The following is a 72,089-nucleotide window of genomic DNA, read 5'->3' as shown; positions in this document are numbered from 1 at the left end:
CCTTCTTATCGTTCTCCCTATACCATCTTTCTACTTGATGATAAATTATCTTCACATACTAATCAGTTCTAAAGAGATGGAATTATTTCTCAATATTCCTAGGTCAAAGTTCTAGGACCATCTCCCCCATGACACTTTTAACAACTCTTTCTTCTGACACATAGTTTTCTACCAATGCCATGATATGTTCCAAGGATTGTACTAATGTAGGATGAGATGCTACATTGACCAACCTAGATTAGATAAGTGTAGAGACCATAGTAGACCTCTCTTTAGGATTATTGTAGAGTACAAGGAATGCATTCTAGTCTATGTGTCCCAACTCAGTATCTCTGATCTTTGAATGTCCATCTTGAAAACATGATTTCTTTGGTGCATCTTGAAACTTGAAGACAACAGGTTTTGGAGCAATCTTTTTTTCAAGTGAGGATGATGAGGAATCCATTTTATCTACTAAAAATAAAAAATCATTAGTTCAAAGATCTAAAAATTAAACCCTAAACAAACCCTAATTGCCAAAAAAAATCAAACCTAGAACTCCAAAACCTCAAAAAGCACTAAAATTCCCCCCTTAAACTCTTAAATGAAAATTAGTGCACATTACACACCTTGATAGGTGTGCTAGGTGTGATTAGAAGACATTCTAATTCTTTTGGCATAGTTGCATATGTATATGCATGCACACCCAAGTGATGTGCACACATGCACATGTGCTCAACTGCACACATGCTTTTAGTATAAGTGCATATGCAAGGGGACATAGTGTTTTTCAATGTTTTTGTGAAAGGATGCATAAATGCACATCTTAGTGGGGTGCACATGTGCACACTCTTGTTTTATCCTTAGGTTACTATGTAAAGGGTCAAAATTGAGTGCAGATACACACCTTGACAAGGTGCACATTTGCAAACCATTTCCTTTGGAGCTTTGTCTTAGAGTTTTATGTGAACAAAGGTGCACACATATGCACCTTTGACATGTGTGTATGTGTGCACCTTTTGGTGTAGTCTAAGTTGTGTTTTGTGTGTGTGTGTGTGTGTGTGCGTGTGTGTGTGTAGGTATTGTGTACCTTCAAGGTGTGGAGATGTGGTCTTTTAGGGAGTCTGAAGAATAATGGACAAGGGGGAGGGAGTCCCAAGATTTTATAGGCCTGGGGTAGTGCACACCCTTTGGAGGTGTGCACCTGTGCATGTGCATAGATGCATATATCTAAAGGATAAAAGTGCTCACTTGCACATATAATGCACTTGTGCACCTTTTAGCATAAAAAGAGTCCCCTAATGCACTCAATTTTCCTAGTTTTGACACCATATTTTCTCAATTAGAGGACTAGGGCTTAGCCTAGACTCTAGGTGGAGTTCCAAAAAATGACCTAGGCCCTACACTAGGGATTTGGCAAACAAATTTTCTAGGGGGTCCATATTTCTAGGGAAATGGGGTGTGCATTATGAAACCACAATAGTATTGTCTATACACACTTGCACATTGGAATACATCATCGTGACACTGTCATAGAGCTTTCCAAAACTATGAATCATCTAACTGTCAATGAGTCATCCATACACACCACATATGTTCTATTTACTTCTACAAACTATCTAACACTTAAACAATTTTCTATCACTAAATGCATAAATGAAATGTTGAATACATGTTGCCATAAATGAAAACCATCAATACATATATCTGACCATATTTCCAACAATCTCCCTCTCTAAAATTGATGGAAACATTTAGAAAAATTGACTAAGTCCCAAAATGATGTCATACATAATAAAAAACAAACAAAAGTATCTACAAAAAATTGCCTTCAAAACATAATAATTTTATTTATGTTTTACATTGATTTATAAATATATAAGTGTACTCTCACTTACATATACAATATACAACTTAAAACTATATAATTTTCCTTCTACATAATACTCCCCCTTTGACTTCAATGACAAAGGTGTCACAAACAAAATTGCATCAACAAAAACTTGGTGTCCTACTGCTGATCAACTTCATATTCTGGAAAAGAAATCTACATATACAAGTTTTAGTCTTTCCACTTCCTTCTTCCTATTCTCCTTTACTATATCTAAAATATTGAATAGTGTGCATGGTGCATAATATGCCACTTCAACTATGCTCAAGTTAGTATAGGAAAATTTGTCATAGGAATTCTTAGTTGCAAGACATTCCTCCAATTGCCTCTACAAAATGCTGATTTTTGCTAACATAATTTCTCTAGTACTAGAGAATATCTTTTTTTCCTTCTCCTTATTAGATTCCAAGCCTCTAATCTCATCATGTATCTTCTCAACTTTTTCTCCACAATCTTCAATATTGGTCTTAGGGAGTTGTAACTTAGTAGTGAGTGTTCCAAGTTCACTCAACTTCCCCTTTATTTGACTCTCAAAATTAGTCATTTTCTTGTATGAAAATGCACACTATCCATATAATATCTTCCCTTCATCATTGTGCTTTCTCAGTTCCTTGATGCTTCCATCAAGTTCTTTCAAATCATTTCTCACATTCGTACATACTGTATCAAAATAGTGACACATCATGCTTTTCCTGAGCTCGTGTTGAAGCTACTTCTGCTAGAGTTGTGAAATCCTTATCAAAAATTTTCACCAAATCCTTGGCCTTTGACTACAAGTCTTAATTTTCTATAGTTGTGGTAACTATTTTTTGCAATCTATCCAAGACTTTAGTTAATGTCTTCCCCAAAGACTTTACTAATTTGTTCTTCTCAAACAACTTGATCTTCATCATCTGATACTGTTGTTGATGGATTAACAACTTGTGCTGCAACAGATATAATTGTTGGGGCTATATAAGGTATACTAGCCTCATGTTGGAACACTATTTTCCTAATTTATGATTCCACATGTTTTAGATTGGGCAAGAATGTCGATTCATGCATTACAATCTTCTACTTGTGCTTAAGTTTGGAATATTCCTTTTTCTTCTCCTCTTCTTCTTTCTTTTTCTTTTCTTCTTTCTTTCTCTTCTCATCATCATCCCCTTTCTTTTGCTCCCCCACTTCTTTCTCCATCTTCTTGTCTTCTCCATCATCATCTAAACTAGAGTAAGCTATAATATTGCCAACAATAGTTTGGCCATAAGCTACAAATGGGTTATCTTTTGTGTCCACAATTGTGTGCATACTATCCACTTGCATGGATTCAATACCCATAACAATATATGGTGGTGAAGGTGCTTGATGTGTCTTCTCTATTTCTTCCTCATTTTTGGAAGGTTTACCAACTTGCACATACACTAGGCTATCAGGTTTTGACTACTCACTCACCTCTGGCACTGAGGTCATGAAATTTACAATTGCATCCCTTGTTTCTATCCTCACCTCCTCATAATTGCCTCCCATCAAAAGAATTGCTCTTCTTTTTTTTCTTGGCAAGGGTTCAATACCCTTCAGAATTCCATTTGAGTCCTCCTTAGATTCAACCTCACATAGTTTATTTATCATAGAGATCTACATATTCATATCTTCTTCTCATACTCTCTTCTTTCTGTTTATAAACCTATTATACAGATCTTTTGGTATCTTATTCAGTATATTCTCAAACTTCTTATTCCTCAAAATCATATTCCTTACAATGGAATTTTCTAACTACCTTATATCCATATTACTATACAAGTTATAATACTTATTCAATTAAACAAAACTTTCATCATTTATTATCTACATGTTAAGGTTCTCTACGCTTGGTTTCCATGCTCTTTTTCCAGCTACAATTTTCCCTTCCTATGCATCTTGCACTACTGGTCTATCTCTGGCTTCATCTTTGGAACTCTCTAAATCACTTACTTGCATCATCTTCCTCCTCATTCTTAGTTCACTAGTGGTCTTCTTGAGCCATTTATTTGGTGAAGGTGTAGGTTCTTGCTTCAGCTTGACCAATCTCTCAAATTTTCTCTAGGCTATAGGTTCTTCCACCTCTTGTTGCTTCCTTGGTTGCTTGCTCCTTGTCTATATAGGTTGCACATGAAAAATTTCTACATAGGGTACAATGGGGGCCTATGGACATGGTTGTCCCATTGTCACACCTTCTGAAGGTCCTACTACAAAATTAGGATTTACTGCAATCACTTCAGACCATTTGATTACTCCCATTTCCATCACAATGCCTTTTACCTCATCAAATCCTTCTCTTATCATTCCTAATTCTTTAAGAATAGAATTAATAAATTTCTCTACTGTCTTCTTTCTCTCCTTTCTTTGTAGCTTAGAATGAACTACTCTCATTTTCTCTTCATAAGTTCCCTATCTAGGGCACTCTATGTCTTTTTCTAATTGGAGTATGATTTGGGTGTACCCTTCTAGGAGCTCTATGCTCATCTCATATCCCATAGGTTCAATAAATTACACCCTTGGCACCACAACTTCCATATAGGTGTTATCAATTTCCACCATGAAGCATATCTCATCCTTATATTTCTCCACCATGAAGGGAGGTATCCTATAATTTGTTTCATTTTAGTATGAAAGTTCTTCATCATCCAATCATTTGTCATTATCTCTGACATTCTCTATCTTAGATCTATAGCATTGAGTCATCATCATCATTTTACACTCATTTCTATCCCAATTTGTCATACGAAGAAACTTCTTTGTAGCATAAAAGAATACATGAGTCAGCAGGGATTCAAATCTAAAAACTTCAGTCTTTATTTTCTTCAACTTTTCAAAGTTATCCAACAATTAAAATATGACAGTCTCACATAGATTAACTTTTCTTCCTTGTATTGCCATTACATAATCCACATGTAAAAATTTGGTTGGTACTAAGTTAACCCTTGATCCATGGTTGAGCTTGTACCCTAATATCTTTCTTAGTAGTTTTACTCCTTTATCTTGAATGGAGTCTACCTTCATGTTTCTTTCATCAAACCTAGTATTCAAGTTTGTCTCAACCATCTTCATAACATTCTTCTCATTAATAAGATTACAACCTCCATTACTCAATCTTGTGACCTTATGAATTAGGTCATTGTCAATAACAATCTATGCATCACCTAGCCACAACAAATCATCATGTACCCTACCTAGAATTATTCAGGTCTAATCATGATTATCAAATTCTATATATAAAATTTACTTCACTAGATTTAATCTATCTAGGTATGCATACTCAGACTTTAGGGTTAGGTCACTGTTACACATTATTCTCAAATCTTTATGAATATCATCATCACTGATACTTTCTATCTTATAGTGAATATAGCTTTTGACATCCTCAACATGTAGCACATTCTATGGAACTTTTGAAAATGTGCCCAATGGGTCATCTAATAGCAACAAAAACATATGCTTCTTGAAAACTCACCATGGTCTATCACTCACATCATACACATTTTGACTAGCCTATGAGACTATAACTATAAACATTGAAATACTAGATTTAAGCTCCATCAAAATACCTTGAAAACATGATTTAGGGCTTTTGTAATTTTCTTCTTCACAACTTTCACTTTGCACTTCAATTTGCTATCAAATTGCTCTTCAATTCTCTCAAGACACTTCACATGAACAAATGGTACGTAAAATATTGCTTGTGAGCCTTACATCATTTTAAATTGCAATGTGCATTAAATGCATATCTACTATAGATTTAAATACTATCTCTATTTACTAGTAAGCTTTCTTTCTATATTCCTTCTCATTGTGATCATATCTAGACTTGCACACTTAACCATAGCCTTCTCTCTATGTCTTTAACCTCCTATTAACTGTGTAACTTCCAACTCACTCTCTAACATTAGTTTAGGCCAATTTATGCACTTCCTCTATTGAAATTACTTAATTCAGGTAGGATGAGTCACAAACAATCTGTGATTTCAACTTCCCTTTAGATGCATCAAATAATTGTTTTTCTAAAACTATATAAGAGCTTTCTGAATCCTTAGCTATCGCAAACACTTCTTTAAATTCATCAACATGTTCCTTAATTGCTTCCTTTTGACTATTGTCACTGCTATTATCATTCCTTTTGTCATTCTTGTTTTTGTTCCTTCTATTATTAGGATTCCTATTAAAGTTCCTTTTGTCCATTCTACAATATCTCACAGTGTGTTTGAAGTTATTACATAACTAACATACAGGTACATTTCTTCTCTAATTAGTTCCATTTTGATTCTAAAGTCCTCTAAAATTCCTTTTAATGTGTCTAGGATTGTTACACTTGTAACATACAAACTGGTTCTTCTCTCCATTAGATTTTTCTCCATCATTGGATCTATTCTGTGATCTTCCTCTTTCATTTCTTGTAGGGTTAGTATTCCTAAACATTCTACTATTTGCATTGTCACCATCAAACTTAGGTTTCTTACATTCTACTAACTTATGTCCATAATCATGAAAATTATAACAATATAAATTAGTAATAGGTTTAAAAGACTTACCTATGTGATCTCTTTTCATTTTTCCAACTTCATTACATATGAAGCATCTACCTCTAAACTCACATCTTACTTCCTTGGGTGGTTCATCTTTATTAGGTTCATAAAATAACTCTATTTTCTTAGATTCATCACATTTCTCTAATAAATCAATGAGTTATACTTCCTTTGATACTTCAATAGATGTTCTTGATTCAACCTTACTCAGATCAGATTCCTTAGGGGATTCAATAATTGGACTTGGTTCTTCTCTGATTTCAACTTTCTTGGTTGATTTCTTTCTAATCAAATATCCAAGTCTTGTCCTATCATAAGAAGGTCCGTGGTGAAATATTTGTTGATCTATCTTCTCATTATTGGAATAAAGTTTCTAACTATTTCTTAGCTTGTGTTAATTCTCCTTTCATAATGATATTGTACTTTTCTAATTCTACATGCTTAATCTTGATAGTGTCTAGTTTAGATGTAACTTGACTTAACTAAGATCTAAGGTTTGCATTCTTAGTTTTCAATTTAGCTTTATTTTTGCCACCATTTTTCTTAAGCCTCAACTTAAGTTTCAATGATTTTCAATTCATGTTTCAAAATCTCATTTTCTTTTTGAAGATCTCCCACTTCATCACTATCACTATTCTATGCACTTGATTCCTTACTTGATTTTAGATCATCAATATTATATTTTAGTTTACCAATGTAGACTTTTGCAACTTCATATCTATCTTTCAAGTTATCCCTTTCTTTAGTAAGAAGGTCAATCTTCTCAAGAGCTTCTCCAAGCTTTTTCTTTAGCTATTCGATATCTTTAGGGATCTTACTCAAGCTATTAAACTTCTTCTAAGAAACCAATCTCTGATACCAATTGATAGATAATACTAAGAGGTGTGGGGGGGGGGGGGGGGTGTGTGGTGGGGGGGCATGTAAATCAACATTCTACAAACTTTTTCCCACAACCGAATATTGTTTATTACTTTATAACTTGCATATGAAAGTAAACCAACAATGTTGAACAATAAATATAACCATGCATAAAGAGAACTCATAACACCATTATTTTTTAATTAGGGAAATACTGGCCAAGGGAAAACCTTGATGGGAATGCTACCCACTAGATGAGTCACTAAACAATAGGATCCTATCAAGGATATTGACCTTGTTAGGAGAAGTACATATAGTATCTTGAGTCCTTAATAGAGGACCAGGCCTTGTTAGAAGCCTCAACCCTATTAGGAGTTGCTACAACCTTGTTAGGAGTTGGTGGATCAAATAAAATGTATGCAAGAAGAGCCCACTACCCTAACATACAATTATATAATTAAGTTCTTCACAAGAATATATACACATACAATACTTTCTATGTGCTATAATTTACACTTGCTCTGATCATACATTAGATGTAGTTCCCATATCATTTACTTTACATCAAGCATAGATTGTACATATGTCACATAGTTCATCACACATCACACATTTCTTTCACACTTATCTTTACAAGATAATATCTTTACTTATACTTCGCATCTTCATAATTCTTTACTCAGTCAGCCTTCATGTCTTCACATGCTTGACATAATATAAAATAACTTTATGTAATAATATCCACATAGTTGGCTCATCATGAATTAGTAATTATTTTTCATCAAAATAATTCCTCAAGTGATATAATCCAATTCTTTTCCATCCTCTATTCTACACTGTTAAATACATGTACTAGTATTTCAATCATAATTTGCAACGCACTATCCATACACACTTGTGCACTGGTATATGTCATCATGACACTGACATAGAACTTTTGTCAATTACACATGATCTAAATTTTAATGAGTCATTTGTACACACCACATATATTCTTTGTATTGCTATAAACTATCTAACATTTAGACATTTTTCTATCTCTAAATGCATAAATGAAATGTTGAATACATGTTCCCATAAATGACAACCATCAATACATCTATCTGAGCATATTGCCAACAACTTGTTCACCTTTCAAGCCTTCATCACTTTAATTCTTCTTCCTTTATATGCCAACTGTAGACTCTTCTATTCGGCCACCATACGAAGCAACATCTTAGACTTCTTATCTTGCTTAGGTTCTTGCACATGAAAACTACTATTTCTAGCCTCTTATCTCTATAAATAGAGAATTTAGGTCTTTTTCCACTTAACCAAAACTGTCCATTCTAGGGTTAGGTTAGATTATTAAATCTACCCATCTTTAAATTTTATTCCCTTCTAGAAATTTCCTCTACAATCTCCTATCAATTCACCTCAAAATGGTTTATCTTGAATTCTATACCATCAGCTCATCCTATAAATCTTCCACATGTTTCACACAATTCAAGAAATTAACTTTGTTGGCTCAGATTTGGTAAATCTTCTATCTAACTTATTTTATTGGCACTTGGCAATAACACTCTATTTTCTTGGTAAACTTTTTCTATTCTAGGGTTAGGTTAGATTCATTAAATCTACTCATCTTTAAATTTTATTCCCTTCTAGAAACTTCCTCTACAATCTCTTATCAATTCACCTCAAAATGGTTTATCTTGAATCCTATAACATCAGCTCATCCTATAAATCTTCCACATGTTTCACACAATTCAAGAAATTAACTTTGTTGGCTCAGATTTGGTAAATCTTCTATATAACTTATTTTATTGGCACTTGGCAATAACACTCTATTTTCTTGGCAAAAATTGTCCATTCTAGTGTTAGGTTAGATTCATTAAATCTACCCATCTTTAAATTTTATTCCCTTCTAGAAACTTCCTCTACAATCTCCTATCAATTCACCTCAAAATGGTTTATCTTGAATTCTATACCATCAGCTCATCCTATAAATCTTCCTCATGTTTCACACAATTCAAGAAATTAACTTTGTTGGCTCAGATTTGGTAAATCTTCTATCTAACTTATTTTATTGGCTCTTGGCAATAACACTCTATTTTCTTGGCAAAAATTGTCTTTTGATGCTTGGTTAACACTAGATTTCTTGTTATCCACTAAATATTTACTCTCTCTTGGCTCATACTAAACTTTATTCACTTGACACAAACTAGATTTCTCTTGCTCAACATATATTGAACTTACTACCTGACTTCAAAAAAATTTCTGCTTGGCCTGCACTAACTTTGTTCAGCTTCCACTGATTACTTGGTCAAGCTTAATAGACACATTTCTTTACTTAGCCTTGTTTTAGTCTCTGCTCAAGTATCCTTTCATTATAGCCTTAAGTAGATAAACAAGACACTATATCATCAATGTATTGCTTGGTCTTAGTGCTCCTTTTGTACACCATATAACTCAACCTTTCTCTAGGTTCTCTTGTTATCCTTTCTTTTCAAATCCTCTTCATAAATCAATCAAATTGTAGAATTCATACTAAAGTAAACAAGTATCTTACCAACAAGTAGTAGGCTTGACATCAGTGATAAAATAATGATTGTTCCATGATAGGTTTCATCAAATGTTTTGCACTTCAACAATATCCTTTCAACAAGTTTGTCATAAGTAATACCTATAAAATAATGGTTACAATCACAATAAAAAAAAAAAACTAACTATATTATTCTTCCCTTGAATTTAACCCCAATGTTAGGGATGTCTCTAGATCGAGCTTCCTAGCTCATAACTACCTCACTGTCTTCTCGGGAGTGCACCCCTTAAGGTTCTTCTTAGATGGGACATCCTTTATCCAAGTCCAATCACATATGTATATGTTTCCATCATCAAAATATTTTGGCACATGGAGATTATCCATTGATTCTTGACCATGGTGGTTAGTTGGAGATCTTAACATCTTGAATACCCCATGCTTTGAGTCTCATTAATCTCCATGGTGTTAACCCAATGAGATAAAAAAATATTATGCACAAGTATGATTCATTAATATAAATAAATTTGTTAAGATAATTAAAATAATATAATCTATAAACATACCTTTCTTAACTTCTTCTTTTCTTGGTCCATGTGGCTTTATCCCTAGTTGGCCCTTCAATAAATTATTCCTTCTAGATTATCTCAACTCTATATTTACTTTCTAAAATTATTCCTTTTCTAATTATAAGTAGAGGATGAAATATACTTTTTTTGTTTCTTCTTTCTTGATGTAGGGTCATCCTTGGTTTCTTAACTATCCTACTCATTTCAGACAATGGTTGCCAAGTAGTAGTGCTTACCAAGTTATAGTACTTACTGAATGACTATGTTGGTCGAGCAAAAGAGTTGACGAAGTTTATATATCAATCAAATTACAATATTTCAATGTTTATCAAAATTTGAGCAAGTTGTAGATGATGTCGAATTCCTTTGTCGACCAAGTTGTAGTTCTAACTAAATTCTATGTTAATTGAGTTTCTTTGATGAATGAGCTCTTTCATATGCTGAGTAGGCTGGTGATTCGTTTGATGGTCAACCAAATCTTGGTTTCTTCATTAACCAAGTTATTTGTGTTTGGTTTCTAGTTTGAGCCAAACTTTGCATTTAATTTTGTGATAGGTATTTAATATTTGTTGTGAGCTGATTTGCGGCTTGGGTATGCATTTAATGTAAGTTTTTATTTAGTTGGTAATTTGTAACTAGTTGACTTATGGCCATGCAAGTATTTAAAGGGGTCTTGGGTATTCTTAGAAATTATTACGAAGAGGATGGAGACACAGTCTTTGCATGGAGTATCTTGGAGTTGGAGTTTGCATTTGAGTCTAGAGATATGTTCTTCTTTGAATGATGTATTCTTATAAATTTAATTCCTCTTGTTCATTTTTTATTGTGTGTTTTTTTGTTAGAACTTAGACCACCTCCATTGGGGATACATCTAGATTTCTCTTTTATCAGATGGTAGCAGAGCTTAGTATTCCTAAGCATGCAAATAGATCACCAAATGTGAAGTAGTTTGTACTAGGACCTTGGATTGGGAAAAAAATGTTAGAGAAGAGTTTGATTTTAGAAGTCCTAGTTGGTGAATTTGGTGTAGGGTGGTAGATCTATGGATTTGGCCTGCACTTGTAGAGGAATCACTATTTGATTGTTATTTGTATGTATAAAGATGGTTCATGGTAAGAGAGATGTTGATCTAGAGTTATTTGACTTTTTGAGACAAGTTGTAGCTGGAGTAGAAGCTATTGAGTTAGCACAAGACCATGGAAGATATCTTGATGATGTTGAGAGTAATCTGAAGGATGATCATGATTTATTTTGGGATGATTTTCATGAGAGGATTGATGATATGAAAAAGTTTGATTTTAGTTGGGATCTAAGGATTAGAAAGAAGGTTGTTTGGGCAATTAAAAAATTGTACAGAGAAGAAGAAAGATTGTGGAAATGCATCATGACTTTGCTGAAGTTGATGAGGATGATGCTAATGTTATTATGGATGTTAGCAATCTAGGTGAAGCTCATGATAAAAGATAAATTTACTTGATGGTAATTTGGTTGAGGGTTTTAGAGATGTTATTCATGTGGATTTACATGATGCTATTGTTGCTAATATGGATATGAACTTATATATTTCTACTGAGATGCTAAAGGATACAAATGTTACTACTAATGTGGATTTTGATGTTATTGATCTATATGTTGCTAGAGAAATGAATATAAATGCTATTGCTATTATGGATTTATATGTTATTACTATTATAGACCTAAGTTCATATGTTTTTGTTGATCAAGTTTGTGATTTGGACATTGTTACAAATTTGGTTTTCATGTATGAGAATAATGTTATGGATAAGTTTCAAAGATTACTTGTGGAGCAATATGATTTTCACTTTATTCTTGTGAGTGAGTATTTTCATTGGTTGGATGAGATTTTGATTTTTGAGTGGATGAAGCCTAGATGGTTGATTTTCATATTTTTTTCTCTTTTCTTCATTGAAGTGAAATCCTTTGGTGAAGATGAAGTTGGGTGAAAATTTTTATTTTGGAATCAAAATGTGGGACACATTTTTTTGATTACATGGGAAGTCTGACGTAGGAACATCTAAGATATTTTCTATTTACTATGGTAGTCTGATGCAGGGGCATCCTTGGTTTCTTAACTTTCCTACTCTTTTAAAACAATGGTTACCAAGTAGTAGTGCTTACCAAGTTATAGTACTTACTAAGTGGCTATGTTTTCCAAGTGAAAGACTTGATTGAGTTCATGTATCAACCAAGTTGTATTATTTTAGTGTTCACCAAGCTTTGACTAAGTTGTACATGATGCCAAGTTAATTTGTTGACTAATTTGTGGTTTCGACCAAGTTCTATGTTAATTAAGTTTGTTTGATGACCAAGCTATTTCATATGTTGAGTAGGTTAGTGATTGTTCTAATGGTAAGTTAGGTCTTGGTTTCTTCATTGACCAAGTTGTTTGTGTTTGGTTTCTAGTTTGAGCTAACCTTTTCATTTAATTTTGTGATAGGTATTTAATATTTTTTGTGAGTTGAGTTTTGGCTTGGATATAAATTTAATGTAAGGGCTTATTTAGTTGGTAATTTGTAAAAAACCAACTTGTGGCCATGCAAGTATTTAAAGTGGTCTTGCGTAGAGTCTTAGGCATTATTATGAAGAGGATGGATGCATAGTCTTAGCATGGAGTAGCTTGGAGTTGGAGTTTGCATTTGAGTCTAGATATATTTTATTCTTTGAATGATGTATTATTCTTTGGAATGGTTGTAACCTGGAAGGCCTTACAGCGGGGTGTGTTGGATGTAAACTTCTTGATTGGAATATATGGAGCATTGTCTCTCTGGATCTAAATCGTGTTCCTCTTGTTCATTTTTTCATTGTGTGTTTTTTTGTCGGAACCTGGATCACCTCCACTGGGGGTACATTTAAATTTCTCTTTCATCATTTTACAAGAGTCACAACCTTTCATAATACAAATCTTTTGAAAAGTCACAATACTTCATAGTTATAATCCTTTCAAAAAGTCACAACACTTCATAACTAAAATTATTTAGAAAAGTTTCAATATTTAGTAATCATAATATTCTTGAAGGTTCACAAATATCTATAATTATGACCCTTTCGAAGGTTCACATTATTTCAATATCATTTATAGCTTTTTAGAAAGTCACTTCCTTATTTTCTTCATATTACTTTCCTCTTCCATTTTTCATTTATGAACTCCTATAGTCTCCTCCTCTTCTTCACTCTCTCTCTAATAAACTCTCCTTTTTATATCTTAATTTTAAGGAGTCATGTTTATTTTTTAAACATCTCATACATGTGTTTAAAAATAATAACACAAGTTAATAGAATTATGTTTTGATTTGAAAATGACAATACTCATGGACTAACTCTCTTCTTTGTACTCTCAGTGTCCCTTGAGTTGGGTTGTATAACTATTTTTCTATTGATATATGACTTCAGCCTCTTGCTTATATATATATATATAGAAAGTATGTTAACTTTCTCAATAGAATTTAATAACAAAAATAAGTAAATAAATAATATAACATAGAATAATATAAATTAACTAAATCTAATGTTTACTTATTTGTGTTATTATTATTTGTTATTATATATATATATGTATGTATGTATATATATAAAAGCAAGAGGCCGAAGTCATATATCAATAGAAAAATAGTTATACAACCCAACTCAAGGGACACTAAGAGTATAGAGAAGAGATTTAGTCCATAAGTATTGTCATTTTCAAATCAAAACCATTGGAAAATAGAGTTTAAAACTTTTGGGAGAGATTCCCTAATTTCTTAGTTAGCCCATCTGTTCATTTGACCTGAAATAACATAGATAAACATCCAAAAAAGTCTATAATACTTGTTAGGAGGTTAGAGAATCCTTAGAAAGACATAATTTTACTAATGAAATTGAGATCCTAAATAGATAGACAATAGGAACCAACAAAACATTAAATTAAAATTAGAAAGAAACACAAAATAAACATTACAGAGTAATTCAAGATCATTCAAACAAAATTGATTACTAAAAAGGGAAAATAATTTTAAAAACTTTTGAGGTAATTGAAAATATGATAATTTATCATTAAATCTATTTTGAGTAATAATTACTAAATGGGACGTGAATTGAATATTGACACTTAATTTAATCAATTGGAAGGGATTTATCAATCCCCATATTAGCTAGCTTGTCTACTAGCTTATTCCCTTCTTGATAAATATGGTTCATTATTATTTTGTTAAGAATTTGCATAGTTCTAAAGCTTCTAATAGATTTTTATCTAGCCTCCAGTTAGGAAGAGCTCCTTTTCTAAGAGCCATTATAATTATGTCGAGTCTCCTTCAATTTCTGACTTATTTATTCCCAAATGTTAACATAACATGAGACCTAATAAAGCAAAAATCTCTGCCTAGTTATTAGTTTCTTTTCCAATGTCTCTTGTTATATTGGCAATTAACTCTCCTTTTTCATTGTGAATGCAACATCTTATGCTAGCTTTACCTGGGTTGCCTCTTGATGCTCCATCAAAATTTAGCTTGAACCATCCTCTTTTTAGAATTTTCCATACACATTCTTTTTTTGAGGATTTAACTTCATCTACCCCTTTTCTCACAAATGGCGAGATCATTAACTCAATCCATCATCCACACATATTTTCATCAAATAAGTCATCCTAGCTTGTTTAATGTTAGAATTAAGCAACCTATTATTTGTTAACTCAATAAGTGAAATTCCTATCTTCTTAATAAGTTGATTAATCAACATATTGCTATCTTAAAAAATTCTTCTATTCCTCTCCTTCCATAGTTCCCAAAGAACTATGGAAGGGGAGGAGATCCAAAGGATATGAAAGATACTATCTGATCTTAAGAGAGGCCAAGCCATCAACATACTAAGAATGGAGTTAGGGAAGGCCATCAACAGGCCTAATTGAGAGAAAAGACATTGACAAAAAATAGTTGAATAAGGGAAATGAAGGAAGAGATGATCTATAGTTTCTTCCTTAGCTTCACATAATGGACATCTAGTTGGACCTTAAAATCCAAACATCCTTAGTTTTTTTGTAGTGAGGGTCCTCTAGTGAAGTACTATCCAAGAAAAGAATCCTATTGTAGGAAGACAAAACTTATCCCAACACAATCTAAGAGGAAGAGGCCTTTTAGAAAAACCTTGAAGAGATTCTAAATACCTATAACCTAGTTTAGAAGTGTACTATCCATTATTACTTCTAGTCTAGATGAGGGAATCCTTACCTCCTCTAAAGGAAACTTTCCTTGGACAAAAAATTGATTGGAGTTGACTTTTATCTACTAGTGGAATATCTTTAGAATCTAAATGTTTCCATTTCCATTTCATCCCATTGTCCTCAAAAGTCACATAATCCCTAACCTCAGAACCCCATTTTTATTCCAAATGGGATTTGGATAGATGGAAAGAAGGACAAAGATCAAGGGTCTTATATCCTCCCCATGAGTCTATCCACAACAAAGCATCCCTACCATCCCCCAGATTCCAAGACAAATTATTTTGTATTAATATGTTTGCATTTCAATAGGAAACTCCAAAACCTTGATCCTTTAGGAGTGTGAGACTCTCTGAAAAAATTAACTATATCTAAGGATGGAAGATATTTATGAGTCAAAATCTTGAAATATTTAAGGTTGAGGAATCTAATCATCTACCAAATTAACCTTGCTCCCAAAGCTTTATCTTGACAATTGATATTTTTTATGCCTACCCCTTTTACTTCTTTAGATCTACAAACTTGGTCCCAAGAGAGGATGGAAAACTTTCTATTCTCTACACATCCTTGCTAGAAATTGAACCTAAGGAAACCATTAATGACACCTAGTTTACTACTAGGAAGATCCATATAGGAGAATTGATAAACAGGCTAAGCTGAAAAGACTAAAGAAACCATGTTCTTCCTCCCTACTAAGGATAATCACTTTCCTTTCCAACCATTCATTCTCTCTTTTAGTTTCTCTATGAGAGGATCCCAAAGCTCTAATATATTATGGCTAGAGTTTAGGGGAAGGCCTAGATATTTATAGGGTATAGTGCCCTTTTCAAAATCAAGGATAGCACATAGTAGTTGTTCTATATTAGGATCACTATTAAAGAAGATTTTTGATTTGTCTTTGTTAATAACCTTCATTAATGCCTCAAAATATTTATATAATATACTTTTAAAAGATAAATCCTCCTTTATTGAGATTTCCCCATATAACATGGTGTAATCTAAAAAATGGTAATAAGTAGTAGGATCTTGGTCACTAGTTATCAAGATCCCTTTGATTTCCCTAATGGATCTATCCCAATAAATTGACCTTCTTAACACATCTTCCAATAGAATAAAGATGAATGGAGAGATTGTGCCCCCTTTTTGAGACCCTAAATAATACTAAAAAAACCTACCTGCATGTAATTTACTAGAATAGACATCTTTGAGGTTGAGATACATTCAAAGACTAATTTAATCCACTATTTTGAGAAGTCATATGCTTAATTCTAGACATTTACAAAAGAAATGCCAATTAACCCTATCATTTTCCTTACTAATGTCTAACTTAAAGAGCATAGTAGGGGATCTATTATTCTAAATAGAATGAATCACTTCTTGAGCTATAATGATACCATCATAAATAGATATTCTAGGGACAAAACTAGTTTGTTTCTTAGTAATGAGGTTGGATAGAATCTTCTGAAGCTGAGAGGCCAAAATATTGGTAAAGAGCTTATAAATAGTATTGCATAGGGAAATATGTCTAAAGTCATTAAATGAATCTACATTATCCTTTTAGGAATAAGGTCAATAAAAGTGTTACTAACTTCGTGAAACAATTTTCTTGAATTCCTAACTCCTTCTAGAGCCTTAGTAATATCATCTGCAATGAAGTTCCAATGTTTTTGAAAGAAGAAGGTAGGGAATCCATTTGGTCTTGGTGACTTATCTAGATGCATTTAGTTAAGAGGTAACTCAACTTTTGACTTAGATATCTTTTATAGAAGATTTTTTTTTTCTCTAGATACTAGTTTTGGGATGTTGGACAAAACATTTAGTTGGGCAAGCAGATTATAACTAACCCCCCCACTGTAGATATTTTAAAAGTAAGAGTCTTCCTCCAAGCTTATCTCCTCATAATAGATATTAATTATTCCATTCCTACCTTTGAAAGATGAAATTTGATTGATTTTCCTTATCTGTTTGGAACTATTATTGAAAAACATAGTATTGTTTTCCCCTGCCTCCAACCACACCTCTCTTGATTTTTTCCTCCAAAAAAGCTTTTCTTTGGAAAGAACTTCTTCATATTTTTGCATAGGTTTTTTTATTCCATGTAATAAATTTCCCCCATTCCATGCTCCATAACTTCATTATTAAGGGATGTCAATTTTTCCTCCAAAGTTAACTTGTCCTCAAACATGTTTCCAAAGGATTATGAGTTCCACTCTTTCAATTTTTGCTTGATTATTTTCAGCCTACTAACTACTTGGAATAGTTTTGAGCTCAATACCTTTTTTTCCTCCCACCATTATTTAATTTGGTTAAGAAATGTTTCATCTTTAAGTGACATTTGCTCAAATTTAAAAGGGCAATTACTAGGAAATTTATCCTTTATAACCTTCATCCCAATAGGATAATGGACCAATCTTGATATTGGTTTAACTTTAGAGTGGAATGAAATAGGTATAAAAGATAAGTCCTCATAAATAAGAAACCTATATAATATTTCTATGATGCTTCTAAAGCCTTTCCTTCTATTATTCTAGGTAAAAGTATTATTTGAACATGCTATTTCATCAAATCTAGCCTATTAGCCCAATTGGAAAACTCCTTTGATGCCAAAGAGAGAGAACTACTACCACTTGCATTTTTTGAGGGATGAAGGATAACATTGAAAACTCCTCTAATAATGGATATACCTTATAGTTCTACACTAAGATTTTCTTCTAGTTCCATCCATAGCCTTGACTTATCCGTGTTATTGATTAGACCATAGATATTAAAAATATTATACCAAAAATTAGATCTTATACCCTTTACTGACTCACAAATCTAATTTCTATGAAATTTCAAGGATGAGAAACATTCCTTGGATCCCATATCAAAGCAAGCCCACCTAAAGCTTCTTTTTTTGGGGAGTCTTTTACCTGCCTCCAACCTAAAGACCTCTTAAATTTACCCATTTCTTCACTACTTAGTTTAGATTCTTGAAGAAGAATTATGTCAGACTTAGTGTTAGAGAAGTAATTCTTTAGGAGTTGATACTTGTTAGGGGCGTTGAGGCCCCTAACATTCCATGTAATGATATTCACGGTGCTATGGGAAGTATCTTCCCCTTCCCTATATAAAGAATTTTAGTAAGTTGAACCTAACCTTTTTCTACCCCATCTTTAGATCTCAACTCTTGGATGGATTTTTTACTACATTTCTTTACAACTTTTGCACAATCTAGAGCTCCTTTTCTTGGGAGGGAAAGTCCTAAACCCAAAGGTCCAATGTTATCATCCTCTATTTCCTCATTGATCTCAAAATATATTAATGCCTTATCAATAGAGGCTATTTCTTCTTCCTTGAGGTCATATTCCATAATTTTAGAGATGAAAACAAATTTCTACAACTTCATCTCCTCCTCATCACAAATATCATCCAAAAAATGATTCATTAGATCATCCACTACCATATTGTTTAGACTCTATTAACATATTGAATTATACTTCTTTTTATTCTGGGTTTCACTTGGATCTTCCTCTATTTGGGTTGGAATTCTAGAAACAAACTCCTCTTCCTCTTCTTTCTGACTAGATCAGGCTTCTTCCTTGGAAGGAGTGACTTGAAGAGTAATTTTTTTATAGAGGAAAATCTTCCTCAATATTTCTTGGACTAAAGACTACCAATTTGAGGCAAGGAGGGAAGTCCTTGATCTCTCCTTCCTCCACCTCCTCCCTTGAATGGATTGAAAAACCCTCATATTTATCATTAAGGGAGATTTGAATGTTTGGAAAATCTCCCAAAAGATCTCAATGACAAAAAAATTGAGAAACTAGTTCTACTCTAAAAAGACCCTCAACAAGTCTTGGATTAAGAGAGATAATTTTACCATTTACACTAATATATAGAGTTATGAATTCAACTGCATTAACATCTACTCTAACTATAATAATTACACTAGAGTAAGCAATATTAGGTTCTACCAACACTACAAATGATCCTATTTTGCAGCCTATAATTTTGAGTGTATCATTAACTAGAAGTTTAATCAAGAGATTAGAAGAAGGATTGCTTTTTCTACTTCAAAAAATACCAATTTTTTGGATCGAAGAATGGGCTCCATTCTAGAAATTTTTATAGGTTAATCATTCAGAACTAGGGTTTCCTTGTGTAGGAGCTTATTTCTTAGATCTAAACTATCACAAGCAAAAAAAAAAATTAATTCATTTTCCATAATTTTTAGGTTTGCTTGTACTCTTAGAAGATATTTAAGCTAGTTAGTAACAAAATACACCTCAATATTGGGTCCTGGCAATTGAGCAAAATGTCATCAATCCTGACATCTTCTTTGAACATAATTAATCTCATGTTATAATAAGTAGATCACTTCATTATCCATTTTATTTGCTTCCTTGATGCAATTCAAAGTTGTCAGAGGTCCTTGAGTTGGGGAATCCTTCCTTCTATTTGATCTATAAGATCAAATTGAATGACAATCAAATTCTACTAGATTAAACTTCTAAAGGGGGTTGAGGGCATTGGATTGATTTGGATGCCTTCTTCCATTATTTTTAGGGAACCTAGCCACAAATTTGTGTTTTTTCCCTTTGAAGTTGTATGATCTATCCTTCTTGGGTTGATGGGACCTAACCTCTATCCATCCTTCCTTAGATTCTTTGATCCTTGAAAGAAAATTCATAGATTGATAGAAGGGTAGAGAATAGTTTGTTCACTAGAAATGAGCACATTGTCTAATATACCATGGAAAATTAGAAAGAGAATTTTCCATTTTTTATTCTAATTATTTTTATTTTTACTAAAAGTAAATTTTTATGCCAATAAAACATCAAAAACCTAAGTTCCCACAAATCAAATGATAGAGCTATAGTAACCAATCAGATTCCACAAATAAATTTCTCTTAAACACTCTACTATGTAAAGATAAGATCATCTTTTAAAAAAAGATAAAAAAGAATAATTTGATATTTTATAACCTATAACAAAACTAAAAGATGCTTGAAATTCAAGGGGGAGAGAAAACTTGGCTAATTGCCAGAAAAAAATTTAGAGATCTTGGTGAGCTTGTAGTTATACACTCTCTTAATAGTGAGCTTCTAATAATATGATATCTTTTATGAAATAGTATAGGTCTACATGGAATGATGAGTATTGTTGCTAATGTAAAACTTCACCAGAGCCTTTCACATGTAGATTAACCTCCAATATCTATTCCAATTAACACAAACACTTCAAATATTTCATTGAAGCTTTTAGTCATTCAAATTTTTTTCCCTTTGGAAGAATTATCCCCATGTGTCAATCACTCAACCATGGCTTTTGTTTCTTCTTGGTTTATTCTTTTTCTTCAAGCTGATGTAGATGAGGTGAAATGCCTTCTTATTCTTCAAGATGATGTACATGAGGCAAAAAACCTTCTTAGCAAAAGAAATAGATTTGTTTTGAATGGAAAAAAATGAGAAACTTTTTGTGATGAAATCTTGATTTACTATATCCTAGGTTTGATTTTGGAGAGGTAGGGTTTTAAGAAATTATTCTCAAATGCTTCCTTTGTGAAAGAGAAAAGTACCAAACCCTTTCTTGATTCATCAAGTTCTTCCTTTGTTAGAGCCTTGCCTAAAGTTCTCTATCAATGGAGCTTTAAGAATATTTTATGCTCTTTATATTTTGGTCTCTTCCTCTTTTTAAAAAAATTATTTAATGGCCCTTATCTCTACAATTTCCTTTCAAGCATAGAATATTGCCTAGATCATAGAAAATTAGCCTATAAAAATTGTAGATTTATGCCACCTATGAAGGAAGGAAATTTTATCCCGTTGAGAATAAATTGATGTTTGGGAATATTGTCATCAATTGTGTCTAAAATAGAAGTTCTTAGTTTTTCAATTTTGAAAATCTGTGAAGAGTGATGTAGATGAGAAAAAAGGTTTTCTAAATAGAATAATTCCAAGAAATGGCTCTAGAACAATATTATTCGAATCAAGGAGACTTGTGTTGTTATTCGGTGAATAAGAGAGAGGGGTCATACCCTCTTGACAATGTCAAATTTGATCAATGAAATAAATCTTATTAGTAAGGAAAAATATTATAGTTTGTTGTCATGAAATAGAAGAATTCATTAGTCTGATATGCAATTCACTTACACAAATAGGTACACTATTATTGTGGGCTCACATAACTACACATTAATCAGCCTTCAAGTTCACATGTCTAGCTCTATAATTCACACCTCCAATTTTGTCTACGTCAACTTTCTTTCTACAATATTGTCTCTTATACTTATTTTTATTTCTTTATTTACTCATTGAAATTATATTATTTTTTAATTAATTAAAATATCATACTATCATTTCACTAATAATATAGATTAAAGAAATATTATTTCCTATTTGTATATTTTAGTATTATTTTTAATATAATTTTATTATCATTATTTATTTAATAATATTGTATTATCTAATTATTGTTAAAATTCTATCTTAAAATGGGGATATGGCATATTTAGTGAGAATAATATTGAGGCTATTTGACTAGTAGATTTTCTTATCCTCCTTTCAACTCCTAATAGTGTTAGCACAACTCCTAACAGGGTTGAAAACTCCTAACATGGATTTAAAGTCTCCTAATAGGGACTCATATGTACTAATTGTATTTCATTGACTCCTAATAGGGTCTACCCTTTCATAAGGAACTTTTATATTAGTACATCATCTTGTAGGCATCATTCTCACTGAGGTTTTCCCTCAGATAAAGGGTTTCCCTAGTTAAAATATATGGTATTATTGTATATGATTATATTTCTATGGTTGTTGCATCTATTTTTTACATGAATCACAATTAATAAAGATATTGGGAGTTTTTTAAAATGCATAATTGGTTCATCCCACCCCCTATAAGCTATCTTGGTGGAATTTGCTTTCTAACAATTATTATAAGAGCATTAGGTCCTTGAAATAAAAGCTTAGCATCTTAAGGAGATCCATGGCACATTTCAAAAAAGAAAGAGTTTTGATTATGTAAAAATAGGTTTTAAAAAACCCAAAACCTTTAACAAAGTATTGGAGAAATAAGAACATAAAAGTTCAAAGAATAGAAGGCCTCAGAGAACATACATAAAAAACAAAAACAATAGGAGGCTAGAGTATAGCTATGCACTAAAAGAAAACAAAAAAAGTAAAAGGATAGCCCCCAAGAAACTATAGGGTCTTCAACAAGTCCATAGCTTGGTCTGCCAGAATGTTCATATTTTTTGTAGAAGCTTTCATTTCATCCAGCTTTTTTTCTTCCACTCCTTCGGTCTTCTTAGAATTATCCCTTGTGCACTTGCTTAGGCCTTGGTTCTCATTCACAATAGGAGAGTCTTTGTCTTTACTCTATTCCATGTTTTTTAGTAGAGTGTTGAAGTATTAGCCACAATCTTCAAAATAATGCAATTTTGATCTGCCAATTTCTTGACTATTTTCTCCATGTTACTCACTCTAGCATCCAGACCATCCATCCTTTTTGAAGATCTTTGCCTAACTTATCAAGGTTCCTATTTTTGGTTTCAATTGTTGGCACACACTTCATCAAGTTTTTTACCTCTTTCGCATTGCCAATAACCTCAGAGAGCCCATCAATGTGTTGACCCGGTGTTCTCTCTCCCCTTGCCATCTTGCTGAGCTTATCAAAGTCCCTTGAAATATCTTGTATTTTCTATTTAAGGATACCAATATCCTTCATAATTGACCCTGGGTTACCCATGATTCTCTTTAGGAACCCTTGGTCATCCTCTTCCCTATTATGTTAAAAGTAGTCCTCTTGCTCCCCCTATTTGTTTCTATCCAGGTCTACCTCCTTGATATCATTATCATCACCCACAATTTGAGAAAATGCCTTTTTAATTTTGCTTTCCATCCTCTTAATTAAGGTTTCATCTTCAAAGGGAACATAATCCCTTGCAACATTCTTTCCCCTATTTCCTAAAACCTTTCCCAAAGTTTCTCTCTCTAAAAACCCTTTCTCTGCCCCTCCTTGTAATCACTATCTTGTTCTGAATCACTCTCCTTTTCCTTTTCTTCTTGGAAGATCTTCCTAGATCACCTTTCTTTCTCTTGTTTAAATCAACCTCATCCACCTCATCCTCTATTTCCTTTCCAAAAAAGAAAGAGTTAACTATGATAGTTGGAAAGAAAAGATGAAGACACATCTTCAATGCATGGGTCTAAAATTTTGGTTGGTTACAATAAATAAGAAGACTATAATGAAAGAAGATAAGCTTGTTGGGTGTGAAGAAGTAGAGAAAGATCTCTTTGCATAGAATATGCTTGCTAGATAAGAACTATTGACAACCCCTCTTAAAATAGAATATGGATAGGTAAAATCTTTGAGACTTGCTAATTAGATTTGGCATGCTTTACAGAAAGTATTTGAAGGTGACAATCATGCAAGAAAGGTTAGATTACAAAGTTGGATATGTTTAACTCAAGATGCTAAGATGTTGGAAGATGAAACTATAAGAGGATATTTTTCTATAAGTCCAAACATTGTTACTAGAATTAAGAATTGTGGAGGTACAAAGATAAAAGATGAAGTTATATGAAAAATATTGAAGACTTTGACACCTATTTATAAACAAACAACATAGATGATTGAGAAAAGCATTCCTTGCACACCTTACTTTACAAGAAAGACTCTTGAAAGATTACAAATATCTGAGATGTGGATGAAACAAAAATGGATAATTTCCCCAAGGTGAAACCTTTTTTAGCATATAAAGATACATACCTACATTGACAAGGAGTGCAACTACAAGTGGAGATTGTGCTAGTAGTAGTAGATACAAAGATGAAGATGTAATGTCCCCACCATTAGGATTAGATGGTGATAGTAATAATTGTAAGATCATAATATATCTAACTAAATATTTCAATCTGTATTTGCATGCCTACATATATCATTTAATGTAACATTCATAATGAATTTTCTCCACCAAACATTACCATGATCATAGGGTCATATTATGACATTCATAACGAAATGCCCTCCACCAAGAAGATCTTGGATCATATATGACATTTGCAATGAATACCCTCCACCAAGAAAATCTTGGATCATATTATGACATTCAAAATGAATGCCCTCCACCAAGAATATCTTGGATCATATTATGACATTTGAAATGAATGTCCTCCACCAAGATCTTGGATCATATTATGACATTTGGAATAAATGCCCTCCACCAAGCATATGCTTAGATCAAAGATATTAATATCAATCAATGCTTTATTACTTTTGAATATATATATATATATGAATTCCTTCCACCAAGAAAATCTTGGATCATATTATGACATTTGGAATAAATGCTCTCCACCAAGCATATGCTTAGATCAAAGATATTAATATCAATCAACCCCTTATTACTTTTGATTATATATGATTATACACACACACACACACACACACACATACAAATATATAATTTTCCATATGTCATTATAAGAAATGAATTCCTTCCACCAAGAAAATCTTGGATCATATAATGACATTTGGAATAAATGCCCTCCACCAAGCATATGCTTAGATCCAAGATATTAATATCAATCAACCCTTTATTACTTTTGAATATATATATATATATATATATATATATATATATATATATATATATATATATATATATGTATGTATGTATGTATGTATGTATGTATGTATGTATGTATGTATGTATGTATGTATGTATGTATGTATGTATTAAGGTATATTTATATATACCATAATACAAAAATAATGCATGTACTCCTTAGTACCACCTTGGGTCTTTTTCTGCACATGGACAATGTCTATATTCTTTCCCTTTTATAATAATGGGTTTTGTGATAATCTAGTTATCATCACCTCCTATCCCAATTGCTTGGTAGAGTATGGTAGTTAAATTATGTGTATTATTGTCTTCGTGAATTTATCTCCCTCATCTGACATGTCCTCTAGTACACATATGATCCATCCCACTCGTCATCTTCCTCTAGTGCTTAGTGTTGCATAAGCTTCCATTGATTTTTCTCTATCTTGATGTCTTTTTATAACTAATGTAAGGTAAGACCTCTATATGGTGAGTCTCATCTGTCAGTAATTATGTTTGCACCCTTCATAATTTTTTTATCTTCTTCCCTATCCTCCCTACCTTTTTCTTTACACTGGTGATATCACTAGAATGACGTGGGTTACATTTCTAAGAGATAAATTTGGAAATTTTGAGAAATTCAAGATATTCAAGAGTAGAGTTGAAAATAAATCTAGTCTAAAAATTAAATGCTTGAGATATGATAGAGGTGAAGAATTTATTTTGAATTAGTTTAACAATTTTTGTGAAGATAATGGTATAAACAGACAACTACCAGCCCCTAAGACACCACAACAAAATGAAGTATTAGAAAGAGGGAACATATTAGTAATAGAGGCAACAAGACCAATGGTGCTTAAGAAAAATGAATGATATGCATACTGGAGAGAAGCAGTGAACATAATAATATACACTATGAACATAGTACACATTAGAAAAGGCACTAGTAAGACACTTATGAAATTTGGTTTGGACATGCACCTTTTGTGAAGTATTTTAGAGTATATGGAAGTAAATCCTATATTGAAAGAGATGATTATATTGGAAAGTTTGATTCGAGAAGTGATGAAGGAATGTTTCTTAGTTATTCATTGAAAATAATAGCATACATATTTTTTAATCAAAGATCAAAGACTATTGTTGAAGCTTCTAATGTAAGAGTTGGTGAAAAATTCATAATTCAAGAAAGGATACTTGATTATTATTTTGATGGAGAGACAAATCAATGGCCTAACATTCATAATGATGAGAAGGAATTTTTTTATGAAACTAACATTGATTTGTAGATTGAATTACAAGGAGAAGTACAAAAATAAGCGCCTATATCTAAGCCTAGAGAAGAAATCAATATTTAACATGTAACACCTAACAAAAATGTGACAAAGAATCACCCTTTTGAACATATAATTGGAAGTGTCAAAAAACAAGTTATGAAAAGGAGCAAGGTAAGTGAAGAATTTTGTTTGATTTCTCAAGTTGGACCTAAGAATGATGATGAATCTTGTAAAGGTGATTATTGGATTAAAGATATGAAAGAATAACTAGAGAAAATTGAGAAGAACAAAACTTGTGAATTGATTCCTAGACCTAAAGATAGGACTTTTGTTGGAACTAAATGGGTATTTGGAAACAAAATGAACGAAAAAAGGGAAGTTGTGAGAAACAAAGAAATACTAGTATATAAAGGTTACTCACAACAATAAGGAATTTATTTTGAAGAAAAATTTGCACATATTTCTAGATTAGAAGCAGTGAGAATGTTTTTGGCATATGCTGCTAATAAGAACTTTACAATTTATCAAATGGATATCAAATCAACTTTTCTAATTGGAGAAATTGGAGAAGAGGTAGACATTAAACAACCTAATGATTTTCCTTTATTAGATAAAGAAGATATGGTTTGTAGACTAAAAAAGCACTATATGGACTAAAATAAGAACCAAGAGATTGGTATGTGAAATTGGATAAACATTTGACAAGTTTGGGATTTGTGAAAGGTAATGTTGATATTAAATTGTATCTAAGAAATAATAATAATGACTTATTGATTATTGAAGTATTTGTGGATGACATTGTTTCTAGAGGTAATGATGAAGCAACTAAGAGATTTTCAGAAGAAATGAAGAAAGAAGTTGAGATGAGTATGATTGGAGAGATGAAATATTTCTTGGGATTGAAAATTGTCTAGCATGAATGATGATGGTATTCCTTTGGGGAAGTATCCTAATAATTTCTAAAACACTTTGGATATTGACATGTTGCATTCATGACTATTTTTTTCATTGATTTCAACATTGTATTTTTCTGTAAAGAATGGCAAAGTAGTAGACATAGAATAAGGTTGTACAAAGTGTGTATTGATAATTATGTTAAGTGTGGTTGAGGAAATGTTCTACAACATGTTTTGATGGTGTGGATAAGGGAACATGTAGATAGTTGAAGACATATGAAATTTATTTGTAATTTATAAAAGAGAGTATGGAGATAGAGTGCCTAAGAAGTGGCTTCTTATGTTTGGATTGTATCTCCTAATAAGGATAGGATCATGATGAGAAAAGTTAGATAGTAATAGTAGAAAAACTAATGATGACATCAATGAGTGCATGAGGTATGATATATTACATGTGAAAAGTTTTTTATACTATGAGCCAAAAGTGTTTTGTTGAATTTTATTATCTCAACGAGGTCCTATTGTAATTAATTGGGAAGTCCTCAAGGCCAACTCAGTGAATTATTTTGGGGACATGGTATAAAGGAAAGTCATTTTCCTTGTGATGAAGTGTGTAATGTATGAAAGTGTATGAGTTGTAAGAGAACTTGTATTGGATATGAAAATTTGGCAAATGCAAGTAAGCAATCAAAGGGATTAGTGTGATGCAAAGTTGAAGATCTAGTATTTAGATCTGAGAAAGTATTTGATGTAGTATAGACATAGAAAGAGGACATAGAAAGAGCTCAAGTTGTGGATATCACTTGAATTTCTATTATTCTAAAAGGAATAATATAGAGGCTAGTTGGAAATTGAATTTGGTGGTTTTTCCCCTAAAGTTGTTGGGACAATGGGTCCACCTTCCTTCTACAACTCCTAACAATGTTGGAATCTCATTACATGGATTGAAAGTCTCCTAACATGGATTGATATATACTAGATGTATTTCATTGGATCTTAAGAGTGTCCATCCTCTTACAATGAATATTTATATTAGTACACCATTTTGTGGGTATAATCCCCATTGAGATTTTTCCTCTAATCAAGGGTTTCCCTAGTCAACATATATGGTGTTATTGTGTATGTGTATCTTCTTATGGTTACTAATTAAATTGATCACAATTGGAAAAAGAAGATGAAGACACATCTGCTATGCCAAGGTAAAGGATATTGGCTAATGATGAAGAATGGAAAGAAAATGGTGGAAGAAAGAAAACTTGAATAATACAATAAAGAAAAAATAGATTTATTCATGTGTAACATGCTTGCTAGAGAAGTACTTTTGTTAGATATTCCTAAAATTAAATATAGTCAGGTAAAATCCTTAGAAACATCTCATGAAATTTGGACAACTTTGGAATCTAATTTTGAAGATGATAAGCATTCTCAAAGAATCAAATTGCAAAATTGGATATGTTTGTTTCAAGAGGCTAAAATGGTACAAGATGAATCTATAAGTTATATCAGTAGAATATTAGAAATTGTTGCAAGAATCAAGTCTTGCAATGAAACTAAAGATGAAGATGTGATCGTATGGAAGATCTTGAAAACCTTGACACCACCATTCAAGAAGACAATGTAGATGATCAAGCAAGTGACACCTTATATTGAGAAATTTATCGAACAAACTCTTCTTGGAAGATTGGAAGTAGCATAAGTAGGCTTCAAACAATATAGATATTTTCCTAGAGTGGAAATTTCTTTTAGTGCTTTGAGTGTTCACCCTTCCTTGTTAAGAAGTGTAAGCACTAGTGGAGATTATGCTAGTAGAAGTAAATCCATCTCTGAGGAAGAAAGTAATATTGAAGAAGGAATTTCCTTACTTGTAAGGAGAGAACCAAATGGTAAGAAAGTCTTTAAATGCTAGACTTGTGATGAATTTGGTCATTATGCTTCTAAGTATCCTAAAAGAGTGAAAAAGTACAAAAAAAATTCAATTTTAGAAGGCCTAGAGAATATTTTTATGAAAATAACGATGATGAATCTTGTAGTGCCTACCCCTAGTTCGCATTTTTGCTATCATTGTCGAACTCTTTTAGGGTTAGTTTTATGTTGATGGTTAGCAACATTGTTTTGAGATTATCAGATATTGTTTCAGATTCAGTTGATATATGATGAGATTACTTGGTACTTTATATTTCATGTATGCATGATGATTATTATATTATTTCCAGCTATTGATGATGATTAGTTAGATGATTTATTATCACATGTGTTTTTTTTATGATAAGTCCCCATACTTGCATGTGTATGGTGTGCGTGTTTGTTTTCTTTTTGTATAGCATGTCTGATGTGGTTAAGGAAGGGAGTCATAGTCACCTGCTAGTCAGGATCTACATGATGCACTACTTTCTGCCATTGCCTATTTAGTTAGTATATATTGTGCTTGTACATGCATGGTTTTTATGCAGGTTGCAGGTATCGGGTATCGACTTCCCTGAATTGCCAGGATGAGCATACCCTATCACATTATCTCAATGATAAGAGAGGGGAGATAATTCTCAAGTCCAAATCCCAACCCTTTAAGCCATTTTTTCTAATTGGAAATTAGGACAAGTATCTGAGTTGAGTACCCTCTGAATACGTCGAATGATGTAATTCGTGATATTAACCCTTGGCTTGATTTTGTATGTATTTTGGCTATGATGGATTTTCATATTTTTACCTTGTGAGTCTTTGGAGTATTTTCTATTAATTAAGCCTAATTAAAAGATTTAATTAATGGTTTAATTTAATGGAAAATTAATATGATATTTTAATATTTATTTTATTTAATTAATTGGGAAATTAATTAAATAAAATGATTAAATTTGAAAATAAAAGTTATAAATTTAAATTTGGAATGTGACAATATTTATTTTAATAATAATATATTTGGAGTTGATTTTTAAATAAATGACTAAATAATAATATTATTAAGCTAATAAATATTTTAGCAATTAAGTTTCGAAAATAAATGTAAAAGTGGAAAATATATTAAAATTATTAAAAGATTCTAGATTGCATGTGATTAAAATATAAATATATTAAGATAAGAACAAGTGGAGATATAAAAGTTAGTGCATGAGATTTAATAAATAAATAAATTAAATTGGAAAGAGTAAAGTAAATATTATATTAATGATTGTGCATTATTTTAATGTTTGCTCACATAGGAGTTTGCAAATTCTTGAGAGTTTTCATGTAGACAACACAGGAGTTTGCACTCTAAGTATGCACTAGTTGTCTACACTTAGGAGTTAGCATATTATTTGAGCACATGGTGTTTACAACCTTATGACTCATCTAGAAGGTTGGAGAAGACTCATGCTTAGTTGTCATGCTTATCTTCTAGTTTTTTCTAGAGACATTCTAGATGCATCTTAGAGGCCTTTAAATAGAGGCTCTCCTAGTGTGGTTAATCAAGCTTCAAAGCTTACATGCATTTGAGAAACTCATATGCTTCTACATGCTCATATGCTTCTACATGCTCATATGTTTCTACATGCTCCTATGCTTCTTCAAGCACTTCTAGTGACGTGAAAATTTTGGTTGGCTTGGATCTTGGAGGAATTGCGAATGTTGGAGAAGGAAGGGATTTTCTATGGACTTTTGAGGCGTGGTAAATTAGCATCAGTGTCTAGGTGCACTCATGATAATCACATAATCTATTTGCACTCTTTCTCTTCCTGTCTTCATCGTGCCAGTTATATGTGTCTGAATCTTCTCTATGATTGAATCTATAATTTGAAATTAGAATCTAGATATTTTATTTGGATGAGAAGAAAACAATAGAAAACCCTAGCTTCCATTCATGGGAGGAATTAGATCTAAACCGGGTTTGGGTTCGAATTAGAATCGAATTAAGAAATAGATTTGAAAATGGTTTCAAAAACTAATAGTTAGACCTATTAGGTAGAATATTGAATAAAGTTAGAGATCAATTATTGTGTGTTCTCTATAGAAATGTATCCATCCATATTTACAAGTCTGCATACTTATGTACATGTTCATATATATATATATATATATAGATACATACATACATACATTCATTGATAGGCCAAAATTTTAAAAGTGCAATGAAGAAATTGTTTACAAAATTCGAAATCGCATGAAAATGTATTTGAAAACATTATGCATTTTTAACAATATATATATATATATATATATGAGATTTTGGGAGGGCGGGGGTTTTTACCTCACCCACCCCCCTTTATTTACATGAGTGGTGGCAGTACTGGCACAGTTGTACCTGCGACTGTGGTCGCAAGGCCGACTGCGGCCACGGCCTATCCGCACGACTTAATATGTTGTGGCAGCGGCTAATAAAGCCTGCGCCTATATTCAAATTCGCAGAAGTCAATACCTTTTTTAATATGCATTCAACGCGATTCGAATTTATAATAGTTTGTTTTAATATTGTAAGATTTATTTTATATATATATATATATATGTATGTATATATATGTATATATATGTATATATATATATATATATATGTATATGTATATATATAAAAATATATATGTATATATATATATATATAAATATATATGTATATATATATAAATGTATATGTATATATATATATATATATATATTAAATATATTAAATATGTGATTTAACAATAATAATATATATTCATTCAATGTTTGACTTTAAAATTATTGTTTTATAAATGTTAAATGTTAAACATGAAATAGCATTTTAATAATAATTGATAAACGAAAAGAGACATTGAATTCATCTAAATTATTAATTTGTATATTGAGGGATTAGAGAATAGATGACTTTTAATATTTAATTTTAATGTATATTAAATATTATTTAATATATATTAAATAATTAAGAGATGGTAATTTTATATTATATTAATATTAGTTGTTTAATGAGGATGATTTTAAAATTAAGAGACTTTAATGATAATGGATTAAGATTTAATTGACAAGGGGTCATTGTTATAACATTGCTACGATTTGAATTATTATGTTATTGTTAATACGGTATGTATTATTAAATAAATTATTGATATACCTTAATGGTGATAAGAGTTAGTTAAATAGTAACTAATGAAGTTTATGAAAGGATTCTCTAGATCAATTATTTATAGATGAGTTTATTATTTATTAATGTTTGTTGGGTCTAACAAACTATTAATAAATAATGGTATAAATGGTTTAAATAGTTATTAATTAATCGGATTTAAGTTAATAATTGAAGTTCTATAAAAGATATTAATCAAATTGAATTAGTTAATAATTTGGAGGAGTATTGATTAATTGAATCAACGTACATAGGGGAAACTTATTTGAGATAATAATACTTGGTATTGGAGATTTATTATAACTTGTTATTATTAAAATATAAATGGGAACATTGTTGCAGAGTGACTAATGTGGTCATTATAGATTTATTAATAAGATTGCTAATATAGCTTGTTATTAAATATTAACAAGTTATTATTATTGAACTATGAATATGAATATTTGTGTACTAGATTATAGTTGACTTTTAACTTACAAAATTATAGTTAGTTATTAGTCAACTGATATTAATTGGAACGTTGCCATGGATATGCAATTATTAATTAAATTAATTAGAGTTAATTAGATTTAATTAATAATTAAGTTATGTAATAAAGTTTTAATTGATATGCTAATATCGATTCCTCTAGAAAAGTTGTGAAGTATGTATATCGAAGTTAACAAGTCGTACTCTCATGACTTGAATAATAACCTTAGATATTTTAATAGTGAGACTTAGTAATATTTAATTGAGAACTATTAGAATTTTAATAGGTCATGGATGGTGTACCTATGTTAATTGATTGATTAAATTGATCATCTTGATAAAGTTATAATCTTCTTATTCAAAGACTAGTAATTGGCTCTCTTATAATTTAGATGAATAATGATCCTTGATTTATGTTAAAAGTTGAAGTAACATTAAGAAGAGTCATTCAATTTGTAACATTGATCTTAACAAAATAAAGTGAATGATTTTATTAAGTGTCTTGAATGATTTAATATTTATCCTTCGGCTATTCTTAGAATATTATTTTAATGATGGAAAGAATAATGCTATCGGGGAACAAACAGGTTGACTTATAGGTCAACTGATTAAACTTAGACACTTGAAGTATACTTGAAACAAAAACTGAAGCTCTACACTTAATTCAACTATGTGATTTTAGTAAACCAGAACATGTGTTTGCATTGTGTTTTCTATATGCTATTTGTTTTGGATTTTGGGTTGACTAGTGTTGACCAATTATAGGATGTCTACCAGAGGCTTGGGGGTTATGATTGTGATGTCGTGATGATGTCTTATTTTCAATCTTTATAAACCCAACCATGGATATGTGATGGAATGCTCTATGAGATGTTTGTAATTACTAATTGTTATAGTTGAGATTCTTATTAATGAGACACTTGAGCTAATCATTTTTGAGTCATTGATCAGTTATCATTGGGTTACTTTCTAGTCGCCATGATGGGATTGAAATGTTGATTTATTTCTTGATGATGTCATGTTGTGACATGTTTTGACTCAACCATTTTGGAGTCTTCGATCAGTATGATTTTGAGATATTCTTGGTTGCTTGTTAAGAACTAATGGATTTTGTGATTCATATTGGAGATTATATTTATGAGGTTTATTTTGCGGAGCTTTTATGTGTTCTTGGATGGGAGAACCATCTTATTATCAGGTTGCTTGTTAAGGAACCAAGTTTGATCTTTATGAGTGTTTTGGTATGGGACACAACTATGGATTTATGTGCTTAGGAGAGGTTGTCTAGGTACATGACTATGGGAGTGGCTTGCATAGGGCTCCGGGGCCCAAAGTGGTCAGTACCAGGGTAACCTAATGCAAGTTATGTAATAAGTGATAATCTAGTAATTAAAATTTATGGGGGGGAAACACACTAAAAATATAAGTTAGAGATATTTGATCCACCCATGCCTTGAGTGCTTGTATAGAGTAAGGATGGGGTGAGTGCCTCATCTTCTTGAGAGGGCTCTTGGTTTCCACATGTGCCACGTTGAGGGTCTAGGGTTCAGAGTAACCAGTCCAGGGTAACTCAACGCTTGAGGGTCCAAGGTCTAATGAGAGACTAGTCTAGGGTAACTCAAGCAGCCATATGATGACACTCCCTAGTATGTAGCCTGAGTCTCCTCTATAGATTTTGTGTACCTCTGGTGGTGTACTTATTGTTGTGCCTCTGGGATTAGATGTTGATTTTTTGATTGGAACTTTTGAGCTAGTATACTTTTAGGATTCCTAGACTTAGAGAGTATTTCTGTGCTATGTGATTTTGATAGCCTGTTTGAGACTTGAGATTATCTCCTCAGCACGGTGGGAGTGGACCACTTAGGTTCCACGCGGTCGGGTGGTAGTGTTTTCCACTCTTATCGTTTGAGATTCATTTGAGACACCGTGGCTGGAGCATTCTTGGTTGGTATTTATCTTCATTATGTTCTTGGAGCATTATGATAGATGATATACCCTATGATGGATGTATTTACTAGTATGTTTATTATATTGATGATTTGCATATGTTAGATGATGTTATCTTATGCTTATATTTGCATGTTAGATTACTTTCTGCATATGATGTAGTATGATTTAGGTGTGACATTCCTACTATGTTAATACCGATGATCTCTTCGGTGATTTGGAATGTTATGCATGGAGGGATGGCTAGGATCCATGATGGTCTAATGATGCTATTAATAGTTGGGAGGAACCATGCACTTAGTTATGTTTGTGACCTATGGTTATCTTATATGATGGATGTTTATATCTTTTGTGATGATGTATCATGTATGATTTTTGGTTTCATTTATGTTATTGCATCATGGATTAGAGTTAGTATGATGATGTATTTTATTTATACGGATGTATATTCTTTTAAGCCTCTCATACCTTGTGACATGTACAGTGGATAATTGAGTTAAACTAAAATGTAAATTTCAAAAAGGACACTTGTATATTGTTTAAGAACTTTGGATGTATCATTGCTAAGGATGTAATGATAGATGAATAGTTAGTTTAGATGTAATTCAATGTTAAGGGATCTTAAAAGAATGTAATATGTTATGTATGTTATGTTTACTTGAATTGTTGCTATTGCTTCTGTGAATGTTATGAATGGTTTTACTTTCATGTTTAAAAAAAAAAATTGTTTGGCAAACTTAGTAAGAATTTAGGTTAATTTTTTTGGGTCCCTTGGCGTGGCATTACAAATCTAATGAGAGATTTCAAAGTGAAAGTGGTGATGAGTTAGGTTTTGTATCTATAAAAGAATTAAAAAAATCCTAAAAAAGAAGTCAAAGAAGAGAAAGCCCTAGTATCACAAGTTGAAAAGAAAGATGGTTGGATCATAGATAGTGGTTGTTCACATCATATGACTAGTGATATGAATAAATTTGTTAAGTTTAATAGCTATGATAGAAGAATTTTTAGAATTGGTATGCAACTTGTCATATCATGGGAATAGGAGCTATTACTCTTGATGAGAAAACTAACATAGATGATATTTACTTTGTTGATGGATTAAAGAACAACCTATTGAGTGTTGGATAGTTGGTTGATAAGGGATATTAGTTATAGCTAATAGAAAATACATGCGTTATTAAAGACAAAGATGGTAAGTTGATTGAAATTGGTACAAGATCCAGAGAATATTTTTCAACTGAACCCTATAGAAATGACATGTTTGGTTGCAAAAGTTGATAATAGTTGGTTGAGGCAAAGAATATTTTTTCACATAAATTTTTATAATATTGTGAATGAAAGTAGTACATTTTCTATTAGTGGTTTATCCAAAATTATGGAGCCTACTAGTGTTGTGTGCAAGGAATATGTTATGGCTAAGTGGAAGAAAAGCTCCTTTCCTAGCAAGAATTATACTACAAAATTTTTTGGAGATTGTTCATATAGATCTGAGTGGTCCCATTAAGACAAGAGGATTATATGGTGAAAGGTACTTCGTGATTATTATTGATGAAATTAGAAGGATGATGTGGGTGGCATTCTTTAGAGAAAAGTCTAAAGCCTTTGAGAAGTTTAAGTTGTTTAAGAATAGAGTTGAGAATGAATCTGGATTAAAGATTAAATGCTTAAGATCTGATAGAGGTGGAGAATTTACCTCAAATTAATTTAAAACCTTTTGTGAATTGGATGGCATTTAGAGGCATCTATCAGCTCCTCAGACTCTTGAGTAGAATGGAATTGCTGAGAGAAGAAATAGGTCTACAACAGAAGCAACAAGAGTTATGAAGTATCAAAGATATTTCAGAGAGAAGTAGTCAATACATACAATATACAATGAAAAAAGTGCTAATCAGAAAAGGTACAAACAAGACACCTTATGAACTATAGTTTGGACATGTACCATTAGTGAAATATTTCACAATTTTTGGAAGTTAATGTTATATCAAGAGAGATGATGAAAATTTTAATTTTGATGCAAGAAGTGATGAAGGTATGTTCCTTAGTTATCATTGAAAATAAAATATATGTTTTAGTTAGAGGACTAAGACTATTATTGAGAGAGTGAATGTGAAAATGGATGAGAAGGTTGGAGTTATGATGCAGTACAAGGTAGGAGAATCCCTAAAGGAGATATTCTAGCCCTTAACAAATAACCACACAATGGAAACACAAGAACAAAAAAATAACATAGAAAGATTTGATACCAAACCACAACTCTTTATTAATGAATAAATAATTACATGAAATAAGCATGACTACAAGGCCTTCTGGGTTAGAGCCAAATACAATAATAATTACAATAACAATTCTATAAGATCCCACAACATCCACCTTACAATCCCAATCCCAGTTAGTCCAAATCTACAACTAGATAAGAAAACCAAGAAGAATCCACACTTGTACCCTTAAGTCCACCAAGTAATCCTCTAGTTCTCAAACCCCAACTACTACCCCTTTAACATTCACATCCTCTTCTCCTAGATGGACCACTTATCTCCTAAATAATCCACAAAACCCCCTACTTATACGTAACTAAGCCCCAAGTTGCCCCGATTCATTACAAATTAAATACCCAAAGTCATCTACAAAATGAATTAAATACTGAAAGTTGAATCACATAAAACTTGACATCTACAAGAACAAAGACTAAGCCAAGCATTAGAGAAACCAAGCCAAGCATCAACTAAACCACAAGCATTTCCAAGCTCCTAGTGTATGCTAAGAAACCAACATATGTCAAGCACTATAGTGAATGCTCTATAGCCTAATACAAGTTGAGTACTATAGAGAGTTTCGAGCTCCAGAAATGACTAAGATCCTCAGCCACAACTACATCCTTCAACAACTAAGCACCACTATTTGTGACCAAGTCTATAACACTTAGCCAAAATATCTTGAATCATGTAGGATTGCAAGCAGGCCTAGAATGCTCCTGCATTAGACAGCCCAAGTTTGAAAAGATGTTCTCAATAGCTAGAAGAACACCTTATAGGATTCAACACATAAATCCTAAACTACTTCTTCGCATACATATCCTTCAAGTTCTCAACTTATACACTCTTTTCCTTTCTCTCCTTTTAGTTCTTCACATCCATCCTAGTTGTGCTACATCTCTTCTTTCCATGCTAATCTCCAACCCTCTTAGAATCCCTCAACTCAACTTGGCTATCAATACTTAGGTTCCTCCTACCAAGCTCTTAATTTTGAAAAGGAATCATGGAATGCTTCTTGCAACATTTCACAATAGTAAACATGTTCTTGACACAATCATGCATAGCCCTACAATCATGGTACCAAGGTCTACCAATCAACACATGACAATTGTTCATGTCCATAATATCACACAACACTTGATCCTTATAATTCCCAATCTAGAAATCAATAGGTCATTTCTCCCTCACTTCCAAAGCATGCTCACCTTGCAACCAACCTATCTTATAAGGATAAGGATGTCTCATTCTCTTCAAACTAAGTTTTTGAACCATCTCTTCAGTAACAAGTTTATTAGTACTATCTCCATCCATAATCACCTTGCATACTTTACCACCAAACTTACAACAAGTCTTGGAAAAACTAACCCTCTAATTAAAATCTAGTGTCCTCTAACCAACCAATACTCATTGAGACAATAACCTCTATCCTTTCTTTCATTGACTATCCTGGACTACAACCTCATTCACAACATCAACTTTCCTACCATGTGGACATTCCAAAGTTCTATGCCCTTCCTCACCACATCTAAAAAAATTATCTTTGAATTCACCTTCCTTGTCCTTCTAATAGATTTTAGTTCACATTCTACACTTGATTTAACCTCTACTGAGCTATCCTACTTCTCCTTTCCTCTAGCATTACCTTGAATTTACCTCTTCAACTTATCTTTTTCCTTCAAGGCATACTGATAAGTATCTTCAACTAAATAAATATTTATCATATCAATCTCATCCTAAATATTAAATCTCAAACCATTAATGTACCAAGCTACCTTTTCCTTGGACAATTCTCTATGCCTAAACTAAATAGTCAACTTGTAGAACTCCTTAGTATAATCTTTCATAGTCACATCCTTCTGCTTCAAATTTTACAACCTCTTAAATAACTCAAGTTCATAATCAATAAGAATGAACTTGGCCTTCAACTTAGTTACCATCAATCTCCATCTAGTGATCTTCATTTCACTTCCTCCTTTCTATCTTTGTGTAGTCCTTTCCATCAAAGAATAGTTGTCCTTTCAAATTAGTTTGTGTCAACCACACGTTAAGTGGATAGTCAATATCCTCAAGCTCAAATAAGTCTTCCAATTAACCAATCCAAAGAATTAGGTCTTTCGAAGTCAAAGTAACTAAGAAATTAGAAACCTCCATCTTATTTTTTGGCCTCAATGGAGATCCTAGTCTAGGAAACTAATCAGCCCTAGTTCCAATAGGTATTTCCACACAATTAATTTTGCCATCATTACTGAATCCAAAAATTTCAAAGTCTTCAACAACTTCCTCATAACCATGTTTAGTACCCACATACCTAGGTACACCACCTAAAGTACTCACAATTTTAGTAATCATGTCACTCTCCATCAGTGCAATCTCACATCTGATTTGTTCTTTAATCTTCTCTGAGCTCATTCCTTCCACATCATCACTAAGATCATCAATTTTCCTAGGGATCAATCTTTGGGGAGGAATCTTCCAAGATTTTTGTAAAACCTACAAAGTAGATCCAAAAATCAAGAAAATCAATCAACTCCAATAGATCAATTTTCTTTTCCAACCTTCACCCAAGTCCTAGTGTAAACTATCTCCACTTTGGTGATTTGTCTACACACTTAGGAAAACCTTTTCTCTGATACCAATTGATGTAGTCAAAGGCAAGGGAATCCCCAAAGGATATGTCTTAGCCCCCAGTAAATACCACATAACATGAATATAAGAAAAAAAAAACAAAAAGAAAGATCTAATACCAAACCACAACTCTTTATTCATAGATAACTAATCCCGTGCAATATTACCAATTGTAAGGCCTTTTGGGTAAGGGCTAAATACAAAAACTATTAAAATAATAGTTCTATAGGATCCCATAAGATCTAATTTATAATCTCAATCCCAACAAGTCTAGATCCACAACTAGATAAGAACACCAAGAAGAATCCACATTTTTACCCTTAGGTCCACCAAGAAATCCTTTGGTTCTCAAGGTACAACTACTATCCCTTCATAGTTTGTATCCTCTTCTCCAAGACATATCAATTCTCCCCTAAAGACTCCACAAAAACCCCTACTCATACCCAACTAAGCCACAAGTCAGTCTAGTTCATTACAAATTAAATACCTAAAGTTAGCTACAACATTAATTAAATACCAAAATTTGGTGCACAAACAACTTGACACCTATAAGAACCAAGAATAGGCCAAGCATCAAAGAAACCAAGCTGAGCATCAACCAAACCACTAGCATGTCAAGCTCCTAGTGCATATCAAGAAACAAACATATGCTGAGCACTACAGTAAATATCGAGCAACCCAATACAAGTCAAGCACCACAGAGAGTGTCGAGCTCCAATGATGACCAAGCTCTCTTCAATGAACAAGTTCCTTAGCCACAACTCCACCCTTCAAAAATCAAGCACCACTATTTAGTGACTGAGTCCACAACACTTAGCCAAAATACCTCCAATCATGTAGGGTTGCAAGTAAGCCTATGATGCTCCTACATCAAGTTAAATAAAGAATGCTTGATTATAATTCTGATGATGAAGAAGCTAATCCTAAGCCTATTGAAGAAAATATCAAAAATTTCTTTGAGACTAACAATGATTTACAAAATGACATTCAATTTGTAGACCATAAAGAAGAATCAAGATCTAAACCTAGAGAAGAAGTAAGAATTAAGTCAGTGATACCAACACCAAATAAGAATTTGACAAAGAATCACCCTGCTGATCAAATTATTGGAAGAAAAGACAAAGGAGTTATGACAAGAAATAGAGTTCATGAAGAATTATGTTTGATTTCTCAATTTGAACCAAAGAGTGAAGATGAAGCATGTAAGGATGATCATGTTGACATTAAGGTCAATTTTTCTATTAGTGAATTAACACTTACTTAGTTGGTTACATTGCTACCAATCTCTATAGTTTCTATTGAGCTTATCATTCATATAGTAATGTTAAACAAGTGTTTTAGTTGCTACTAAGCTAAGTAATCAAAATGTAGTTCATGTCAAGCTTCACAGTGTCTACCAAGCATCTGAGACAATTTATAGTTTAGCCCAAGTGTAGCAATGCCTACCAAGTTATCTAGTAGAAGTGATGAAGATCTTAGTGTTAATCGAGCTCTATAGTGTTAAACAAGTTCTATAGTGTCTATTGAGCTCATAATGTTAACAAAGTGAATCTAGTGTTGACTGAGTCATGCAATGTCAACTGAGTGATTCATATCTACCAATTTTTTTAGTGTTCACCAAGTCACACAGTACTAACTAAGTTCATGCTACTTGAAGTGATTAGTATGGATTGGTCTTCAACTTTAACCAAGTGCTAGAGTATGTTGATTATTGAAAGTGTTTTTTGAGCATTAGAACATCATCGAGTTTATCTTCTAAACCCAAGTTACAATAATGTGCCAACTTTGTGAATTATGATGAATTTGGTATTGTAGCAAACTCCAATAAGTAGTTAATTAGATTATTATATATGTCATTTATTGTATCATAGCCAGACAAAAATAGAGTATGAGTATGTGAAGAAGTAAGAGCAGATGTGTGTGAGTTAAAGGCTACAAGTGATATATGGTACAATACAGACTTATCTATCATAATAAGGTGATCATAGTAATTAAAAGAATTAAAAACATAGAACAACTACCACTACACCAAAAGTTCAAATTGTTAGTGAGGGTGCCACCAAAGAGGGTAGTCAGAGACTAAGGGGTTGAGGGTCCCACGTGATAATAGTTTAGCTCCTTGAGCCAAGAGGTTTGCATGTGACACATGAAACCATGAGGCAAGTAAAGAGCACTAGTGGGATTCAAACCCCTCTCTAGTAGAGTCACTAGATTTTTAACACAAATTGGCTACCACTACAACAAAATATTTTACTATTAGTGAGGGTGCCACCAAAGAGGTTAGCCAAAGACCACATGGGTTTGAAGGGAGGGGTTGAGAGTCCCACATGATAACATGAATCTCATTTAGCAAATCATAGTTGTAGATCAAAGATTAGCCATTGATTCATTCTAATAGGTGCATCAGTCAAATCCTTTAACTAGGTGGACTTAAGAGTCTTTTGCTAAATCTCCTAATAGAGTGCAAACTTCACTCTATATTTGCAAATCCTTTAATAAGGTGGACCTAATAGTCCTTATTTCTTCTAACATGCTAGATCACTAGAAGTGGTCAATTGTAATCCTTAACATGCCAACTTTATGTTGTAGTACTAAAGCTTGTGGGTATCATCACCACCCTAGTTTTACTTGCTAATTGGAAGGTTTCTAGGTCACCATATCTTCTATCAAAGTGTTATGAATGTTTTATTGCTTTCATTCTTTCATGCATGCAATTAGATTAGAATAATATATGATGGATTAATTGGTGAAGTGAATTAAAATTTTATTGGTTCTTGATTCACCCCTCCCCTCTTAGCAACCTAGCATATCTTATATTTCCAACAATTGGTATTAGAGAATTTGGTTCTCATATTAGAAGTTTAACAACTTGAGATAAGATCAGAGGCAATGGAGGTATATGGGCTAGAAAAGGCCATTGAGAATTAAAATATGGATCTTGAATTAGTTGTTCGAAATCTCAAGAAAGAAAAGGAGCAACCCTCGCAAAGGACACAAATGGATGACAATCTCTACATTAAAGAAAGAATTGAAGACTTATGCCCAAAAATAAATTTAGATGAAGCTAATGCAACAATCAAAGACCTACTTGAGAAGAATTCCAATCTTCAAGAAGAAGTTATAAAGCTAAAAAGAGAGCAAGAAATCCAATCAATCAGATTATGTGAAGTCATCTGAGAAAAAGTCAAATCCAAAGAAGAGACAGAAGTAGAGGAAAATGAAATTCAACAACTATCCCTTCAACAAAAAAACTTTAGTAATCAACTCAATGATGCAAATCAAGAGGTTATCAATCTGATGATAGAGAATAAAATACTATAGAATGATCTTAGTATTGAAAAGAAAACCAATGAGAGAATGATGTAATCTCAAAAAAGAACGAATCAGTTGAATGAGAAAACTCAATATAGAAACAAAGGCAAAGATAGATTAGGAAATAGAAGAAGGTTAATCATCTCAGCAAGGAGCTCAAAAGAAAAAAATACCTACTTGCAATCATTGTGGTAAGATAGGTCATACATCAAATAAGTGTTGGAGAAATGGTAAAGAAAAATTCAATGGAAAATGTTACAATTACAATAAGCATGGTCATAGTGCAAGTGAATGTAGAGAAACCTAAGTTCAAAGGAAAGTGTCACAATTGCAACAAGAAAGGACACAAATCTTCAGAGTGTACGACTAAGAAGTGGAACCCAATAGAGAAAATTTTGAAAGCAATATTTGGTTGGGATTACAACACATGGTGTAGATGTCACTACTATAGTGAGTTTGAGCACATTGAAGAAAACTCTATGAAACGTCACATGAGGAAAAGAGACACTAAAAATAGATGTTTTGTTTGTACAAAACCTGGACATCTTCCCAATAACTATATGAACACAAGTAGAATTGAAGACAAAAAGAAATCCAAAGTTGACAGTATCAAAAAACAAATGAGACAACAATGGGTACATAAATCTCCAGAGAATGCAAGCCAAAGTCCTAAAGTTATTGACACCCAAGTCAATGAGTTGGGTGGCTCAACCATTTCAACTTAGTTCCCTATGGAGATCACTAGAACTAAGATTCAATAGAAGTCATCTAACATCAGTTCTAGCTAGCATGCAAAAGGGTCCATATCAACATTCAAGATGCATGAGGATCACGAGGTGATGATGGAAGTTTAAGACCCTATCGAGAACGGTCGTGTTGCATATATTATTTAGGATGCAGATGTCAAATTAGCAGTTCCTATTGAGTCAAGAGACCTTACCAAGTTGAAAGTGTCTTCCAAGCATTAAAGACCAAACTGAGTGAAGGACAACCTATCACTGAGTAGATATCTATATGAAGCATTAATGGCAATTGTAAAGAATAAAATTCACTAAAAGGAGGAAATTGATTGTATTATTTCACAGTGAATTTTTAGAGCATAGGGAAAAGAACAAATTAGAGCCTTTGAGTGATTTAATCAGTTGTTGTTGAAGATTATTCACATATTCAAAACCCTACTATGGAATGGAATCTTCTAGTAGCAAGGTTAAGAAAGGTTCTAAAATGTTGGTTCATGAAGTAGATTGCAAGGCTCCCATATTCAAAATGAGTGTGGCCATTACAGAGGCACTTGACCCTGCTAGAGCACAATCCTAGATTCCACCTAAGGTACTTCTTGTCCACAACATCTGATCATTTTATCCAAGGTATTTTTAGTGGCTTATATTTGTAAATTGGCTAATATTAGAATTTTTTGGCTAGTGATTTGGCTAATAATTTAATATTTGATATAACCTAAATTGTCATAGTTTTATAAAATTTAGTTCTACAATATTTAAAATCACTCAGTAATTTATTTTATTAAAAAAATTAAACTTAAATATTTGTCATAATATTCATTACATGATTAGATTTGAGTCACCTAAATATAATTTTTTGGTTAAATTAAATTGAATTGACCATTAATTATCATAATTATTAGTTACTTCAAGAATATATCACCAATATTTAGTCTTCACTATTGATTTAAAGTATATGTAATGATCCTCATAATATTTCACAACATAAAAAAATGTTCAATTTTGATTTTTAATATTCCATGGTGATTAATGAACTTCCTATTATTATTGAGATTCATCAATATTTTATACAAAAAAATTATGATTTGAAAATAATCGCCAATATTAACAATATTTAGAATAAAAAATTGAGAGATTGGCCAACAAAATAATTTTGTTTTTTCAAAAATATGAAAGAGTCGCTAATATTTTATATCTTTTTTTGAGGCAGCTTTCTTAAATTTTACTCTAATTTTATCACTATTCTATTCAGGAGCTTGGAACCCTAGAGATGAATGAAGCATTCAATGAACTATGTGTGGATGGTGTTCTAAAACTAAAGCACAAAAACTTGGAGACAAAGGGTTTGATGCATATTTTACATATGCCAAGGGATTTTCAAGTAAAGTGGATTAGACTCATCTTGAGCCATGTTCATAACATGAAACTATGGTTAGATCATCCTATTTTGATAACTAAGAATATGATATATAGGATTATTGGATTTCCCATGTTGAATAAAGCAGAGACCACTAAAAGCCTAGGTTGGGTCGAATTGGAAAAGAAGACTCTTGCAAAATGGGATGGAAGAGGCATGAAGCTTAGTGGTGTAACTAACATGGAATTGAATTTTGGTATCCATGTGATAGCTCACAAAATCTACAACTCAAGTTGGTTGAACAATGTGTTATGCGAAGTAGTTGACCTAGCATACAAGGTAGTAAAGAAAAATTTATACTTTAACCTTGCCAAGTTGTTTTTGAATCAATTAAGTAAAAACAAAGAACAATCTGTGTAAGTTTGGTTCTCTCTTGACATGTTTATTTTCCTATGTTTTAAAGTTTTCCCCTTCTAAAGGAACTGTAGTATGAAATAAACATACCCTAGTACTGTATCAAATAAATGAATTCATAGCAAAAATGGGAGAATACTTTGAAAATATTATGGAAAATTACTTTGAGACATTTAAGGAGAAAATGTAGAGCAAATTTAGGATACCTAGGAAACTTGTAGAATATTACAAGAAAGATATTTATTTTATGATTAACTGTAACAAAGTTTACATTCAGGAAATTAGACCTAGAGTGGCATGGGTTAAGCCTCTAGAATATGAAATTAACATTGATGACACCAAAGATATTATTGAAGCTCTTTTGAATGAGCCTGTGGATCCTAAGGCAACATATTTTGGTACTTATGAAGAGGTTAAGGCTAGAATTGAGCTTAAGATCAAGTTGCCCCAAGTAGTGAGTAGAGGAAGGAAAAAGGATTGAGAAAATAATGAAGAATACTAAAAAATTAGGCTCTCTTCTCATGCTTATCAAGGGAAAAGGAGATGATATAATAGATGAAGATGAAGAGGAGGATGAAGAGGAAGTAGAACTTAAGGAAGAGGAGCCTCTGAAGAAGAAATGAAAGATTATAATAATCAAACCTACCAAGTCTTCCCATATTATGTTTACAAGATCTACCAAATGTAAAAGGAACCTAAAGTTGGGAGTAGAGGATGAAGCTAAATAGATTATCTTTTAGAGGTCTAACCCTACCCTTTAGGAAAGATTGAAGAAGATGGAACAAGGAACATGCATGACATGTTTTAGCTCTCTTAATTATGAGACTAGGAGCGAAGAGGAGGAAAACAAAATTTAGGATACCCTTGTCACAAAATTGGGTAAGTGGAAGTATTCACCTGATGATCTTACACAACAAGTTCTTAATGTACTTTTGAAAGAAGTTAAACCTCAATGGGATAGTGTAATGAAAGTTGCTAAAGATATTAGTGAACAAACCTTGAGACAACTTATTCTGAGTCTCAGTGAGAAAGACGTGAATGAAATTGTTGATAGCTAATGAGAAGAAGCTCACACCCAAATTCAATGCATGTCTAATATTGCTAAAGGACATTGAATCTGTGGTGAAGTCTAGCACTACCACATTGAAAAATATCTATGGGCTACACAAGCCTAGTGAATTTGTTGTGCATGTTAATGACAAAGATGGTGAAGATAGTAATGTTGAAGATGAAGTAGAAATTAGAGATGATGAGATAAATGATGTCAATCTTGATAATTAGGAAGAAGAGCAGGAAACCATTGGAGGAACTCTTCTAAAAATAAAAAGTATTGAAGAATCTAATGTAGAAAATATTGCAACATTAGTTATGACTTCCTTTCCTCATTCTCTAAGAAAAGCCTTGGTGTAATCAGGCTTAGAGAAGGCTTCTACCAAGTTGGTTGAGGTCAAATCTACCATACCAAGCACACAACCAATCTATTGAATTGCTCTCTTGATTATTTCAATGACTGAAGTGCCTAGCACTTCATCTATCAAGAAGCAAGTCTTCCCAACATCAGGCTTGACTAAGCAAAAACAAGGTATTCTTGTTGTTAATGTAGTTTCTACTATTAGTACTATTGGTGATATTCCTACTTTTTCCATTAATGGTTCCACCATAGCCAATACAATGATAGTTGAGAATTAGTCTCAACTGAGCATTGGAGTTTTGATTAAGGGAAAATAAATTATTCATTTTTCCATTCCTACAAAAAAAGGTAAAGAAGAGGAAATTGATCTAGATGAGGATATTGTTATTCCAAATTGGGATACCTCTAACCTTACTCTGGAAGAAATGGATACCATTGGAGAAATTTGGAAGAAAAGGGCTAAGAAAAAGAATCTTAGAGGAGAGAGGAAAAAGATTAATTAAGTCCTTGAGGACATCAAGAGCATATTTTTTGATGCTCTAAATATTGAGGTTTATGGGAAACAACCTATTATGGATCAGTTAGCTAAAATTGTCCACAAGCACAGTGAAGAATTGAATCGACAAGAAAAATTGATGCAGAGAGTTGAGAGAACATTTGAAAATAATTTTTTTGAGTAGGTAGTGTTGGCATTATGTTGTATTTGTCATTAGTGACAATACTTATTTGATTTAGAATGGCTACTGAGCTCATCTCTTAGTCTACAGTTTATACCAAGCATTCAGTGGTTACCTTGCAAGCTCAATAGTTAAGCAGTTCACACCGAGTATTCCTAAAGCTACCATGTGAATGTGTAGTTCTATAGTGTTTACCAAGCTTATAGTGTTCACCAAATAGATAATGGTTATTGAGCTTCATAGTTTCTACTGAGTTATCAGTTTATATGATATGAAATAAGTTTCCACTGAGTGATGGATGTGTAGTGTTTACCAAATGACAATAAAGTAAAAAAAGTTTTCAGTATCTACCGAGTGACATTATATCTACCAAGTGTCCAATGATTACTGAGTTTCAAGCTATGTTGTGTGATTAGTATGGACCAATCTTATACTTCTACTGAGTGCATGATGATGTTGAATAATGTAGTTGATGTTGAGTATCATAAGGTCACCAAGTTAGATTGAAGAGCCTAAGTTTTCTACTATTTGGCCAACTCAATAATGTTTTGTTTACTTGTGTTTTAACCGACCTTGCAATTGTAAATATTGAAGTGTTATATATGTAATGTATTGTATCATTTGCAATGAATTATCATGAGTAATTTATGAAATGGACATGTAATGTTTTGAGAAGAGTAAATGTGAATCAACAACAAAGTAGAGTATTCAGCAAGGTCATTAAGGAGTAGCAAAGACATATTAGTCATAAGAGGTGATCTATACTTCAAGATCTATTCAGCAATCAAGTTGCAAGTCAGATCTACTATTTCATCCTAATGGGTGAATCAGTTTTCTAAATCTTTTAACAAGGTAGACTTAACAGTCTTTTTATAAATCTCCTAATAGAATACATACTTCATTGTATGTTTGTAAAACCTCTAACAAGGTGGACCTAGTAGTCTAAATTGCTCTTAATAGCGTAGATCATTAAAAGTGGTCAATGTAAGCCCTAACAGGCCAACTTTATACTACAGTAGTGAAGTTTTGTGGGTATCATCTCTACCCCAGTTTTACTTTCTATTTGGAAGGTTTCTAGGTCACCAAAATATTGTGGTCATGTGCTATGAATGTTTATCTTTTCTCATGCATGCAGTAGATTAGATAAATGAATGGTGAATGATTTATATGGTTAACTGTTGGATTAATTAAATTTTTTTTTTTTGAGGTTACTGATTCACCCCTCCCCTCTCAATAACCTAGCTTGTCCTAATTATTTCCAACAATTAGTATTAGAGAATTGTGGTTCTAAGAATAAAGTTTGAGAGCTTGAGTAAAGATCAAGGGCAATGGAGATATTCAAACTTGACAAAGCGATTGAGAATGAAAAGATAGATCTAGAAATGGCCATAGCTCAACTCAAGGAAGAAAAAGAGCATCTTTCCCAATCCTTGAAAAGAAGGAAGGAACTTGCAAGACAAATGAATGACCATTAGTATATTGAAGAAAATATTGAAGACTTTTTCCCATCAATAAGTTCAGATTAAGCTAATGAGGCAATCAAGGAACTCCTAGCAAAGAATGGTTCTCTGCAAGAAGAGGTAAGGAAATTAAAAAGAGAACAAGAAGTTCAGTGAATAAGAATGTGTGAAATCTTAGAACAAAGGAATAAAGCAAGTGAAGACTTGACGGTAAGGAACAATAAAAATCAAAATCAATCCCTTTAGGAAGAAAGTCTTATCAATCAGCTCTCCAATGCAAATGAGGAAATCATGAATTTGAGATCGTAAAATGAAAGCTTAAGGAATGATTTAATCATTGAAAGATAGATCAATGAAAGATTGAAAGCTGATCTAATTTCTAAAAAAACAACTCAATGAAAGAATGATAAAATCACAAGCAGATATGGATCAATTGAATCAACAAAGTGAGCAAAATCTCTATAGGAAAAAAAGTAAAGTAGGACTTGACCACAAAGAAGAAGGTGAATCTTCCAAACAAGGTGCCCAAAGGAATCAAAGACCTACTTGCAATCACTATGATAAGTTAGGTCATGCATAAAACAAATGTTGGAGCAATGGAAAACCAAAATTCAATGGAAAATGCTACAATTGCAGTAAACATGGTCATAAAGCTAATGAGTGCAAGGAGAAACCAAAATTTGAAGGCAAATGTCACAAGTGCAAAAAACAAGGTCACAAGGCATTTGAATGCAGATCCAAACCATTCAATCTAGTTGAAAAAATTGTCAAAGCAATATTTGGTTGGGATTACAATACTTGGTGTAGATGTCACTATTGTGGAGAATATGGACACATTGGCATAAACTGTACAAGGCATCACTTGAGAAAGAGAGATTCAATAGTAAGATGTTATACCTGCATTGAAATTGGTCACATAGCTAAAAATTGCATGAAGATAGGAAGAGTTGAAGATGAGAAGAAAGCTAGAGCTGATAACATTAGGATGTAGATGAGATAGTAGTGGATTCCTAAATCTACCAAGTAGAATAGTTCAAATGATGGTAATGTCACTCAAGAAGTGGGCGACTCCACCATTTCCAATTAGATTCTTCAAAGGAGGGACTGAAATTGCATCTTCAAGCTAAATCTCAAGCAGTTCCAAATGGAAGAAAGAAGAAGATCCAAATTAGTATTTTAGATACAAAAGGATCACATGAGTTTAGTTCATACCGAGCAAGGTTAGTCACATACTCAATCGAGCTAGGTTAGGAGTAATGAAAGATTTGTTTGATCACCAAATCACAAGTTTCTACCGAGCTAGTGAGTGGATGACAGTCTATCACACACTACGTCAATATGGTACCTAGCATTAATGGAAAATTTTCATCAAAAAGGGTAGAATTTGACTTCATTTTGTACTGTGTCTTAAGTATTCATAGAGCTAAGAGATTTCTAGGTGCCCATAAGCAATTCCAAGTGATTTCGAGTGAATTTTCAGCGAAGAATTTGTTCAAAAATTTCCATCACCTACCGAGCAGCAATGGCATCTGTAAGCACCAATAGCAACAAGGTGAAAAGAGGTTCAAAAATGTTGGTCAAGGATGTAGAATGGAAAGCACCAAATTTCAAACTAGTTCTAGCAGTGGAAGAGGCACTCGACCCTAATGTTGTGCAATCTCAAATTCCACCAAAGGTACTGTTAATTAATGACATCCACACTCATTTTAAGTGTTCTATTTAGGAGATAGGAACCCTAGAAATGGATAGTGCTTTAGAATAAATGTGTGTTTATGGATCATTGAAACTTGAGCATAAGCATCTTGAAACAAAAGGGTTGACACATATCACACACCTGCCAAGGAGTTTCTAGATAAAATGGATTAGGTATATTCTTAGCCGCATACACAATGGTCAATTATGGCTAGAGTAGCCCATGTTGATAACCAAGAAAATGATTCACAAGATTACTAACCTTCCCATGCTGAACAAAGAAAAATCTACCAAAACCCTAGGTTGGGATGAGCTCCAAAAGAAAACCCTAACTGAGTGGGACTATAGAGGTTTGAAAATCAACACTGTTTCTGATGTGGAGTTAAGATTTGGTATTCATGTAAGTGCCCACAAGATTTATAGCTCCAGTCATTTAAATAGTGTGCCATGTGAGGTAGTGGACTTAGCATTTAAAGTTATAAAGAAAAACATGGAATTTGACTTGTCAGAGTTACTACTAAAATAATTAAACAAGAATATGGATAGCATCCGAACATCAAAGAATAATCCTTGTAAATTTGGTTCTTTATTGAAGTGCCTTTTGTTTTATGTAAGAAAAATTCTTTCCATCCAAAGGTTCTATTGTGTGGAATAAGGATGTTCCCATTTTATATTAGATAAATGAGTTTATTGCAGAAATGGGTGTAAACTTTGATAGTATTATGGACAATTATTTTGAAGATTTTAAGGAAAGGATGAATAATAGGTTCAGAAATCCTCCTAAACTTGTTGAGGAATATAAAGATGATGTTTGTTTCATGGTTGACTATGATAGAGTATACATTTAGGTATTCAAGCCCCGAGTTGAATGGGTGAAACCTCTCCCTTATGAGGTCAATATTGATGAAACTAGGGACATTATTGAAGCACTAGTAAATGAACCTATAGACCCTAAGCAACCATTTTTTGGCACATATGATGAGAAAAAAGCCAAAATTGAACTAGAAATCAAGGTACCTCAAGCAATCACCAAAGGCAAGAGGAAGATAGCAAAAATTAAAATTGTCACTGGCCCTCTAATGTTAACCAAGGGAAAAGGAGAGGCTGAAGAAGAAGAAGAAGAAGAAGAAGAAGAAGGAGATGAAAAAGAAGATGAAAAGGAGGTAGAGCTAGAAAAGGAGAAGGGTAGGGTAATTATTACCAAGCCACCAAAGGCCTCCACATCCATTTTCACCAAGAGAGACAAAGGCAAAGGTGAAGTTGTGCTAAATAAGCCCCCACTTACCTTCCAAGAAAGACTGAAATAGATGGCAGAAGGAGCTAGCATCACAAACTTCAAGGCTTTAAAGTTTGACACCAGAACTAATGCCAAGAAGATGTAGATTGAGGAGCTGGTACTCACCAAAATGGGAAAATGGAAGTATTCCCTAGACCTTATTGCTCCCCAAATCTCAAAAGAATTGTTAGTGAGACTGCAACCAAGGTGGGAATCTGCTATGCAGACAACTAAAGATATTTATGAACAATCTTTGAGGAAATTATTGCCAAATCTTACTAATGTAGAAGTAAAGGCAGCCATGTAAAATAATGAAAGTAAAATGATGATCAAATTCAATACATGTTTGATTTTAATTAAAGATATTGAGCATGTTGTGAGATATGCAACAAACATGTGGAAGAACATCTATCATTTGCACAAGCATAGTGATGATCTAGTGGAGATCAAAGATGATGATGGTGATAGTGATGATGAAGAAGATGATAAAACTCCATGTGCTACTATTGATGTCGAAGACTATCAGGCACTAAGGGTTGATGATGAAGAGAAAGAGGAAGAAGCTAAAGAGGAATACAAGGAGGAAGATGAAGAAGATGATCTAATGAAAATTGTAGCAGAAGGCATTACTTCCCTTCCTCACTCTTCACCTAAGCAGCAACATTATTAGGGTTGGAGTTAGCTTTAGCAGGAATGATTGCAACTACATTAGAAATATCATCTACACCTACTACCTCACAGCTCTAGGTATCTTCAATGGAAGTGTTAGTCACTTCATCTACTGAGCTGCAACCCTCTTCATTAGCACTCGAGAAATCTACTTTAGCAGTATGTATAGTTTTTAGTTCTACAATTGTGTCAACTTCTACTACAACATGTTCAATAAGTTTGGCAACATGTTCTACAATTTTTTCTACTACAACTTTAATTGCACTAGTTTTTATTCCAATTAGCTCTTCAGTTGTAAATATTCCAATTTGTACATTACCTATTAGTACATCATTTTTGGGAAGCACATCAATTTTGGATATAGTTGGTACTTCTCTTAGTTTTCGTCTAGTTGGACCAATTCAAGTTTTTACTGCTAGTCCAACTACTTTAACTATTGTTTCTATTTCTAAGTCCAAGGAAGTAAGCACAAAAGTAAAACCAAAGACTCCTCTAAAAAATTTTCTTACTGGAAAGGCAATTGATGAAGACATAGACTTGGACAAAGAAATTTTTATTCCTAAGCTAGATTTGGACACTGCCACAGCTAATGAAATGAAATTGGTTAGTTAGATTTTAGAGAAAAAGGCAAGGCAGAAGCAGCTTAGAGAAGAAAGAGATGGAGAATTTACAATAATCGAGAATGCCAAAAACATAATTACTGAGGCTATAGGTGTTGAAGTTGATTCATCTCAACACATTTTGTTACAATTGGAAGAGGCTATGAATAAGTTCAATGAGGACACTTCTAGCCAAGAGAAGCTCATTGAGAAGGCAAAAAAGAAATTTCACAATAAGGTGCTTGAGCACATTGCTTAGCACATTGCAATAAATTAGGTAGAGTTATCCATAATTTTGAGCAACCTTGAACAATCCTTCACAAATGTAACATCACTTTTTGTCAAGATTTGTGATGTTACTGAGTATACCAAGGATATTAAGGAGAAATTGAATAATATTGATGTGGACATGAAGGCTAGTGCTCAAAGGTTATAGCTTGACCCTAGTTTAAGCTCAGCGCATCACATGAAGGTGAAACTTTTGTCAGAAATGCAGGCAAAGTTACTTAGAGAGGAAGCCAAGATCAGGTCTACACTGATTGATATCTAGAATATGATCCTTCTAGTTATGGATCCAATGCAAAAACATATTGCACATTAAAAAACATTGGTCCAAGATAACAATTTTTCAATAGTAGATCACATGATTGAACTTTCTGTAGAAGTTCAAGTGGCTCTCTCTACCTGCAAGATTTTGTAAGATAATTGGGATAAGACATTGGCTCTTATTCTTAAGGTACACTCTGAATTTATCTCACATTTTGATGTCTCTATTTGAATATATTGCATATACCATTTGGCATTATTGTCAAAAAGGGGGAGTATGAAGATAGTAAGATCACATGGGAGTAAAGAGATAGTAAAAGACTTGTGGAGAAATAAGGGAGAAAATAGATTGATATATGTACAGATAAAAGCTATGTATATATTATGCCATATGTATGGGGGAGATATGTAAGATATGTATATACAATAGCTTTACAAAGATCAATTTTGAAAAATAAAAAATAAGAATGACAGTGTACATAAGTTTTGGCTCATAAGTGTTTTTGTCACTAATGCCAAAAGGGGAGATCTTTGGCATTATGTTGTATTTTTTATTAGTGACATCACTTATTCAATTTAAAATGGCTACTAAGATCATCACTCAGTCCATAGTTTATACTAAGCATTCAGTGGTTACCTTGCAAGCTTAGTAGTTAAGCAGTTCACACCGAGTATTCCATATTGTGTGAATGTGTAGTTCTACAGTGTTTACCAAGCTTACAATGTTCACCAAATATATAATGGTCGCCAAGCTTCATAGTGTCTACCAAGTTATCAGTTTACATGATATGAAGTCAGTTTCTACTTAGTGATGGATGTATAGTGTTTACCAAATGACAGTAAGGTAAACGAAGGTTTTAGTATCTACCAAGTGACACTATATCTACCGAGTCTCCAATGGTTATTGAGTTCCAAGCTACATTGTGTGATTAGTATGGACCAAGATTCTACTTCTACCTAGTGCATTATGATGTCAAGTAATGCAATGGATGTTGAGTATCAAAAAGTCACCAAGTCATCTTGAAGAGCTCGAGTTTTCTACTGTTTGGCCGACTTAGTAATGTTTTGTTTACTTGTGTTTTAGCTAACCTTGCAATTGTAATATTGAAGTGGTATATATGTAATGTATTGTATCATTTGCAATCAATTATCATGAGTAAGTTAAGAAATGAACATGTAATGTTTTGAGAAGAGTAAATGCAAATCAGTAGCAGAGAAAAGTATTCAACAAGGTCATTAAGGAGCAACAAAGACATATCAGTCACAAGAGGTGAGCTATACTTCAAGATCTATTCAGCAATCAAGTGTCAAGTTAGATCTATTGTTTCATCCTAATAGGTGAATCATTTTTCTAAATATTTTAATAGGGTAGACTTAATAGTCTTTTTATAAATCTCCTAACATAGTGCATACTTCATTGTACGTTTGTGAAACCTCTAACAAGGTGGACCTAGCAGTCCAAATTGCTCTTAACAAGGAAAATCATCAGAAGTGGTCAATATAAGCCCTAATGGGCCAAATTTATATTTTAGTAGTGCAGTTTTGTGGGTACCATCCCCACCTCAGTTTTAGTTTCTATTTGGAAGGTTTTTGGGTCACCCAAATAATATGGCTATGAATGTTTATCTTTTCTCATGCATGTAGTAGATTAGATAAATGAATGGTGAATGATTTATATCGTTACATGCTGGAATAATTTAAAGTTTTTTTTTTGAGGTTACTGATTCACTCCTCCCCTCTCAATAACCTAGCTTTTCTTGATTATTTCCAACAGGTAGCACAAAAGATTGATATTGATCAACTAGAGTTGTCTACTATTCTTACTACGCCAAAAACATCTATCAATAATGTTGCTTCATTATTTGTAAAGTTAAGTGACACATCTATCTTCACAAAGGAGATTAAGGATAAATTATCCAAGATAGATGAGGATATGAAGGAAAGTGCACACCATATGTCACTTGATTCGAGTTGTCTTTCTACACATTTTATAAAGATGAGATATGTGACAAATTTGTAGTTAGAATTGTTAAGGAAAGAAGCCAGAATAAGGGCCACAATTGAAAAAATTTAGGGCATGATTCTTCCAAACATGGATGCACTACAAAAGTACATTGAACATAAAAAGACACTCATCTATGAAAACAAATTGTCCATAGTTGACCACATGATGGAACTATTAGCAAAGCTTTCGATAGCCTTGCACGAAAGTAAGTTATTGCAAGAAAATTGGGACAAGAATATGGTACTAATTTTGAAGGTACATTCTAATTTCTTGTCACATGTTAGTATAACTTATAAATATTTTTCACCTTTGGCATTTATGTCAAAAAGAGGGAGAAGATATGCTTATTGATAATAAAGGGGAGAAGATCTAGATATGTATGTGGGAGAGATATATGTATGGGGGAGTAGTAATATGGAGACACATGCACATATAGTAGAAAATATGCTTACAATAGAAATTTTGAAAAATCCTAAAAATAGAGTAATTTATTGAGCTACATCATTAGCAAGTCAAAACCAAGTTGAAGGCACAAAATCTTGATAAAGGAAGTTTTTGACTTGTAATTTTGAGAAGTCATATTTTTGGTATGATAAGTGTTTTTGTCACTAATGCCAAAGGGGGAGATTGTTGACATTAAGGTCAATTTGTCTATTAGTGAATTAACACTTAGTAAGTTGGTTACATTGCTACTAAGCTCTAAAGTTTCTATTGAGATTATCATTAATCCAACAATTTTAAACAAGTTTTTTAGTTACTAATGAGCTAAGTAGTCATAACACAATTCTTACTAAGCTTCATAGTGTCTATCGATTATCTGAGTCAGTTTATAGTATAGCCCAAGCATAGTAGTGTCTACTGAGCTATCCAGTAGAAGTGATGAAGATCTTAGTGTTAACCGAGCTTGCAATGTTAAAAAAGTGAATCTAGTGTTGACCGAGTCATGCAGTGTCAACTGACTGATTTAGTATCTGCCAAGTTTGTAAGTGTTCACTGAGTCACATAGTGCTAACTGAGTTCATGCTACTCGAAGTGATTAGTATGGACCGATCTTCAACTTCAACTAAGCTCTAGAGTATATTGAGAATTGATAGTATTTTTTGAATGTTAGAACATCATTGAGTTTGTATTCTAAACTTGGGTTATAGAAATGAGTCAATTTTGTGAATTATGATGAATTTGGTATTGTAGCTGACTCCAATAAGTAGTTAATTGGATTTATATGTATGTAATCAATTGTATCATATCCAAACAACAATAGAGTATGAGTATGTGAATAAGTAAGAATAGATGTTTGTGAGTTAAAGGCTACAAGTAGTATATAGTACAATAGAGACTTATCTATCATAGTAAGGTGATCATTGCAATTTAAGGAATTTCATTTAGCAAATCACAGTTGTAGATCACAGATCGGCCACTAATTCATTCTAATAGGTGTATTAGTCAAATTATTTAACTAGGTGGACTTAACAATATTTTTCTAAATCTCCTAACAGAATACATACCTCACTCTATGTTTGAAAATCCTTTAACAAGGTAGACCTAATAATTTTTATTGCTCCTAAAAGGGTAGATCACTAGAAGTGGTCAATTGTAAGCCTTAACAGGCCATCTTTACACTACAGTTCTAAAGCTTGTGGGTATCATCCCCACCCCAATTTTACTTTCTAATTGGAAGGTTTTTGGGTCACCATATCTTGTTTCAAAGTGTTATGAATGTTTTATTGCTTTCATTCTTTCATGCATGCAAATAGATCGAAATAATATATGAAGGATTAATTGGTGAAGTGAGTTAAAGTTTTATTGGTTCTTGATTCACCCCTCCCCTCTCAGTAACCTAGCCTACCTTATATTTCCAAAAGATCATAAGATCAAATAAATGAAGGAATAACTATATTAGATTGTAAGGAATGAGACATAGGAATTGGTCCCTAGACCTAAAGATAAGAATGTTATAGGATTTAATTGGGTTTCAAAACTAAGATGAATGGACATGGTGAGGTTGTTAGAAACAAAAAAATAATGGTATGTAAAGGATATTCATAGAAAAAGTGTATAGACTATGAGGAGACATTTACATCTATTGTCAGAATTGAATCAGTAACAATGTTTTTGGTTTATGCAGCAAGTAAAAAGCTCAAAGTGTATCAGATGGATGTGAAGTCAACATTTTTGAATGGATAATTTGAAGAATAAGTTTAAATTGAGAATTTTAAAGGATTTCCTTTGATAAAAGAAGGAGACATGGTATGTAAGTTGAAGAAATAATTATATGGAGTACAGAAAGTACCTAGAACCTAGTAGGCAAGGTTGGACAAGTATTTGGTAAAATTGGAATTTTCTAAAGTTACTATAAATAGTAATTTGTATTTAAAAGAAATTGAGAATGGATTGTTGATTACTCTAATATTTGTGGATGACATAATCTTTGGAGGTAATGATGAATCAAGTGACAATAAAGAATGAATTTGAGATGAGCATGATTGGTGAGATGAAATATTTCTCTGGCATATGGATGGTGTATAATAGAGATGGTATCTTCCATTCACAAACTACATATTTCAAAGATTTATTGAGGAAATTTGACTTGGAAAGTTGTAAGCCTATTGGTACACCTATGATAACTAGCCACAAGTTATTTAGCAAAGATGAGACACCTACAATTGAGTAGAAGTATAGATCCATGATTGGAGGTTTGTAATATCTAACTCACACAAGAGCAGATATAGAAAATGTAGTTGGTAAAATAGAAGTATTTCAAGTAGATTCTAAGGAATCACACTATGTAGAAGTAAAAAGGTTATTCAGATATTTGAAGGGTTCACCTAATATTGGGTTATTGTATGATAGATCAAATGACTTAAAGTAGACCGGGTAGGTAGTATGGATGACCAAAAGAGTAAACTGGTGGAACATTTTTCCTTGGAAGAAGATTGGTTTCTTGGTTAAGCAAGAAATTAGATTGTATTTCATAGAGTACATCAAAATAAAAGTAGAGTATATAGCAGCAACAAACAATTGTAGTGGGGCTTGTCCCTTTGGTGAAATAGTGGGGCTTCTTGCCTGTAGGGCCTACAACCAAGGTTCAAGTCCCCATAGGGCCATTCTCTACTGTGGATGTTAATTGAGAATGTTTTTCCATTGACCCTTGGTGAAATAGTTGGGCTTCTTTCCTATAGTGCTTACAACCAAGGGTTAATAAATTTAGAAATAAGGGTACTTTTCATATAGAAGCATGGAAAATTGTAAATGAAGTAATCCTTTATTGATTAATCACCACACTTTGTGGGTTGTTTATCACAATCATTTTAGGGGCAACAAAAGGGTTATTTTTCTCTATTCTTTGCTTACTCTCAGTGGTCCATTTCAGTCACAGAGAGAAGAGCACATGAGTAAAGTGGGTGTGTAGTGTGCAAAAATGGTGGCAAGAGATGTAGAAAGGAGCCAGTGGGGGACTTTGAGAAATGGAGAAGTAGGCCGAAAGTGTGGGAAAATCTTGAAGAGGGTGGGGTTACCAAGTATATCATGAGGCTGCATGGTTTCAATCAGGAGGTGACCAAAAGTATGGTGGGGTCCTGGAAGGATGGCAGGGTTAAGGTGAATGGTATCTACTTCCAAATTATGGAGGAGTTGATTGCAGCCATCACCAAAATCCCTATTGAGGGTTTGAAATTCTTTAGGGATAAGAAGCTCTCTACCAATGCGATTAGGGACTTTGTGGAGAGTGAGAAGGAATTGAAGGTGTTGAAAAATATTGACACCTATTATGTCCCCAACTCTAGGAAGAAGAGGTGGAGTTTTGTTTTGAAAGCTATTTTTGAGTACATTACTTTGGATCCTAGGTTTGATAGAGCCCGAACCCACCACTTTGTCATTTTGAATCATTTTTAGAAGAAAGCCAAAATTTCCTTCCCTTCTTATCTTTTAACCTCAATGAGCAAGGTGGTGGACAGCTTCAAAAAGAAGCCTAGCACAAACCCAACTCTACATGAGGGGCCGCTGCTTCTCATCCACGAGCACTTCAAAGCTCAGACCATAAGCATCACCCCCCCTTAGATAGAGAATGTGGAGACTGGAAGTTCCAGCTACTCCTTAGACTCAGATGAAATTCAAAGCCTCAACTCTCAGAAAGGTGGGATCTCTTCTTCTAGGAAAGCTGCTAAAAAATCCCCCTCCCCCATAACCCCAAGCAGAAAAAGCCCTAGGGATCTCGGGCAGAAGCCTACTGAGAAGGTTGAGGAGGGAGATAGCAATGATGAGGAGGAACCAGAGTCTGAGGATGTGGTTAAGGAGACATAGGAGGATATTAAGGAGGAAAGTGGAAGGAAGAAATGAAAGAGTGAGAGTTTGAAGGAAGAGCACTCTCAATTTGAGGAGGCATTTGTGTTGCCCCTTTCTCCTGTCCATCTCCATCCTAAGGAGTAGAAAGAGGAGAAAGCTGGGTATGCGAAAGGGAAAGTGCAGACCAATGATAGGAGGAAAGCGTGGATCAACTTCAAGGTCAAGACTTCCAAGATGGGCATCTTCAGGGAGGCCATGAACCCCCAAATCCTAGTGGCTAATCAAGAAGAGTAGAGGCTGGAAGAACTAATTGATGTGGCAATTGTGGCTATTTTGGACAGAGCTAGGGAGACAGGGATGAACCTCTTAAATAATGCTCACAACAGTATGATTGATAATTTTAGATCAATCAAATGGATTTTCCACGAGCTTGAGGAGGTTAAAGATTAGGTGAAACATATTGAGGCAACAAGGAAAGGGATGGATGCCAACAGGAGGATGAATTCGGCTGACAGGTTCAGTCTAGCAGAAAAAAGGATACACAAACTAGAAAACTACAATCACAACCTTGTGAATCAGATGTTCTCCTTGTTAAGCTCCATTAACAAAAACATCATCTCTCTCATGGCTAGATCAAAGATAGAGAAATGCACAAAGATGAGGATGGAAAAGATAGGGATGAGGCTAGAATGGAGGATGACTCGACAAATGACAACTCCATACCTGATCAGGACTAGGGGAATCAAAGGGCACAATAGATGGAAATGGAGGATATTCAATTGGCCTTTGAGGCTACTCAGGTTATGCATGATCTAGAGTGAAAGAATGAGGAATAACTCTCGCCTGTTCTTTTTCTTATTGTTGTCTCCTGGCTTTTTGTTCTGGCTTTAGGCCGTGGCTTTACTTGTTCTTTTCCTGGTCTTTTCTCAGAACTTTTTCCTTTGGATGGGCTTAATGCTTATTATCAGCCTATGAACTTAAACTTTTTTGGCTGGGCTTTCACGCTTATTATCAGCCTTTCTTTGTTTTAACTGGTGGGTTTCAGGTTCCCTGTAAAACCTGTTTATCTAATCAAAAACAAACAATTGTAGTGAGATCATGTGGATGAAACAAATGTTGAAGGATATTGTGATAGATTTTTCAAAACCTATTATCATACATTGTGATAACACAAGTATAGTAAGTATATATAAGTTTCTTGTGTTACATTATAAGACAAAGCATATATTGATCAAGTATCATAATCTAAGAGGTAAAGTTGAAAAGAAAGAAATAAAATTAGAGTATGTTAATAAAAAGGAGCAGATTGCAAATATTTTTATGAAGCCTTTTCCTAATGATACATTTGAGTATTTACAAGATGCTTGGGGTTATGCCCTTTCCTACTTTAGAGTACACAATGTAGATATTGCATTAGTCTAATGGTATAGAGTACTATTATTTGTTTTGATTGAATAGTTTGAGCATTTGATTGACATAACGATGCCTTTTTCATTGATATCAATGCAGGAGAGAGTGTATCTTCTGATGTGATGGGGGAGATGTATAATCACATTGAGTTATATCAATGGGGGAGAAGTGTGAACAATTGATGCTTATCCATGTAAGCATGAGGAAGCACTGATGAAGATCATTCCTATAAGTTTTAGATTTTATTGATGAAGAGGGTTTAAAAAGATGAGAGTAGTAGCAGCAATAGAGATGGATTTTATATTCATGGTCTTAGATGTTTTTCATCTATATTGCCATCAATGCCAAAGGGAGAGATTGTTGTAATTAATGTTGATGGTATTCCTTTGTGGGAGTATCCTAAGAATTAATGGAACATTTGGGAGATTTACATATTTCATTCATAATCATGTTTGACATTGATGCCAACATAGTATTATATCTATGAAGACTAGAAGAGTAGAAGACAAAGAATGAGGTTGTACAAAATATGTATTGAAGATGAGGTTATGCATGGTTGAGGATATGTTATATAGTATCTTACGATGAGGTCGATAAGTTTTCATACAAAAAGTCAAATACATGTAAAAGTTATTTGTGATTTACAAAAGATTGTGTGTAAATGAAGTACCTGAGAAGTGGTTTCCTAAGTTTGCATTGTATCTCCTAACATGGATATAATTGTGATAAGAGAAGTTAGATAGTAATAGTAGATAGCCTGATGATGACATAAACAAGTGTGTGAGGTTTGAGGTCACATGTGTGAAAATTTGTGTATACTATGACCTGATAGTATTTTTCTTAATTGTATTATCTTAATGAGGTCCTATTATAATTAATTGGGAAATCCTCAAGGCCGATTTAGTGAATTATTTTGAGAACATGGTATAAAGGAAACTTATTTTCCTTGTGATGAAGTGTGTAATGTATGAAAGTGTATGAGTTGTAAGAGAAATTGTATAAGATATGTGAAGTTAATAAATATGAGTAAGTGAATCAAAGGGATCAATATGATGTGAAGTTGAAGATTTGGTATTGAGATCTAAGAAAGTAGTTGGTGTGGTATTGGCATAGTATGAGGGAAAGGAAAGAGTTCAATTTGTAGAGATTAGTTAAATTTTTATTATTCTAAAAGGAATAATATAGAGGCCAGTTGGATAGTGAGTTTGGTGGTCTTTCCCATGAAGCTATTTGGATAGTAGGTCCATTTACCTTCTACAATTCCTAACAAGGTTGGCACAAATCCTAATAGGATTAGAATCTCCTCACAAGGAATAAAAGTCTCCTAATAGGGACTAAAATGTAATGAATGTATTTCATTGGCTCCTAACAGAGTCTATCCTTATACAGGGAACATGTATATTAGTACATCATTTTGTGCGTCCCATCCCCACTAGGGTTTTCCCTCTGATCAAGGGTTTTCCTAGTTAACATATCTAGTGTTATTATGTATGTGTATCTTCTTATCGTTGGTGAATCTTAGGTTTAATAAGGTTGATAAAAGTTATATAGATTTGATAACTAATTCACCACCCCCAAAGTTATCTTGGTGGATTTTAATTTCTAACAAATTATATAAAACAAAGATGAAATTTTCATATCACAAGATAAAGATCTTAATGATTTGTTGAAAATATTTGGATAAAAAAGTTGTAAACATTTTGCAACACCTATGGCAACTAGTTGTAAACTATCTAGTAGAGATGAATTACCTACTATTGTACATAAAAAGTACAAATTTATGGTTGGTGGATTACATATTTGACACATACTAGACCTATTATAGCTAATGCAATTGGAATTAGGGTAATATTTTAGGAAGATCCTAAAGAGACACATTATGCAACACTAAAAAGATTTTTCAGATATTTGAAAGGCACACACAATTATGGTTTATGATATGATAGATAACATATTTTACATTATGTATGTACATTGATGTTGATTAGGTAGGAAGTGTAGATGATAGAAAGAGAACCAATGGTTGAGCATTATTCTTGGGAGGAATATTGGTTTCTTGGCTAATCAAGAAACATGATTGAATTTCATAGAAAACAACAGAAGCAATGTATGTTGGGGAATTAAATAATTGAATTAGATTATTTGGGTGAAGTAGATGTCGAAGGAAATTAGAATAGAGTTTATTGAACCTATTATCATATATTATGATAATACAAGTACAATGTGTATGTCAAAGAATCTAGTTTTACATTCAAAGAAAAATCATATATCTATAAAATATCACTTTTTGAGAGAGATAATAATAGAGAAAGAATTAGATTGGAATATGTTGGCACAAAGGAGAGAATAACATACATATTTATAAAACCTTTTGCTAAGGAAACATTTGAGTACTTGAGAGGTATGCTTGTGGTTATGCCCTAACCTACTTTGGAGTAGTTGATGCAGAGATTATATTAGTCTAATTGGTAGCAAATCACTATTTTTATCTAGGGGTGAAAGCACAAATCTTTGTCACCTTAAGGGCTAACTTTACAGATCCAGTGGGACCAAATCCAAATGAACCCATGTGGCATTGAGTGGATGCCACATGGAGTGTGCAACTTTGTATGGTTCCAGCTGAAATTGATTTGGCTGGATAGAATCTAGCTAGATCAATTTCGGCTAAAACATAGAAAATTATATAACCTGCAAAAAATCAAATCCATCTTTCATTTGCATGAAATGAGCTTGTTGGAATTGCAAAGTGGGAAGGGCTACATGAGTAATTTTGTTGGATTGGGTATGTTAGCAATTTTTAAATAAGTTTTATGTTTTATTTTGTGTTTCCTTAGGTAAAAATATGGGTTTTAATGTGCTTTTAATGTTTATGGTTTTAAATAGTTCAAATATTTATTATTATTATACATCTATGTTTTTAAGTAGTGTATTAGTTTTTAAATAGTGTAATATTAGATAACTTAGAAAAATATTAAAATTTAGTAAAGTTTAGACATTATTAGAAAAATTGTAAAATATTATTTCGAGAAAATAGTAGAAAATTATATAGAAAATATTAGAAAAGTTAGAAAATTTAGAAAATATTAGAAAAGTTAGAAAGTTTACAAAATAATAGATTTTTTATAAAGAAAATTATTTAGAGAGAATATTAGAGAATTTAAATATTTTTATTTTGTTTTTATTAGAAATCATTAGAAATTGTTAGGTAAAAGTTTAGAAACTACTAACTGAAATATTTGATAATAATAATTTTTTTTTAGAAAAATAGTACAGAATTTTTTCTAGCATAAGTAGAACTCTATCATTGAAGCAAATGAAACTGGTAACTAAAACCATCAAATTGAACTAAATCAAACTCTATCTCTTATAGTGAACCCAATTAAATTCTAACTGAAACCTTAACATTGAACCTTATAAATTATAGGCAAGAGCAAAACTTAACATTGAATGTAATTAAACCACAACATTAAACCTAATCAAACTCTTACTAAAACTCTCACATTGAACCAAATTAGACTCTAACTCCTATATTTAACATTAAATCTAAGTATGTCGACCTAAATCCTAAACTTTTAACTGTCTCTCCAACTTACATAACTTCATCTTTCCCAATCCTAACCTACTCTCTCTCTAGATCTCAAAATTTTAACCCTCTATCCCTCTCTAACTCCTAAACCCCATCTCTTTAAACCCTAAACCACTCTCAAACCCCATAATCCCTAAACCTCTCTCACACAAACAAACACACACACTCTCTCTAAATTACATGACTTCATCTCTCCCAACCCTAACCTCTCTCTCTAGATCTCAAACTTTTAGCCCTCTATCTCTCTCTAACTATTAAACCCTATCTCTCTAACCCTTAAACCTCTCTGTAACACATAATCCCTAAACTTTTTTCTCTCTCACTCTCTCTAACTTACATAACCTCACTTCTCCCAACCCTAACATTCCCTCTCTTTCTAGATCTCAAAATTTTAACCCTTTATCTCTCTCTAACTCCTAAACTCCATCTCTCTAAACCCTAAAACACTCTCTAACCCCATAATCCCTAAACTTGTCTCTAACTTACATAACTTCATCTCTCCTAACCCTAACCTCCTCTCTCTCTAGATCTCAAACTTTTAATCCAATGTCTCTCTCTAACTCCTAAACCCCATCTCTTTAAACCCTAAACTTCTCTCTAACCCCATAATCCTAAAACTTCACCCTCTCTCTCTCTAGATCTCAAGATTTTAACCATTTATCTCTCTCTAAATCCTACACCCCATCTCTCTAAATTGTAAACCACTCTCTAACCCTAGAATCCCTAAACTTGTTATCTAAATTTGATTTGTACCTATTAATGAAACCAAAATGTAACATTGTTAACATTTCTTTATATGTTGTATAGTAGGTTTGTTTAGCAAGATTCATTTAGTGTGTTTTGATTTAATTAGTTTATGTAATAATGTGTGTATATATACATATATGCATGTGTAGACCTCTATTATCAACTATGTTGTTTTGTTTGTTTATATATTTCATCATTATGGCATTTAGGGGTAGTGATTCAGCAGAGGTTGGTATACATGGTCATCCCCCTAGTGGTTCATCACATAGATCCACTACTAGTACCTAGGATAGGCATACATTGTTCACTGAGACTATTCAATGCTTACAGAGTGTATTGATGCTATTGATTAGAGCTTACAAGATACACATACCCTACAACATAGGGATAAGGTGACTGTGATTAGAGATGAGTTGATCAATATGATGCACATTGTCAAGGGTTTTAAGCCTTATGATAGTCTTAGTTTGGACATATTTTATAGCGCTCTATCCCATAGTGTCTATAGTGGTTTGAGGTGGAGGGAGATAGATGAGATGGTATTAGTGGAGAGTGTGAAGAGCATGTTCCCATATTATCAACCTTTCAAAAAGGTTAGAGGGTACCGTGCTACAAGGTGTACTAATCCATTGGTGACACCTTTCATATATCCTCATTGGTTGGCTGCACATCACATATGGCCCAAAAGGATGAGTTCCCCTTATATCTCTACAAAAAATTATTTGCAAAATTTCATCTACATCAAGATGTTGGTTACAGTGATATCCTTGGGCATGTTGGGTAGGGTCAGGGTAGGTTCTCAGATAAATTTAGACACCTAGATGTTCCTATGTCCATTAATAAAAATGTATTTATTGGTTTAAACCTTTTGGTGATGCCAAAATATTTTGAGTTAGTTGTAGCTAGAGATAAAGTGATAGATGATACACATACAGATGTGTATGAGAGGATTGCCACTATTGCTACCTAGGTAGATAAGATGTCTTTTGATTGAGTGCATAGATATATGACATACTCACAATCTGCATCTATAGGTGGTCATAATGCTACATCATCTTCAATTGATGATATGTATCATGAGGTTGACATCCCATCTCTAGTAGAAATCTCCATGGAGTCTTTAGTAGACTATTTGAGGGTTATCAATACATGTTTATCTATTGATCTACTTTTAGCCTATCGAGCTATTTAGTTATTGACTAGACAACCTCTTAGTGTGGTGCCATCATATGTGATTCATACCATCACAGGTACATTGGAGGTACATGGTGGTCAGGGGTAGGAGGACATACATGTTGCAACTACAGCTCCACTGTAGACCATAGTTGAGGAGGATGTAGCCCCCCCTATTGAGCTAGGTTCTTTCCCACCATGATTTTCATTGTTCACAGATATGATGACAGATCCTACACTTAACATCAAGATATTATTTTTAGTGATACAGACTGGAGTGAGATAGGTAGACATATATTTGTGATGATGATGTCATATGGGGACTTGTAGACACCTACACATCCTATGCAATAGGAGACGTGGGTAAAAAATTTCAAACTTGTCTCTTTAATTGTCTATAAATCTATTTATTTTTAAATATAATATTAAATTCAATTTAGTAAAGTATAACTTGTGACATATTCTTTTCTTCTATTACATATGGACTAGATCTATAGCTCCTTAGGGTGGAGATGGAGATATAACTATTGACCCTAGTCATCCTAACTCACATGTAAATTTAATTATACATATGTTATTATTTTATTGAATATATACACATGGTCATGATACATTTGTTCTTATATTGGACACAGGGTTCAAGATCTTGAGTCAGTCGATCACATCGTGGAGCACAACATGATCATGTTTGATATTCATATATGTCATATACATGAGTTTGGCTCATATATTTTAGATATTTGATATTGATTTATGATGATATCATTTAGATTTATGGCTATGGGACATTTTACATTTACATCACACTCATATTTTACATATTTCATATTTCCATGAGTTATTTGACCATTTGCTTTTATAGTAGACATATTTGATATTTTTAGAAGCTATGTGACCATTTACATACATAAATGTGGAAACATGTTTTTTGAAATCTCTATACATTAATTTTTAGATAATTGTTAATATGTGAGAAATTTACATGTTCTATAAATTAATGAAAAGATGTCTTACATAATTTTCCAAGTGTGTTGTAAATGTGTATAGAAAATGTAAATGTAAATAGATATAATTAAATTATTTTTATTTAGACACTTAAAGAAATATACAAACAAAAACATGTATAAATATTGAAAAAGAACTTAAAGCAATGTAAAAAAAAATAAAATTATGTATATATAAATTTTGAATACTTTTGTGAATCATTAAATGTATCTATCAATCAGAAAGCTACTAATACATATGGTTAGGATCCTCTCTATCTTTAATAATCTGCAATAAATTTTCATGCTCCTCAATATCTAACCTCCACTTTGGTTTGCTATGTCCTTTTTTTGGCATAATTTCAAACTAAATCTTTGTGGCTAAAACCAAGTGGCTATAATGCAAAACTTTTTGGCCAGGCATGTATTCAACAAATTGAACACCATTGTGGTCAATTTTCATTTGTTGATAATAGGTGCCTACGAAATGAGATTTGTACTTCATTTCTCGTATTCTTAATAATATAGAAAAGAAATAAAATTTTATAATTAATCTCTCACTCTCTAATTATTTGTATAGATCTGATAAGGGGATAATATATACCTTCTATAACAATTAAACCAGTTGGATATGATTGGTTATCATCATCTATATTTGGTTCAATCAACTTGCATCTAAGTAAATAATAATCTACACCTTTCACATTTTGAGGATCTGCATACACAGCAAAGATATCACTTAAAAATGTACAAAAATAATAGAAATTGTAAATAAATAAATATGAAGAAAATTAAATATAAAAAATGAAACATGTTTGTAGAAGCTCACCTAGAACAACTAAATCAGAAACATGTTCATAATCAGAAAAATATATAGGATTATGAATGTCTATTTCATTGCCATCTTCTTCATAAGGGGTACTTCTAATAATGTGTTTCCATGTCCATTTAGAGACATACCCATTCACAATATTCTCACATTGACCCATTACATTGCTTTGAATGTAGATATAAAAAAAGCATGATTTTTCTCTTACTTGAATTACTGAAGGTTTGTGTTGTTTGATAGTCATCAGTTGATACAATTTTTTAATTCCAATAATGGGTTGAAAATTGCAAGGATTTGATCAATCAATATCTGTAACACATTAAATTGGTAATTTTCTATATCAATAATTACAATATAAATGTAGTCACATCAAAGAAAAATGAAAAGATTACCTTTCACTTCTCAAAAAAAGAGTGTATTATATGTTGTATCATGAGGAGAAAAATGAGATTTGCACCATTCAACAACTTGATTTTCTTTGTCTATCTTTGCACCTATATAGCAAAGAAAATTGTATGAATTTTAACAAAATATAAAAGAATTATCTAGTAGATGGTCATATACATAAAATTTGATTAGTACATAATAATATTATAGCTGAAAGTTCATGTTGGTGAAGTGCATGCTTTACACATGCTCTTGCTCCGTCATGCTCTCCTTTTCCATGACCACCTTCAAAGAAGTTCCAAAGAAACTTAACATTCCATCTCACATGTCATGTTGCAAGCCAATTCAATGCTTTTGTAGACTTAAATTGGCCTACAAAATTTTTTTAAAAATTTATGAGTAATCAAATCTATATATACATAATTGTTTAGTTGATTAAATATGTGCATGGAATTTTAAAGTTTAACTTTCAAATACACATACTAGCACAAACATTAGACCGAATCCAATTTTCTAAAACATTTATCCCATGATACATGAGATCATCAAAGAACATTCTAAAAAATTGAGCTATGTAGCTCCTATCGTGAACCCTATCATCACTAAGATAAAAATAGACCTCCTTGATGATAATGTATTCATCTAGATCAATACTTTCTACCCCATCCACCTTGAGCATGTCTATAGGATAATATATAGCTTGAATTTTAGATTGAGGGGAAAAAGTATAGATTTTAGAGAATCTAATAATTGATAGAATACATCCTAGTGGGAAACAATTTTTTGAATCTCGAAATTGTTTTGCTTTCCATCTTGCACGTTGACAATGCTGGATGTGTGGATAAATTGTAGTTCTACATTTATCCATAAACTCATCGTATGAAAAATTTCTTCCATTCAATGCTATTTTTCAAAAATTCTTCTCCATTCTTTGTTTGATATATCTGATACTCAAATATGTTCCATATAACTAGTGTTGAAATACCAATACTATCCATTTAATATGGAAATTTCTACAACTCTCCATAATTTGTACATGCATTTTTTATGCATTGTACATTGAACTCATTAGCTCTTTTGAATTATCACATAAACAAGACTTGAAAAATTGTGTTGTGCTTCTATGAATTATCACATTTTTCGTAAGTGTTTCCATAGCTTTTCTAAGAGATTGCAAATAAAGATGACACTCAACATGATTTTGACAACAACATGTTTTACATATCTTATTTATGCATACAAAACATGGACGTAACCTCTCAAACATTCTTTGAAAAGTTTTTGCAGTTGCAAATTCTCTTTTCAAAGATTCAAATAATTCACTTTGTGTTGTGTTTACAAAGTATTTTGGATGTGCTATTTTCATACCTATCTCTTCATCTTTGCTATGTATAGTGTCTCTTCTATTGGAAGAAACATAGTTAGTTGGTCCAATATTCAATAACTTGTCTTCTAACATCTTCATATATTATATCCTTTTGAGGAAGTCGACAAATATTAACCCATTTATTTTCAATATTCTCATAAAAAAAAATTCTCCTTTTTATGTATCTTTGAACAATTCTTCTAGATAAATTGATCATTTCAGAAATTGCTTGAACTTACTTTTTCTACGAAAAGTCCTTTTTCATAATCATAGTCATCAATGCTCTCCATGCAACACTTAAATTAGCTACTCGACTTCTATTATCAATAGTATTTAATGCATCTATTAAATTTTGAAATATTTTTTCCTTGCCATTATCTTCTGAGCTTTTCTTATTATTCAAACCTAGTAGCTCTAGAATAGGGCTCATTTCTCTTTTCCTAATTAATCTAACAAATAATTGTGCTTTACCAATTAGAGATTTATTTTCAAAAAATCCCCCCCACATATTTTTCAGATTTAGCTTAATTATACTTTTAGGTATCATGTCTTCTAATGATTTAGTTTCTCTAAAAAGAGAGTCTTTGTCCATCTCGAACAATTTTTCCAATTGTAAACCATATTTTCCAAATGTTGTACTACTTTCTAAAACTTCAACATGATCTTCTTCAACTTCAATCAATGGATCTTCAATTTGTTGCTCTATATTACATTTTGTCCATCCTTTCTTTTGGTCATCTCTTACTTGATCATATCTTTTTGCCCTTCTCTTTATTCCCCATTACATAAAAACCTGAATAGAGAGCTTGAAATCACATCCATACAAAAGACTTCCAAATTGAATTACATAAATAATAATAGATCATAGACAATTTAGAAAAAAAATTCAAGTTTAGAAGCTTATTATATTTGACTGTCTATAGGACTATAAAGTCTTAAGACAACTAGTTGCATTAAAGCATTGCTAAATTTAGATTAAGCAATTTATTGAATATATTAAATAGTTTAACTATTTATTAATTTTCATAAAATTTTAAAATACCTAAGTTAATTCTAATAATTAATTTAAATCAAATTAATTAATAAATAAAAAATAAAAAATAAATTTAATTTCCAAATATTTCTACAATAAAATTGATTTAATTCAATAAAATTTAATAAAACTTAACTTCTTTAATGCTACAAATGCAAATATGAATTAAATATAATTTAAAATATATATAACTTTACCTTTAAAATAAAAAGCTTTAAAATCTTATTTTATTTTTTAAAAAAATAAAAATTGTAGGCTGGCACATGTGACCTTGTGTGGGTGACTTTTGGGTCATATCGATCAGACTAGACCTAGTCTGGCTGAATCCAATCTGACCGGATCAAATCTAGCCAAAACTATCTATGTGTCACCTAATGTGGCACTTTCTTTCATTTTTTTCACAATTCTAAAGAGCTTAATACTTCATAGGCCAATTTCATCATCAAAAT

This window comes from Cupressus sempervirens, chromosome 2, assembly GCF_028749045.1.
Source record: "Cupressus sempervirens isolate cs-2001-9-10 chromosome 2, ASM2874904v1, whole genome shotgun sequence".
In the NCBI taxonomy this organism is placed as follows: domain Eukaryota; kingdom Viridiplantae; phylum Streptophyta; class Pinopsida; order Cupressales; family Cupressaceae; genus Cupressus; species Cupressus sempervirens.
This window is presented reverse-complemented; position numbering follows the sequence as displayed.